The 55161-nt window shown below is 32.0% G+C and overlaps 4 protein-coding genes, 2 long non-coding RNA genes and 2 pseudogenes across 13 annotated transcripts; 5 read left to right on the forward strand and 3 right to left on the reverse strand.

Annotated features, from left to right (window-relative positions):
- Positions 1-6: 6 nt before the first annotated feature.
- On the forward strand, positions 7-2084 carry LOC149492846 (uncharacterized). The gene is made up of 2 exons (XR_016318720.1): positions 7-1699; positions 1829-2084. It is a non-coding gene; the product is annotated as an uncharacterized LOC149492846 (long non-coding RNA).
- A 10831-nt stretch (positions 2085-12915) lies between these two features.
- Positions 12916-25593, reverse strand: LOC149492847 (uncharacterized). 2 transcript variants are annotated; one of them, XR_016318777.1, is made up of 5 exons: positions 25221-25593; positions 24303-24398; positions 19211-19306; positions 14461-14497; positions 12916-14139 (listed from the first exon to the last, which is right to left on the reverse strand). It is a non-coding gene; the product is annotated as an uncharacterized LOC149492847 (long non-coding RNA). The 2 variants fall into 2 exon arrangements; XR_016318778.1 differs by lacking the exons at positions 24303-24398; positions 25221-25593 and adding an exon at positions 20125-20252.
- LOC149492848 (ABC transporter G family member 14-like) lies at positions 15860-19040 on the forward strand. The gene is made up of 5 exons (XM_089716157.1): positions 15860-16162; positions 16294-17086; positions 17649-17816; positions 17937-18124; positions 18241-19040. Exons 1-5 carry the CDS (start codon positions 16067-16069, stop codon positions 18889-18891), a joined length of 1896 nt encoding a protein of 631 aa, XP_089572283.1. The 5' UTR covers positions 15860-16066; the 3' UTR covers positions 18892-19040.
- Positions 19914-24132, forward strand: LOC149492849 (ABC transporter G family member 14-like; annotated as a pseudogene). Its single transcript, XR_016318776.1, has 5 exons — positions 19914-20360; positions 20492-21281; positions 21844-22023; positions 23029-23216; positions 23333-24132. The product of XR_016318776.1 is annotated as an ABC transporter G family member 14-like (transcript).
- A 7790-nt stretch (positions 25594-33383) lies between the features above and the next one.
- On the forward strand, positions 33384-39994 carry LOC149492850 (zinc knuckle (CCHC-type) family protein). Its single transcript, XM_089716695.1, has 7 exons — positions 33384-33693; positions 33783-33845; positions 33944-34098; positions 34192-34317; positions 38032-38236; positions 38845-38959; positions 39044-39994. The coding sequence occupies exons 1-7, from the start codon at positions 33475-33477 to the stop codon at positions 39598-39600; spliced, it is 1440 nt and encodes a 479-aa protein (XP_089572821.1). The 5' UTR covers positions 33384-33474; the 3' UTR covers positions 39601-39994.
- A 1007-nt stretch (positions 39995-41001) lies between these two features.
- LOC149492851 (GDA1/CD39 nucleoside phosphatase family protein) lies at positions 41002-45702 on the forward strand. Of its 4 annotated transcripts, none has more exons than XM_089716297.1 (3): positions 41002-41217; positions 41576-43810; positions 44959-45702. In XM_089716297.1, exons 2-3 carry the CDS (start codon positions 41830-41832, stop codon positions 45258-45260), a joined length of 2283 nt encoding a protein of 760 aa, XP_089572423.1. In that variant the 5' UTR covers positions 41002-41217; positions 41576-41829; the 3' UTR covers positions 45261-45702. The 4 variants fall into 4 exon arrangements, with proteins under 4 accessions (XP_089572423.1, XP_089572421.1, XP_089572424.1 ...); XM_089716295.1 differs by having other exon boundaries at positions 41593-43810; XM_089716298.1 differs by having other exon boundaries at positions 41628-43810.
- An 887-nt stretch (positions 45703-46589) lies between these two features.
- On the reverse strand, positions 46590-48559 carry NCED4 (nine-cis-epoxycarotenoid dioxygenase 4). The gene has a single exon (XM_089716299.1). It carries the CDS (start codon positions 48502-48504, stop codon positions 46720-46722), a length of 1785 nt encoding a protein of 594 aa, XP_089572425.1. The 5' UTR covers positions 48505-48559; the 3' UTR covers positions 46590-46719.
- An 829-nt stretch (positions 48560-49388) lies between these two features.
- On the reverse strand, positions 49389-54842 carry LOC149492853 (pentatricopeptide repeat-containing protein At1g31790 pseudogene; annotated as a pseudogene). Of its 2 annotated transcripts, XR_016318678.1 has the most exons (3): positions 53156-54842; positions 50647-50787; positions 49389-49542 (listed from the first exon to the last, which is right to left on the reverse strand). The product of XR_016318678.1 is annotated as a pentatricopeptide repeat-containing protein At1g31790 pseudogene, transcript variant X2 (transcript). The 2 variants fall into 2 exon arrangements; XR_016318677.1 differs by lacking the exon at positions 49389-49542 and having other exon boundaries at positions 50317-50787.
- Between the last annotated feature and the right edge of the window lie 319 nt (positions 54843-55161).

Here is a 55161-nt window from a genome sequence, read left to right on the forward strand (position 1 = left end):
GGCAATAGCTGTAAGTTGTTAGCAAATTTTTGGCTGAATACATAAATTCACCCCTTAGCTTTGCAACTTTAACCTTGTGGCACTTTGAACTTTGCTGATGACATGCACTTAAACTTATAAATTTTGGTAATATTACACATATTTCGATACTAATATCAATAATATTTAGAAATTTTGGCTTTTATCTGTAAATATCGACTTGATATGTAGTTTAACATAACTTTTGGAATAATAAATTTCATAAATTTTTAATAAATATTTAATTGATTTAATTTTGCGAGTTCAAGTGTACAATAAAATAATTTTGAAAATTGAAATGTTTAATATGTATAATTTTATAAGTTGAAATGCTTGATGAGTCAAAGTAAAAGTTGAAGATGCTACAAGGTTAAAGTAACAAAGTTAAGGGGTGAACTTATATATTCAGCCGCAAATTCTTTAATAAGCACATGCATTCTTTTTTGTATATGTTCAGCAATGCTGCATTCACAGGCACACATGCTCTTACTATTCCCATTAATATTTATTAGAGACTCTTATTAAATATATAAGGGGCATAAAAGGAAGAATGTTATAGACATATGTGTTGGAATAACATTTATTATATTTTGTTAAAGTGTGAAAAAAAAGAGACAACCTTTTAGGATAGAGAGAGTAGTAAAATATTTCACAATTCCTTAATTATACTACCTCCATTCCATGATATTTGTCCCATTTGAGAAAATAGTTTGTTTCAAAATACTTATCACATTTGTGGTTTCAAGGAATAATAAATATTCTTTTCCATGTTTACCCTTTGTATATAACCAATAATTATTACTTTAATTTAATGGTTTTCTTAGAGAATTTATATTAAATTAAGGGTAATATAGTCAATTTATTCAATAATTTATTGTAATTTAGACAAAATTAATGGTTTTCTTAAGAGACTTGAAATTCCAAATGTGACCAGTATTATGAAATAAAAGTAGTTTTAGCAATATTTTTTCTATTGAATATTTTAGACGTAGCATATTGACTCTAGTTTTAGAATTACTTGAATATATAAATACCTAAACTTTTATGCTGCATTGCACGGAGTTCAATTGAATAAATTCTTCAAACAATATATTCTTTTAATTGTGTAATCCTATTAGCTTTCTTGACAGTAGCGAGTCTTTGTTAATATGAAGCGAGAAGTATTGGAATTGCATACCCAATTGCAATAATCAGCTAAAATCAACACAAATATCGAACTTGAGATAAGAATTGCCTCAAACAATTGGTTAAAATCGAAAAAGCATACAAAACTGGTATGTTTTGTTCAGTGTTGTCAAAAGCGTTAGGCGCCCTTGAGGTGACAAGGTCCTCCATCGCCTGGTGATGGAATAATATCATCGACATGGGAAAGTTAATGTAGACTAATCATATGCTATACAAAATTGTGTTTTTGAAATTTTATTCTAGATCTTATAGGAGGTAATTTTTCTCCCTTTTTTTTCTCCTGGAAAAGTTTTATTGAATATCGAAACATTCATTATCTTCTTGTATGGTTTGTCATTTCAAAATTTCTATATTGACATGGGTGCTTATTTTGTTGGGATATCGAAGAGAGCAAGTAAGGGGAAGAGACGTATGGACATTGATCTCACACCATTTCGAGATTAGAAAAGCTTTGTGAGCCTCCTTTGTTGAGCAAGCAAGAAATTATTGTTTATTTGTAAGCATTTCTTTCACTTCATTTAATTAGTGCATCATGCATGTCTTTTGTCCTCTATTTTATATTAGTATCCGAGAATCAACAAACTCAGACTCCGCATTGTGTCATCTAATTTTTCTGAAATTTCAGGTTATTGTCTGGATTCAGCCTTACTTGGCAAGTATTTTTTCACTTCCACTATCGAATATGTTGTGTGTGACTAGCATCATGATTTATAATTTCTTTGCCCCTACCATATTTCAAACTTGAATTAGATGTCAATTCAATTATTGTTTTCAACCAGTTGTTTATTACTTTGGTTTTAATATTTGTATTGGGTTAGTCCATATAAATCTACATGGTAAATGACTTGACTTACAATAGCATTTTTCTATGTTTGAAACTACTATCGAAATCTTTTTGAGCTAGTGCATCTCGCAATCTAGAGGATGTTTTGTTTGACTTTTTAAGTAAAAAATCGTAAGGAAAATGGTGTCTGGTTTGACTTATCATAAATTAAAATATCTAATCAAACTAAATAGAAATTGTAAGTAAGGTCCTTTATTTATGATTATTTACTTATTTTAAGTTTACTGTTTGATGGGGTAAAAAAAGTAAGGGAAAAAGAAAGAAAATTCTAGAACTTTTCGTCCGTTGTTTTTCTTTTTCTTTACTTTTTCCCTTCTCCCTTTTTGGATTTGTTTTTCCTTTATTTGCCCATATTGAGCTTCTCCGATCAGCATCCATTAAAATCGGCAAGCAACTTGATTTTAGCGAGCTCCTTTATTCTGATGGCCTCTTTTTTTTTTTTTCTTCACTTTCTTTTATTTTCTTTTCCTTGTTCACCATATGGGGGTGTGCATGTGTTGGATTGGGACAAGAATTGCATTTTATTTTCAATCTCATCCCAAAAATCAGACATAAAAAATAAAGTTTTAATCTGGTTCCAATAGGTATGTACTCCTGCTCCTTCCATAGTTTTTAGACAAGACGAAATGGAAATTGCATCTACGGAATAAGCTGGATATTTTTGAGACAACAAACGGAAATTTGGATTTATGGAACAAGCTGTTGGAATTAATTAGGATTTCATGTAATCTTATTAAATTGTTCTTTTCATAAAAAGAATAAAATTATTATGCTTATCAATTACAATTAAATAATATTCATTAATACATATTTGAGTTAAAAAAAAAAAGAATAAAGCAAATAATTATAATAGAAGATAATTTAAAAAGCAAGAATAAACCAAAGGATTACTCATAATTGATGATCCTATTAAAGTCATATTTCTAGTTAATAAGAGGATTACACGTGTGCTAACAAATTTCATGCAAGGGTTTTCCATAGAAGAAGAGGATTTTGCCAATTTAAGGGACAAATGCTTTTATTTACAAGCTTTTGCAGTGAAATCAGTGACCTTATTTACAGATCTACTATGTGCTTTCCAAATATTCCAATATAAATATTCAATTTCACTGCTGACTTATCCGAACCATTTTTACCGAATAATCTCAGTTTGGCTTGGTAAGTCCCTTTGTCCGCTCCTAGCAGCAGCAGATAATGATGTACATGTATAGTAGCACTTTCTGATCCTCTTGCAGCTCCTGCAGTTCATGCACCTAGGGGTGGCCACGGTTCCGGAACTGGAACCGAACCGAAAAGTTCCGGTTCCGGTTCCGGTACGGTGACCAAACCGACGGTTCCGATCAGTTTTCCGGTGAATCGCATAATTTTAAATTTTAAATTTTGAAGACCGGTTTAAAAAAAATATATATTTGAACATAAAAAATTAAAAGATACACCTAAAAAATTAAAAAATACTTCAATTAAATTTATTTTTTTAAAGACTTGAACATAATTATTTTTTTAAAAAAAAAATTTCAACTGAATTTATTTTTTGTTTAAAAAAGTTTGAACATAATTTTAAATTTTAAATTTTGAAGACCAGTTTTAAAAAAAAAATATTTGAACATAAAAAATTAAAAGATACAACTAAAAATTTAAAAAATACTTCAATTAAATTTATTTTTTTAAAGACTTGAACATAATTATTAAGGGATTTCACAACAAAATTTAAAAAAAAAAAAAAACAAACCTGACAGTTTATAATGGCTTGAACCGCCGGTTCGAACAGGCAGTTCTAACCGAACGGGGAACCGGCGGTTCCAGTCTGGTTCCGACCGGTTCTCTGGAACCGCCGATTTCGGTTCCAGAAATCTGAAACCAGAACCGAACCGAAAATTTCCGATTCCGGTTTCGGTTCGAACCGATTCTGGACCGATTCGAACCGACGGTTCCGGTTCCCGGAACCGTAATATGGCCACCCCTACATGCACCTGCCAAGTGACCAATTTGTACGGCAACTTTCTCTCTCTTAAGAAAAGGAGGGAAGGAAAAAAACACAAATAAAAATATTAAATAGAATATCTTGTCAATCATCTGCATACATTTTTATTTTCAGTTTTATTGATATTAAAGCAAATGTACTTCTAGATTAATAAATGAGTGTCTTGTGAAATTATAACAACATTTGAACATTTATTAAAAGGCTAAATTATTAAAAAAAAAAATACCTTAAAATTTATAAGTAATTTTAATTGTACCCTAAATTTAATTTTCTTCTTTTAATACTCTGAATTTTAATTTAATTCTAATAACACCCTAATTTCAAATTAACAGCACTCTAATTTTAAATTATATTTGATAGACTCAGAAAATGAGATCACTTTATGGAGTGTTTTGAGATCATTTTGTAGTAATTAGAAGAGAATAGTTTAAATAGTCTTTGTATGCCTCTTTATATAGGTTTAAAAGACAACCATCTTAGAGTGCGTTGAGATAGTGGAGAGATAATCCCTCAACTATCCCATTATTTGATATCCGTTGTAGATTTAAAAGGGTGTATTGAATTAAGATCGTGTAAGATTTGAAAAAAATTATTGAGTTTGATGGAATTGTAGATTTTTTAAGATTTCCACAGATTTCACTAGAATTCTACACAAAGTTTTATGGAATTGGTAAGATTTTTTTTATAGATTTTAATTGACTTTGATAGAATTACAATGATATTTATATCTAATCAAAATTAGTTTTAAGATCTAATTGAACAAATTAAAAGGTTTTAGAGCCCAACTGAAAAATAATGAGGGATCAAAAAGTAAATACATCATCTTCTCCAAATTTTTTTTTTCTTCATTAAAACCTTACCGCTGCCGACAGTGAAAATCCAGCAATGGCCAACGCCATCGACGGCCATCCTGTGCTATTAGAACAATCACGATGTGGTTAGAGGATCACAAACTTCTCGTTCTTTTACTGAAACGACGATTGTCTTATCAAAAAATTACAATATATATATATAAATTTAAAATCGAAAACCAACAACCACCGCTAGCCAGGACTCACGACAATTGACAGAGCTCGCACAAGGAGGAGGTTTTATATTAATTTAAAATTGATGCACGGCCATCGCTTGCGGCTCACGAAGCCTAGTAGTCCAGTCACAACAACGATAGATTGTATTCTTCACTTCTTTGACTATTCCAAAGCTTTTTCAATTTTTTTATATGATTAAATTATTATTTAATTGAAATCAATGCATAAAAATTTCAAAAAATAATCGAGTTATTTCTAAAAATTTGCAGCACTATTAATATTAATTTTGTCAAAATATCAAATTCTCAATACATGAATTAATTTAAAACTAATCCAATAATTAATATATTGTTTACATCTTAAGGGGTATGGATGGAAGTAGTACAGGTATTTTAGGGTGCCTGCTCCGCTTCAATCCATTTAAAGAGAATATGAATAATTATAAAATGGTTTGGAACGGATATGGATAGTGAACTTACTACCCGTAATGAATATGGATATTGAAATTATTACAGGTAGAATACGGGTACTATCCATAATGGATACAGGTAGGGAACGTGTATAGATATTTGGATATCTGCTTCGTTAACCGCTATATTAAACAGGTTGGGTAGTGGGTATCCACAGGTACCTTATCAATTATTAGTAAAAATGTATTTTAAATAAATTCAAATTCGAATAATTGAAGATTCGCGGGCATCTTACCCATTTAAGAGGTACTTTAAATGAGTTTTGAACATATACTGGTAGTAAAATTTAAACGGATTTGAATACGGGTACTTAAAAAAATATTTAAATGAGTTTAAAGCGAATAGGTTTAAAATTTGAAGGTGCCCACTCCGGTTCCATCCTTATTAAGGTGTATTGGATCAAGACTCTCTTGGAATTTAAAAGATTTTTGAAATCTTTGGGTTGGAGTATGTATTTGTAAATGACTATTTTATTTATACCTAAAATCTTAAAATCCAACGAAATCAATAATTTTATAAAATCCTTCGAAATCAGTAATTTTTTAAATACCATCAAATTTGTATGAACGTTTAAAAAGCCATAATTGAATACCATCAAATTTTTATTGTTTTATAAGAGTTTGAATTGAATACCACAAGATTTTAATACACTTTAAAAAGATCTAGATTGAATTCTAAAATTTTTTAAAATCTAATAGCGTGTTAATCCAATACACTCCTTAGATTTAAGAGAGATTTTTTAGGTATTTATAGAATTATGTAGATAATTATATTAAAAACATTAATATTCAAATATTAATCCTCACTTGTTTGTTTCTTTGTTCATGAACATTCATATGTTGAGCATGTGAGGTGACCGTCGAATGATATCTTGAATGTTGGTGTCAGATATTTTAGAACATGATTAACACGTGTTAAAATCTTCTCACATCATAGTGGAGGATACCCATTTGAATGTAACACAATCGTTCCACGTGCATTGATCCTACTGGTTGTTTAAATGTCAACAATAATCTTTCTTTTCCAGACTCTTTTATGCAAGTATTTCATGCTCACAGTCCAGACGAAGCATCATATGCATGGGAGTTATGGTGCTCTCGTAATTATACACTTTGAAATAATAATTGGCTATCTCCTCTCCAAATCCGTTGAAGATCCCATACAGACAAACTAAGTATATTAAAATAATTAATGTAATTTATAAATTAGATAATGATGTTCAAATATATAAATATATTTTTTTTTTACATTTTTATTTATATCTAATCGCTTATCTGCAGAGTAATAGTGACATTCACTAGGCCGACTTCTTCTTCTTCAATTTCTTTTTTTTTTCTTTTTCTTTTTTTTTTTTTAAATAATACTTATCTGCAAGCTATTTAATTATATTTTTAACACTGACATATGCAAAGAAAAAGAAATAACTCGAAAAATATTAAATAGCACTATCTCTTTATCTCTTATTCTTCAACTTTTCTATAATATCAGTTTGAATTTTCAAATCCAATCTTACCTTCTTTTACAACTTTTCCTTAACTCAAGCAGTTTATTATTTATTTTCAAATAAAAAGTAGTTTATTACTTTTTTTAAAAAAATATATTAACCCACTCACAATAAATTTTTAAGTTAAAATACATAGTTAATGTAAGGCATAAAAAATTATTGCTCCATCTCAAAATATAAGACCGTATTGAGTATTTTAAAGAGTAATAACGATCAATTTCTTTTTTTTTTTTATTTTATTTAATAATTATCTTTACAAGTTACTATTGATTTTATAAATAAATGACAATTTGGTCAAATTGTTCTTGATTTTATTGTAATTTAAGAGAATTAATCTCTCTGTCCACTTTTTTTTTTTCATTATAATTAATTCTTAAATTGTTTATTATAATTTTATTTTACTTTCAATAACCATTATTAATTCTTACTTATTATTCCAATTGGGTCTATCAGGAATGCTTTGGGAGAGGTGAACAAAGATAAAAGGGACGAGAGAGAAAAATAAGTAATTAAGGAATCAATAATAATATTATTGATCGGAGCGATGAAAAATTGAAAAAATGGAAAACATAGAAAAAAGAAATGAATAGTATATATGTAAGAAAAGGGAGAGTGGATGTCCTAATGGTCTCTCATGCTTGCGTGAGAATATGATGATAAGTTAGAGAGTGGTTAATGGGTTAATGCGCATGCTTTCTCAACTCACTTTATATTACTTAATCAATTTTTTCAACCCACACCATCATTTTTTTTCAATTTTCAATTATTATTATTATTAATTAATTAATTATTATTAGTTCCACCTTAACATCCTAAGAAGAGTTGCTTCAGATTGGTCACTCCCCAAAAAAAAAAAAAAAAAAAACATCAACATCACCCATTACTATGTGTACTCCTCTATCATTTTAGTAATAATAACGTCCAACGTGGACTTTTTCTTCTTATTATAATGAGTTGAGTGTATAAAAAAAAAAAAAAAAAAAGACACACACTAATGATTTATATGCTTTTTTTCAACTTAATAAAGTAGTATTTAATTTAACAATTGAGTGTCAAATTTGTTTTTATTGATTCAAAGATTTAGCAAAATATTTGTGAAATTTGTCAATTTAATAAATATCTTATAAGACGATGGTTATAGTAATTTATTAAATTTAAATTCTTTAATTAATTTAAACTTTAAATGCTTGTATTTTCACCCTTGCCAAACTGTAGTAATTGGATCATTTAGATGGTAATTGATTGGTAGTTTAGTTGTTAATAAATCTTTATTAAAAATAATAATAATAATAATAATTAATAGGTGGGTTGGCTACTCTTTAATTAAAAAATTAGTTACTGCTAATCAAAAATAATAAGGAAGGTCATTAAGCTTAATCTTAATCTCCCACTAACTTAAAATTCTCCCTTTCTCTTTCCAAATGGCAATGCCATATTCTGGTAATTGGTATCTATCACATGGAAGCCTCAAAACATATGTTAGGAATAGATATAATCAAAATCTTATAATCATACATTAAATAAATATAATATCACAAATGATAATGTTAGAAATAGATAACATATGTTACTAATTAACCAATTTGTAAATGATTTGAAGTTTTGTATATCAAAATCTAATTGTTTTACATATAGTTGACTTAAGAATACTTATACGTGATTGGCTTATTATTTTGCTGAGCCAGCGAAATGTGTTTGTTTAAAACTGAATTGACAATCGTGATAAAAAGTAGATAAGACTTACTTATATTCAGTGTATGGAATAAAAAATTATGAGGAGTTTTTTTTTTAAAAAAGTTATGATTATTTTATTTTTTTTTAGTAGGCGAATGCTAAAAAATATTATCTTTTAATTAAAAAATTTAGGGTGTGTTCAGTTGTAGAAAACTGGAGTAGTTTTCTATAATAGTTTTTCAAAATAACTGAAAAATGGAGTTTTGTATTCAAATCAGTTAGTTTTCTATTTGGAAAAATAGAAAACAGTTTTCCAATTTTCTAAAATTTAACTAAGATTTTAAAAACAGCTTTAAGTTGTTTTTCAGAGTTTTTCTTTATAACAAAAGACATGTTTTCCAACATGTTCTCTACTTTTAAAAAATGATATTTTCATAATTAAAATTATAATATCTGTAAATAATTTTTTCTATAAAATATTTTCATTTCAAAAAATAAAAATATTTAAATAAAATATAAATTTATATTATACTATAATAAATAATTAATTTTATTATTACAAATACATTATATGCTTTATTTTTAAAAAAAATTACAAAAACGATAGAAAATGATATTATATTATAAATAATCAATAAAAAAAATTCAAAAACTTTTACATAAAAAATTTCTGAACTTATTTTATATTATGAAAGTTATGAATAATGTTTGTCTCTTTTCTTCTTCTTCTTCTTCTTCCTTCAAACTCAATCCCTAAAATCGATCCAATCTCCATTGCCAGAAACTGTACTCTTTTTGTTTTTTCACAGTCCATACATGTTTTAAATGACGTGTTGAAATATTCCAGCGTAGGTGGCTATAAAAAAATCTGATATAGATTCAACCTGCCTAGCTACCTGGCTATTAAATCTGCCTAGGCTAGGATTCTGATATCTCTAGCCATTTATTTATATAATAGGATTTGTAACGCCTAAAATTCCACAAATTGTCCTCACCCATTCCGTCAAAAAGGTGAATTGACTAATCACCCACTTACAATAAATGAATTTTATACATATAATTTTTTATTTTAATCATCTAGCGTCTAAAATTTATCTAAGCGATTAATTTAAATTCGTCCCGAACAGATTTATAAAAAGTCAAAACGCTCTATTCATAAAAAGTCTTCCCATGTCAACAGTCAATTGACATTAAACATTTGATTACAATTATCTTTTATGATTCAGATATTAATCAGAAATGTTTTTTTTTTTTTTTTTTTTTGAAGATAATGTAATGAAATAATAGTCCCCATGAAAGACAAAAAAGAAAGTGGGATTCTGAGATCCAAATGATTGATGATTCTCATTATAGCCGTAAAGATTTAGGTTACAATGTGCATGAATGTATACTATAAAAGTCCTTATTAAGCGTGCAATGCCACGTTGCCTAATACCATCCATCCCTAATCATTTCCTTATTATTTTTTCCTCAACCTATCATTCCTACTAATAATTAATGCCTATGCTTCATATCAATTTCTATTTAATTTCACCTTTTCATAATTCCTTTTATCTCTATCTCAGAAAATTATGGGATGGGATTTGAGATTTTATGAAAAAAGTTATTCTTTTTTCTCATAGTTTTTTATTTTAATAATTAATTCAAATATTAAAATTAGAAAATAAAAAAAAAGAGCGAAATTCTCTTTTTTTTTTTTTTTTTCCATTATTTTCTCTCTAAATTGAAGAGTTTCAAAACGTATAAACACAGATGAAATATTAGTTCATCGAATATTTTCCTCGTTCGTCCCAGATAAGGGAAAAACATCTTTTCTTATATATTTCCGAAGTTATTTTCCTTCGAAAAACTACTCTCATCCAAACAAAGGGTTAGTGAAATTCCATAGTAGAAAATTTTCTTTAATTGATATCTTAAATGCGTAAATATGTGGTTAAGTATTATAAATATATCAACATTGTTAGTGTTTGATGAGTTTATGATCATCTCCAATCCGATGACTCTTGAAAGATTATACATAACCACAGCTGAGTAAGAGTCTTTTCAATCTCCATGTAAAGGACATCAACATCTTCCATCCAGGCACACACAATCAATCCTTAAACTCTTATATAGCTCTAACGTTATTATTAGAGTGCTTACATTTGAACCACGAACTAAGGATCACGTCTAATCATTGTTCATCCACATATTGATCTAGCTTCGGATTCATATCTTATCAGGTATAAATTGGCACCATTTGTGGAAAAAATAATACAAACAGATTGTTTTTTTCCAAAGAATGGAAGTAAGAACACTCAGAAATCAGAATAACCCCCTAAAGACTTCAAAGAGAAAGAGAAATCACAACAAAGAGATACCGCTGAGAATAGGACAATGAATGATGAAAGCCATGAAGAATTTGAAAACCTTGTTGGATAATTAAATTCTCCCATTCTCATCATTTGGTCATCATTATTCAAATTAACAAATATAAAACAAAAAGAATCCTCGCTGATACAGGCAATATGGTTAACCTCGTAACCTTTAATGTAGCATTAAATTTTATTTTTAAGAAAAAAAGATTCAATAAAGTCTCTTTTCCTCTAGTGGGCCAAACCTAAATTCTTCATTGGAGATGACCATCACAAGAGGGAGATCTGCAAGTCATAGATATTTCCCTATCTTACACAAACTGAAGCATAGATCTTTTTTTCACCCATTAAAAAGCAACACACACACACATATATATATATATATATATATATATCATCAAAATCATCATCATCAATGATAGTCAAAAAAAAAAACAATGTACTATCCAGAATATAAAAAGGGATTTGCTGCACTCAAAGAAATTCAAATCCAATGGTTGAAGAGTGCATTTTAGCAACCAAGAATCCATTCTTTACATTTTTAACTTTGAAATGGGTTTCTCTTTATTTTATGCATGTGGACTGAAGGACAATGGTAGAAACATAAACAAAAACAAGTATGAAGAGGAAATGGTAAGAGACATCTTTGTTTTGCAATAAAGACTAATAAAAGGGTCAAAAGACAATTAAGGTTAAGGTTAAGGTTGTTAAATGTTAATGGGACAATTATTATAAAGAATGAAATGAATTGAATGCACAACAAAAAAAAATAATAATTAAAATGGAAAAAAAAAGAAAAAAAAGAAAAAAGGGAGGACAGAAATCCATTCCCAATATCCATTATTACATATAATGACAATAAAATAATGGGATAAGAACATGAGTGGTGGGACCCAACCACCCAAATGATTTGGTGAGATCTTATGTTGTGTGTGTGTAAACGTAATCTGGTTGTTTTCTTTTGGAGCACAAAACGCCGTCCTTTTCACCACTAGAAACTCGGAGTGCGCTGCCACGTGTCGACTTCCCAACTCAGTTGGCAATCTCACTAAATGACAACTACCATTTGCCCTTTCTTTACGAAATTAACATATACATTAGCTGTAGATAGATTTTTCCATTTTTTTTTAATATAAAAATCTAATAATAATAAAATTTATTATCTTCACTAATTCTTCAACTTAACATAAATAAAAATATTTATTGCCTTTCTTTTTCATTTCTTTATTTGTTCCAACTAGGGTTATGAGCAATGAGTAAGCTATTAAATAATCATCCACCCATTTGGGTGTTCCAATTTGTTGCATTTTTAATATTATATTTCAATTTTAATTAATATCCTAATTAAAATTTCAGAAACTCTTTTTTTAGAAAGAAACTCCTTCTTATGTAATTTGAAAAGAAAATTCCTAAAATGTCCTTTTTAATTATAGGTAAAGCTTAGAATTTCGAATCCTTGATTTTACAGGTAAAACTTGTCTGGAATGAAACCTATTGATATAAACCGTGTGATGTTAATTCCAAAACTAATGAAAGACGAAAACAAAATCAAAGAAGAAAAAAAAAAAGGATAAATAAAAGAATCATACCCTAAAAATTGTATTTAATTTTAATCAAAGAAGAAGCTTACTGCATATAGATAGAGGATTGATGGCATAGGGTTACCTTTTTAAAAAAAATTGGGAAATTCTCTTAATCCCTTTTAGCAAGTTAGTCAATTGATTAAAAGCAAAGAGATTATGCATTATCTCAGGTGGCAAACTGAAGTGGGTGAGTTATAGGGTATGATACCCCAGAAAAGAAGGGTGAGAATCCACTAAAAATAGAGCTAAAAGATAATAAGATTTGAAAGAACAATGTTGGAATGAATAAGAATATATAGTTTAAAAAGCAAATAGGCACTAGTGGAACCTAAACTCTCATGCTTGTTTAAAATATACACAAGTTGATAGTCTAGAAAGAACATGCACTCAAATATTAGGATGCCCACCCACAGACCACAGCTTCCAAGTAGCAAACACTGTTACACAGTACACACTCTCTCATCCTTTTCTTTTAGCTCGGAGAGACTTGTTTTTATATAATTATAAACTTACTCTACCTGTAAAATTTCAAGATCACGAGTTCAAACCTTTGTATAACATTAAACTTGCTCCACCTGTGATTTTAAGATATGGGTTCGAACTTTTGTATAACAGTAAACTTATTCTACCTATAATGTCAAGATCGTAGGTTCAAACTTTTGTATAACAGTAAGCTTACTGTATCTATAATTTTAAAATCATGGGTTCGAATTGCAAATACAACATCTCTGCAAAAGCAAAACAACCTGTTATATCAAAAATGACACAATGTTTTTAATCAAATCAAAGAAAAAGCAATGGTACGGATCAAAATTTAAAAAAAAAAATTGTAAAAGAATAAATACCTCTCTTATCAAATTGAATTCCCATCAATGAAATAGAGAGAAAAAAACCCATTAAATAACCTGCAAGAAAATATACGAGCCTGGTACTATATGGACCCATACGCTATACTCTCATCTTAGTGCTCTGCAATAAATATATTTTTTTTTTATGGACAGAAATTGGAATCTGATTGATGGGTGCTCTTTAATCATTTCTCTCTCTTATTCAGCTTAAAATAAAAAAAAAAAAAAAAAGGAAGAGAGAGAATATTATGGTAAGACTATGCTTAGCATCTATACTTCCAACTTTTAAATGAATATTATTATTAAGGATTATGCAATAATAATATAATTATACACAAGTATATTAATCACATGCAAATGCAAATGCAATGATCAATAGTCATATCGAATTTCGGTGATACGAATGTTGAAAACTACAGTAAAAATCAAATGGCAGTTGATAAGGAATATAAGAATCAGTTAGCTTTACACAGAAAAGCACCCATTTATATGTGCATTACCTTTACTTTTTATTTTACCAATTCAATTCACCTTCCCTTCTTTTGTAAAATTGTAGCTTTCTTTTGCACCCTCTCCCTAGACTCTTCTTCTTCTTCTTCTTCTTCTTCTTCTTCTTCTCCTCTGTAGCACTAAAGAAAAAGCAAATTCCCCTGTACGAAAAGCAAAAATATCCTGGGCTGCCTTGTAAATAACACGCGCTAACTGTATACATATTAACCATTTTGGAGAAGTAACATTTTATTTTTAATGAATCTTTTCAACCCAGTCAAGTAAATTCCAATATATGCATGAATGATTTGACTTCGTTTACATGAGATAAGAATATACATTAGAAAATGAACAAGTGCAAAGTGTTAATGACCGACATTTTATGGATAGCCACAAATGTAAAGAAAAGTGAAGAATATATATGCTTGTTCTTCTTTTTTTTTTTTTGTCTCCCAAAAAAATATAAGTTTGTTTTCTCATACCTCCTTTTTTTACAAGTTTCACCGCTTGAACTTGGTCCTAAAACAAAGAAGAAAGAGATGTCATGTCGTTGTCCATAGAATGCTACAAAGATATATGAAAATAACTAAACTTTCTTTAAATATTAGATTAACCTATGCATTTTCTTTATTAAGCATTTCAAGTGGAGTCATTTAAATGGAGTATGCAATCTAACAGAAAATAGGAATTCTCTTTTTTATTTTTTTCCTTATGGTATATTATTGAAAATTTATTAAAGGAGAAAAAGTTATCAGGGTTCAAACCTAAATTTCTGGTATAATGAAAATAAACACTCAGACCTCAAACATATTAATCTGACGGCTTGAAGGGGGTATTTTTCAAAATGCAATATTTGTATGACATAATCATCTCTAAGCTCCATTCATGCATAAAACTCAATCTATTTATACATATAAAGAGACACAATTACTTATATATGTTCTTTCACTAATGTTTGAGTATATATATATAAGTAAATCTAAGTATGTGTGTTGGTGTGTGTATATATACATATTATATTGTGAATCTCCAAACTATTACAAATATTTAGCCCTTGTAAGATCCCACTTGCTTGATGTTCTAGGTACTCTGTTGTGAAGTGGTGGAAAGCACCATTATTTGTCTAGCAGATAGATAGTACCTAACAATTCCTTCTTTTTTTTCCAAATTCACATGCATAAAACTAACGCTTTGTATGCAGTGCGCATGTGCACCATAAGCACATAAGAAAAAAGTAGGCTGAAAAAACACAAGAAAAAAAAAAAAGTCAGTTCTTTTTTTCTTTTCTTTTCTCTCTAATTATAAAATACATTAAGTTGTATTCTAGCATTCCCATGTGCTTTATGATGCAGTAGTTATTTTCATTACTAAACTAATGATGATTCCAGAAAAACAGTAGTTGATAATATGGTTATACACTCCTGAAATTTGATATTGTATGAGTGGTATGTCTCATTTCCCAATTGCAACAGTCTAATGCCGGCCACATGAAGATGTATATATATGCACCCATATAAACATAAGAAGAAAGAAAGAGAGAATATGCCAATTAAGGGAAATTCCAGACGAGATTAGCATAATTAATGACAATTAAAAGTTAACGACCGAATTCTAGTCTCAAGTCTCCCTATTTATTATTATTATACGTTGAAATTTTCACTAATATGATAGCTTTTTGTGTAATGCCCTGCTTTTTTATGAATAAAAACCTAAAATAAGAAAAAGTTAGTAATGGAATATATAGTTAAAATATTTAAAGCAAATTAAAGAAGGTGGGAGCTCACCATGGAGACTTAAACCTACTAGGCCTACATCATTTAACTTTAGCCAACAGGAGAAATCCTAGTTTCTACATCTCTACAACTATATATTTATGTGCTCAATGGTTCACTTTAGGAAGCTAAGTTAAGAGAAACATACCTCAACTTCAACCTTCCCTAATCACACACCAAGCAACCATCCACCACCAAAACCACCACCACCACCACCACCACCACCATCATTACCACCACCAAGAACGTATATAGTGCATATATAGTGCAAACTGTGTTCCAGTGGCAGCAAGTACAATCAGCTAGGCAGAGAAATATGTCTGAACCTAATGATGGAGCTGTTCTTGCCTACCCCGTACAACCCAATTCACAGTCTGTCCTCCAACTCTCAATATATCCTATAGCTTTGAAGGTCTCTTTTCTCAACTACTAGCACATATGATATTCTAACATAATATTTTTACAAGTTCTTGATTAGACTAATTAATCAACATTTTTATTATACTAATTTTTTTTTTCAACTTGAATTTTCTTAATTTTCAGTTTGAGGAAGTTGTGTACAAAGTTAAACTGGAGCAGAAAGGAGTCTGTTGGGGTGGTACATGGGGTACAAAAGAAAAGACTATATTAAATGGGATAACTGGTATGGTTTGCCCTGGTGAGATCCTAGCAATGCTAGGACCATCTGGAAGTGGAAAAACTACCCTTCTTACTGCTCTAGGAGGCCGTCTTAATGGCAAGTTGTCTGGTAAGGTGACATACAATGGCCAACCTTTCTCCGGCACCATCAAGCGTCGAACAGGATTCGTTGCTCAGGATGATGTATTATACCCTCATCTCACTGTAACTGAAACTCTTGTATTTACTGCGTTGCTAAGGCTACCTAAAACCTTAACCAATGAAGAGAAATTAAGGCATGTGGAGCGTATTATAGCTGAACTGGGATTGACAAGGTGTCAAAATAGTATGATAGGAGGGCCACTCTTTAGAGGGATATCAGGAGGGGAGAAGAAAAGGGTAAGTATAGGTCAAGAAATGTTAATCAATCCAAGCTTGCTACTGCTAGATGAACCTACTTCAGGTCTGGACTCAACCACTGCTCAAAGGATTATTACTACAATCAAACGGCTAGCTAGTGGTGGAAGAACTGTTGTTACTACCATTCACCAGCCCTCAAGTAGACTTTACCACATGTTTGATAAGGTTGTCTTGCTATCAGAAGGCAGCCCCATTTATTATGGTCCTGCGTCTTCAGCCTTGGATTATTTTTCTTCTATTGGCTTCTCTACATCTATGACAATCAATCCAGCTGACTTATTGCTTGATCTCGCCAATGGTAATTTCAAATTCTCTCTCTCTTTATATATAATGTTTAATTTTCAGTCTATAGAGCTTCCTTCCTTTCTGTTCATAATTTTCTCCATCATTTACTGCTTTTTGTACTTGTGAAATTTTTTAAGGAGAGAGAAATGTTAAAAATAAAATTCAGCTTTCTGCACTGTGAGATGGACACTCGTTCATCCTCTCATTTTGAATCATTTTCATAAGAGTGGGATGTCAGGTGGCCCACTGAAGGTGGTGCGCTCTTAAACTTGCACCTTTCATGAAATGGAGTAAACCAACCCCACTCCATTCCACCATGCACCCATCCCCAAGAAAAGAAAAAAAAACATGTATATAATAATAATAATAATAATAATAATAACACTTGTACGGTAATTGCTTTGGAAAATTATATTCGTCCCTATTTCTCATTAAGACAAACCTTCAAGAAAAAGTTCACGTTTTATACACAACTGTTTATATACACAAAAATACATATGTTCTATATTTATATAGTTTATTAGAACAAAAAAGTATATTATCCTGATAACTGTTTGAAATTGGAAAAATTCCAGGCATTGCCCCTGATTCTAAACATGTGACTGAGCAAGGAGAGAACATGGAACAAGAACAGAAGTTGGTGAAGGAAGCTCTTCTTTCTGGTTATGAGAAGAACATTTCCACAAGACTAAAAGCTGAGCTTTGCAGTTTGGATGTGAGCTATACAAAAGAAGCCTCTACAAGTATGTGTATGTGTGCGTGTGTGTGTATATATATACACTATGTATCCCTCTCATCTGTTATAATCACAATCAAAGTCCTGTACTTTTTTTTCACTGAGTACTGATACTGGTAACTATCAGGACTTGATACTAAGGCAGAACAATGGTGTACAAGCTGGTGGTATCAGTTCAAAGTGCTATTTCAACGAGGATTGAGGGAAAGAAGATATGAATCTTTCAACAGGTTAAGAATTTTTCAAGTAATCAGCGTCGCTGTACTTGGCGGACTCCTTTGGTGGCATACACCAACTTCTCACATTCAAGACCGCGTAAGAACTAGTCTTTTAGTTTATCGCAAGGATACTAATCTAGAAACTAAATCATCAATTCAAAATTCAAGTTGCTTTCCCAATTTAAATAATGAGCTTTTTCTTTTTCTCTGCAGATTGCATTGCTCTTCTTCTTCTCAGTGTTTTGGGGATTTTACCCACTGTACAATGCAGTGTTTACATTTCCACAAGAAAGAAGGATGTTGATAAAAGAAAGAGCATCTGGAATGTATCACCTTTCATCCTATTTCCTAGCCCGAACATTTGGAGACCTGCCATTGGAGCTTGCACTCCCAACTGCATTTGTCTTCATAATCTACTGGATGGGAGGGCTTAAGGCTGATCCAATTACTTTCATCCTTTCCCTACTTGTGGTTCTCTACAATGTTCTTGTCTCACAAAGTCTTGGATTAGCTATTGGTGCTATTCTAATGGATATAAAACAAGCCACGACATTAGCTTCAGTTACGACTCTGGTTTTCCTAATTGCAGGAGGATACTATGTTCAGCAGATCCCTACCTTTATAGTATGGCTAAAGTACTTGAGCTATAGCTACTATTGTTACAAGCTCCTGCTTGGTGTTCAGTACAGTGAGGATGATTATTATGAGTGCTCAAAGGGAGTTTTGTGCAGGGTAGGAGATTTTCCTGCTGTTAAATCAATGGGTTTGAACCATTTGTGGGTTGATGTATGCATTATGGCTCTAATGTTGGTGGGTTATCGACTCGTTGCATATTTAGCACTGCATAGAGTGCAATTGAGGTAAAGTCATTAGCAGAGAGATCCATTTTCAAGAAACATAATAGACAGTTTGAAGAGTTTTTTCCTTCTTCAACCGCGCCAGGAATAATTAATTAATAATGTTAGACTTACAAGGGAATATATTATAAGGTTGTAAGAGTTTTATCGACTTCACCTCTGAGTTGATGTATTGACTTGTTGTTTGTTACACTTTTTAGATATGATGCTAACTCACCAAGTTTTAATTTTCTCAATAAACCAAATATATCTATTACCCTATTAACGGAAAGGAAAAGAGCATCTGCATTTCCTGTTGCAGCAAAGAAAAAAGAAAATGACCATACCTTATAGTCCACTAACCAAAACTGCTATATGGAATTGATTTTTGGTTCTTTGTCGGGCTTTCCATAAGTGATTGCCTTTGTTTAATGAATGGCTTACTGCAGAAACAAATGAACAAGTAGGGAATAACTGAAAGTGATAGACAGGAAAGATCACAAACAGTAAAGGAATAATAAGCCTTGTTTGTCACTTTTTTACTTTTAGTTCATTATTCGTTAAAAATAATGAATGGAGAGAGTTAAATTTGGACATGTTATGGTCAAAAGTGAGACAATCATCAAATTAATACACATGTTTGAGAAAAGAATTATTAACAAGAAATCCTATTCAAAAGCTATTACAACAATAAATATTGCATAATAAAGTAATTTGCAACTTAAGGAAACTCTGTCTCTCCTTTATATAGTTTGACTCAGACCCAATTCTTTATGGAGCTGGAACAAGTGAATCAACATACAAAAGGAAAAAGAAGAGAGAATGTAATTTGAGATGGTTAATAAGTAAACTATAACATTATTCACTTATCTATAAAAGTACCATTTTCTTGGATCGGATTATCCGCGATCCAGCTCAATTCATTCATTAAAATAACTCGATTCATAGGTTATAGGTTATCTCGTTTAAAAATTAATCAGGACAACTCAGCTCATTTACGACCCTAAAGTTGCAATCCTAATTATATAACAAGTTGCAAAAGCAAAATCCAACACAATAAGGAGAAGAGGCCCACAAGGAGTGGACAAGCAAAGATGAGTCAAACAATTTGGGGATATGGTTGGAGAGTGGAGTCATTCAACAACACCAAATGGCACCTAAAAATCAGTTTCATTATTTAGATATGTTGAGATGAGATAGTGCAAAACCCACATCATATTTTTCAAATAAAATAGAAGAAGACAAGAAACAATGTACATACCAGACATAGACCTCTCAATCTTCTTCTTCTCCTTTTCCTCCTCCTCCACCACCACCACCACCACCAAGAACGTATATAGTGCATATATAGTGCAAACTGTGTTCCAGTGGCAGCAAGTACAATCAGCTAGGCAGAGAAATATGTCTGAACCTAATGATGGAGCTGTTCTTGCCTACCCCGTACAACCCAATTCACAGTCTGTCCTCCGACTCTCAATATATCCTATAACTTTGAAGGTCTCTTTTCTCAACTACTAGCACATATGATATTCTAACATAATATTTTTACAAGTTCTTGATTAGACTAATTAATCAATATTTTATTATACTAATTTTTTTTTTTCAACTTGAATTTTCTTAATTTTCAGTTTGAGGAAGTTGTGTACAAAGTTAAACTGGAGCAGAAAGGAGTCTGTTGGGGTGGTACATGGGGTACAAAAGAAAAGACTATATTAAATGGGATAACTGGTATGGTTTGCCCTGGTGAGATCCTAGCAATGCTTGGACCATCTGGAAGTGGAAAAACTACCCTTCTTACTGCTCTAGGAGGCCGTATTAATGGCAAGTTGTCTGGTAAGGTGACATACAATGGCCAACCTTTCTCCGGCACCATCAAGCGTCGAACAGGATTCGTTGCTCAGGATGATGTATTATACCCTCATCTCACTGTAACTGAAACTCTTGTATTTACTGCGTTGCTAAGGCTACCTAAAACCTTAACCAATGAAGAGAAATTAAGGCATGTGGAGCGTATTATAGCTGAACTGGGATTGACAAGGTGTCAAAATAGTATGATAGGAGGGCCACTCTTTAGAGGGATATCAGGAGGGGAGAAGAAAATAAGTATAGGTCAAGAAATGTTAATCAATCCAAGCTTGCTACTGCTAGATGAACCTACTTCAGGTCTGGACTCAACCACTGCTCAAAGGATTATTACTACAATCAAACGGCTTGCTAGTGGTGGAAGAACTGTTGTTACTACCATTCACCAGCCCTCAAGTAGACTTTACCACATGTTTGATAAGGTTGTCTTGCTATCAGAAGGCAGCCCCATTTATTATGGTCCTGCGTCTTCAGCCTTGGATTATTTTTCTTCTATTGGCTTCTATACATCTATGACAATCAATCCAGCTGACTTATTGCTTGATCTCGCGAATGGTAATTTCAAATTCTCTCTCTCTTTATATATAATGTTTAATTTTCAGTCTATAGAGCTTCCTTCCTTTCTGTTCATAATTTTCTCCATCATTTACTGCTTTTTGTACTTGTGAATTTTTTTAAGGAGAGAGAAATGTTAAAAATAAAATTCAGCTTTCTGCACTGTGAGATGGACACTCGTTCATCCTCTCATTTTGAATCATTTTCATAAGAGTGGGATGTCAGGTGGCCCACTGAAGGTGGTGCGCTCTTAAACTTGCACCTTTCATGAAATGGAGTAAACCAACCCCACTCCATTCCACCATGCACCCATCCCCAAGAAAAGAAAAAAAAACATGTATATAATAATAATAATAATAATAATAATAACACTTGTACGGTAATTGCTTTGGAAAATTCTATTCGTCCCTATTTCTCATTAAGACAAACCTTCAAGAAAAAGTTCACGTTTTATACACAACTGTTTATATACACAAAAATACATATGTTCTATATTTATATAGTTTATTAGAACAAAAAAGTATATTATACTGATAACTGTTTGAAATTGGAAAAATTCCAGGCATTGCCCCTGATTCTAATCATGTGACTGAGCAAGGAGAGAACATGGAACAAGAACAGAAGTTGGTGAAGGAAGCTCTTCTTTCTGGTTATGAGAAGAACATTTCCACAAGACTAAAAGCTGAGCTTTGCAGTTTGGATGTGAACTATACAAAAGATGTCTTCATGTTGTTAATTCATAGTTTATTTGATATTTCTTTTGCTATAAATGTAAATGCATGTTAATATTTGAGATTTTATGATTATAAATGATTTTACGAAATTTGTGTTTTAAGTAAGTTGCCATCGCAATTTTGGTAAGTATGTGAATTATGAGCACCACTGAGTTTTATACTCAGCGCGTCGATTTTTATCACGCGTAGGTTGAAGATGTGAATGCTACTTGAAGAGTAGAAGCATCTTATCAAAGCAGAAGTCACTAATTTGGTAGTAGTCGATTGAGATTTATGTACTTAAGAATTATGGCATGTATAATTATTACATTTTTTGGAGATTATGTTATTTGAATTATATGTAATAATAAATTATTTTGGTTTATATATTTGGAGATAAGCATAGGATTTATTAAATGAGTGAATATGAAATATTTTAAGTCAGTTGATATGATTACTTCATTAAGACTTGATATCTATAATGAATGCAAGTAATTGATGAATCGAAAATACTATTGAGGATTTATTTAGTTATGAAAACATAAAAGTGTTGTTGTGTTATAATAATTATTTGGAGATGTTGGACATTTGGAGTTTCATTGGGAGTATTTTGTATTCACATGTTTGGCGAGCTCAGTTTTTAAAGAGATATTCTTACAGTATTTTTGTAGGATTGTTCCCAATGTATATATATTAAAAAAAAAAAAAGATAAGAAAATGAAATGACATTTCTATTATAAAAAAAAAATAATATACTCATGAAACTTGTGAATACCCAATTACTTCTAATGTAAAATTTTAGTTTTATGATTTATATGTTAAGTTAAGACGGTGTCTCCGGCACCGAATGTGGCATCCGCCGTCGAGTCTCTCGGGATTGGGTGGCGGGTGTTACAAAAGATGCCTCTACAAGTATGTGTATGTGTGCGTGTGTGTGTATATATATGCACACTATGTATCCCTCTCATCTGTTATAATCACAATCAAAGTCCTGTACTATTTTTTCACTGAGTACTGACACTGGTAACTATCAGGAATTGATACTAAGGCAGAACAATGGTGCACAAGCTGGTGGCATCAGTTCAAAGTCCTATTTCAACGAGGATTGAGGGAAAGGAGATATGAATCTTTCAACAGGTTAAGAATTTTTCAAGTGATCAGCGTCGCTGTACTTGGCGGACTCCTTTGGTGGCATACACCAACTTCTCACATTCAAGACCGCGTAAGAACTAGTCATTTAGTTTATCACAAGGAGACTAATCTAGAAACTAAATCATCAATTCAAAATTCAAGTTGCTTTCCCAATTTAAATAATGAGCTTTTTCTTTTTCTCTGCAGATTGCATTGCTCTTCTTCTTCTCAGTGTTTTGGGGATTTTACCCACTGTACAATGCAGTGTTTACATTTCCACAAGAAAGAAGCATGTTGATAAAAGAAAGAGCATCTGGAATGTATCACCTTTCATCCTATTTCCTAGCCCGAACATTTGGAGACCTGCCATTGGAGCTTGCACTCCCAACTGCATTTGTCTTCATAATCTACTGGATGGGAGGGCTTAAGGCTGATCCAATTACTTTCATCCTTTCCCTACTTGTGATTCTCTACAATGTTCTTGTCTCACAAAGTCTTGGATTAGCTATTGGTGCTATTCTAATGGATATAAAACAAGCCACGACATTAGCTTCAGTTACGACTCTGGTTTTCCTAATTGCAGGAGGATACTATGTTCAGCAGATCCCTACCTTTATAGTATGGCTAAAGTACTTGAGCTATAGCTACTATTGTTACAAGCTCCTGCTTGGTGTTCAGTACAGTGAGGATGATTATTATGAATGCTCAAAGGGAGTTTTGTGCAGGGTAGGAGATTTTCCTGCTGTTAAATCAATGGGTTTGAACCATTTGTGGGTTGATGTATGCATTATGGCTCTAATGTTGGTGGGTTATCGACTCGTTGCATATTTAGCACTGCATAGAGTGCAATTGAGGTAAAGTCATTAGCAGAGAGATCCATTTTCAAGAAACATAATAGACAGTTTGAAGAGTTTTTTCCTTCTTCAACCGCGCCAGGAATAATTAATTAATAATGTTAGACTTACAAGGGAATATATTATAAGGTTGTAAGAGTTTTATCGACTTCACCTCTGAGTTGATGTATTGACTTGTTGTTTGTTACACTTTTTAGATATGATGCTAACTCACCAAGTTTTAATTTTCTCAATAAACCAAATATATCTATTACCCTATTAAAGGAAAGGAAAAGAGCATCTGCATTTCCTGTTGCAGCAAAGAAAGAAGAAAATGACCATACCTTATAGTCCACTAACCAAAACTGCTATATGGAATTGATTTTTGGTTCTTTGTCGGGCTTTCCATAAGTGATTGCCTTTGTTTAATGAATGGCTTCCTGCAGAAACAAATGAACAAGTAGGGAATAACTGATAGTGATAGACAGGAAAGATCACAAACAGTAAAGGAATAATAAGCCTTGTTTGTCACTTTTTTACTTTTAGTTCATTATTCGTTAAAAATAATGAATGGAGAGAGTTAAATTTGGACATGTTATGGTCAAAAGTGAGACAATCATCAAATTAATATATATGTTTGAGAAAAGAATTATTAACAAGAAATCCTATTCAAAAGCTATTACAACAATAAATATTGCATAATAAAGTAATTTGCAACTTAAGGAAACTCTGTCTCTCCTTTTTATAGTTTGACTCAGACCCAATTCTTTATGGAGCTGGAACAAGTGAATCAACATACAAAAGGAAAAAGAAGAGAGAATGTAATTTGAGATGGTTAATAAGTAAACTATAACATTATTCACTTATCTAAGTACGTTTTCTTGGATCGGATTATCCTCGATCCAGCTCAATTTATTTATTAAAATAACTCGATTCATAGATTACAGGTTATCTCATTAAAAATTAATCAGGACAACTCGGCTCATTTACGACCCTAATTATATAACAAGTTACAACCCTAATTATTTAACAAGTTGCAAAAGCAAAATCCAACACAATAAGGAGAAGAGGCCCACAAGGAGTGGACAAGCAAAGATGAGTCAAACAATTTGGGGATATGGTTGGAGAGTGGAGTCATTCAACAACACCAAATGGCACCTAAAAATCAGTTTCATTATTTAGATATGTTGAGATGAGATAGTGCAAAACCCACATCATATTTTTCAAATAAAATAGAAGAAGACAAGAAACAATGTACATACCAGACATAGACCTCTCAATCTTCTTCTTCTCCTTTTCCTCCTCCTTCCTGACAAATGACGAGATATATTGTGATTAGGTTTTAATTGTATAGAGCACGCATTGAAGCGACAGCGTCCATAGCCCATGATGAGACTGATTGAGATTCTACTCCATATCTAATGATAATCATTCAGGCGTGATCCAGTTTGCACATACTCATCATTTGCTCTCTGAATCACCAACTTGGATAGGATACGATTTGTGGATATCAACAGAATCGTTTTTGTCAAACCTTTCGTTTTGGCGCATTCATAATTATATATCGGCTTTTACCACGGTGCGGTGCAGAATTCAAAAATTCTGCAAAACTACAAAATTCTGCATACAGAATAATAAAAAAATTCAAATAGAAATAATAATATTATTAATTATTCTTGTTGCAATTAAATCCAACAGTGTATACAAAATTTATTTAAATCCAATGGTTATAATAATTTCTTCATGGATAGATAAATTTTCTATTTCCTATCCTAGTTTTATCTAGATCTAATATATAAATTTAGTGTTAGAACTTTGACTAATTATTTTTATGGCCTCTTCAACTTTACAAGAGTTCAATCATATGATTCTACATTTTATGTGTTGCTATGGTAACTTGTTACAAGGAGTATACATAATATAATTTGTTGCAAAATCACTTTAAAACGATCTTTGTACCCATCAACGGTAAGTTTTTTTTTTTTTATTATTTTTTATTACTAGGTTAAGCTAACTCAAGATAAATCAATAGGTCCTACGCTAAATATCATTTTAATCCTTTTTATACTTTAATTTTTAAACTATGGTGCCAATATATCCAAGTTTTCAAATGAAAGACGTACGGAATACAAAGGTTATTGTAGAGTAATTTTGCAATAAGTCACATATTTGAGGGTATTTTTATAGTTTAAGCCTATTGTATATAGCTTTTTTTAAGAAGAACTTTCATCTTAAATCACATATAAAAAAATTAAATATATTTATTTTTAAATATTTTTTGAAAACATGAATTTTTTTAACTCATACAAATCTATTATTTTTCTCTCAGTTCTTACACTCGTTCGCTCTGTAAATTATTTTTATTTATTTTAATAATTTTTTATAGGTCTTGAAATATGTTATAATATTAAAAATCATGAAAAGAAAAATAAAAAAATAATTCAAATTAAAAAGCAAAGAATACATCAAATAAATTGTCCATGCCCAGAAAGGGTGTGCACGGGACTAGGGGAATCCCAATCCATTTTCGAAAACAGTCCCGAATTTTTCATCATGAGAAAACCCGATATTAGTTTAATTGTTTTGTTCTGAATCTCGTCCCAAAAGTAATTATAGGGTGAGACTAGTTCTTTGATTAAAACTGACCCGTACAACCCCAAGTCCTGTCCCATCCTGAAAATTAGAAATTTCCGTCCCATTTTTTCTTTAAAATTCTAGTTGTATTTTTTTATGAATTTCAAATTATGTCCATAAAAATCATTTTATCCTTTTTATTTTAATTTTTTATGATATCAATTATTGCTAAAATAATAATAACACGAAAAAAATAATATGCATTTGTTAAATATAAAACAAATCAAGTAATTAAACATATTTTTTAACACAGATTTTTCCTCTGTTATTCCATAATATGTGTTAAGTAAGACTTTTTGAATAATTTTTTTTTATCAAACAGAAAATGGAAAGATTGATCAATACAAGAGAAAATATTAATTTTAATTAATCTGGTTACTGGATTATTATGTGTGCTTAACGCTATCATTTTTATTTTTTAAATGATATTCAGATTAAATAAGTATCAAATTTAAATTAGTTTAAAGACAACAGTGACAAAAACAATAACAATGATGAATAAAATTCATAAAATACATGTAAAATTAAATTGTATATGGTTTTTATATTAGTTTACTTTATTATATTTAACGCAAAATAACTACTTAAAATCTTCTATTATAACTTTAATAGTAGATCATTAATGATTGAATTTATTTATTTTTTAACTCAAACTTATACAAATGAATTTTGTTTGATTATAATTGATGAAAATAATAATTTAGATGAAAAATAATTTAGTAACTCTATGGAAAATTTTAATTGATTCCTGACCCGATCCGACCCATTCCGTCATGTTCTATAAACCTGAATTTCCATCTCGTCCCATCTCAAAAAATGGAACAGAATGGAATGAGACTATGTATTTATTAGGACGAGTTCGAAACTCCATTTTTCATGTCCCGGTATTTTATGATGGGGCTAAAATTATGTGATTTCTGTCCGAACCCGATCCATGCACGTCCCTAATGCCACGGTAGTATGTTAAGTAAGAGTCTAAATTATAAGGTAGTTAGTTAAGGTCATATCATTTTAATAAATGATAATATTCAAATTATTTTTTTAAATTAGTTTATTTACTTTTTATAGTTAAATTTATTCACAATATTAAAGAGAAAAAAAATTAATTATATTTTGTCGGATAGTAGAATCAGTATTTTTAATTTATACTTTTTAAAAACTTTTGTTATTCATGAAACAAGTTCTATATTTAATAATAAAAAATTAAATAAAAATAATAATATCATTAATATATTGTTAATCTAATATGTTAATCTAATTTACAAGTAGTTGATATTTTTATTACAATTAAATCCAATGGTTTATGTAAAAATTATTTAAGTCTAATGGTTATAAAGATTTATTTATGGCTAGAGAAATTTTCTATTTTCTATCGTAGTTTTACACATATATACGGCATCGAGATAGATTTGCCTCGCTTTTAATGTTATGACATCCTTAAATTTTCACATTGTTTAAGAGACCCTCTAAAAATAAAAGGTGTAATTGACAATGATTATTTTTTTTTTTTTTTGACACATCAATTTGATATACCAAACATACATTAGTATTAGAGAACATTTTTTAAAAGATTTTTTTATTTTTCTGATATGGTAATTATATAAGAGTAATCCACATTAACATTGAAGATGCTCTAAACATAAACTAGAAATTGAAACAAGAATTGATTGACGTGTCAAATACTGGAGAAAAAAAAAAAATACCAAGTGTAATCTAATTTCAATCTAATTTAGTGTAATCTTGCAAATTTATTTCTTCGACAAAATAAAAAATGGATCAGAAATGTTTGTACGAAATATCGAAAGGGATTACACCTTCAAGGATTTCTTCAAATAACAAATAATTTTTATAATGACAATAAAATTGGAAGTGTCTATTGAGATCCAACAAGTAAAGGCGTAGAGACAATCGTGTCTAATATATATATATTTTTTTATCCTTTCATTTTTTGTTGGCCTATTAATTAATAAATAAATAAATCCTTAAGGGATAAGAATCAAATTGTTATTGGCTTAGCTGAAGGATTACCCTGAGTGAAAAATAGAAAATGTATCATCAAATGAATTGATTGATGATTGTTTCCTTTTTTTCTCTGCAAATCTTTATTTTCGTTTTCTACTTTTTTTTTTTTTTTTTTTCATCTTCTTTTTCAATATGCAAGTATCTAATGCGTAAATCTACAGATCTGTGAGCAATCTCTTTATTTATTATTGCAAAATTAAAGCAGTTATATCAAAATAGAGAGGAAAAATAGTGCAAATTTTACAATATAAGGACCAAGTAGTTAGTTATATCAAAATAGAGAGACAAAAATATAATTCATATGTATATAAGATTAACTCCTGTAATTTTACTAGCACTTAATGATTTAAATCTCAAATAATGAATAGAAAGATAATTTGATTTAATGGAACCAAATTATAGGGATAAAATAATACAATTTGTAAAGACAAGGACAAAGTATTTAGTGATGCTAAAATATAGGGATAAAAAAATAGTTAATTCAGAATGCTTCTTATTCTTGTCCACTTCTTTTTGTTCTAAATTGGCCCAGCCCGTTTGTCCACCTATCCCAATGCATTCCTGATAAATGCAGGCCTAATGGATCCACAATTATTTTTGTATTGAATAACTTTTTTGGCACGCCTGATAGGACTTATTATAATTTTATCACAATATTGGGATGACAATGAAATCGATCGATAATTTGATATACCTAAGATCGAACAATTTTATGTACCCGACTAAAGGCTTAACCTTTAGAACATACAAATTGGCATATCAAATAATTTGTGTTGAGATATATGAGAAAGGCTTTTGACTATTTCTGAAAGAAACATGGACGGGTGGAACAGACATGCAAGATTATATAATGGAACTGCATGATAGTATCAGTCGTTTAGAGAGACTCATAGTAGGGTAGACAAGCTGTAATGACTTGGTCAAGATTGACCTATAAATCACTATCCTAATCGTTATGGGAGGGACCGATCTGAGGATCTAGTCTACCCTCAGGGGCACGGTCAACCTCATGATTAAGTGAATGACCAAATGGAACCAAGCACTGAGCATTTTGAAATGCAATGGTCAAAGCTTAAGGCTTACAAAGAGTTTAACCTCGAGGAGTTCGACAACCCACAAAGAGTTAACCTAGTGGATAACTCTTGCTTACCACATGGAGAAAAGAACAGTCATAGGCCAATCGAAAGTAATATAGATAGTCACTTAAGCCATGAACTTAGGTTCTTTTTAAAACCAATTGTCGTATGTCGAACGATGATTATAACTCATTTAGATGAAATCATTGCCCTGATAGTCCTCTTCTATGCCTAAATGTGAGCTACTAGAGGTGCCGAATTTAAACAAAATAATTTGGTATGTTAAATGATTAACCTAATATACATTTTAGGCAATATAACGAGACCTCTAGATTAGAATATCTGAAAATTCGGCCGATATGTGCAAATGATTGATTATCAACCTAAGAATATAATGATTGATTCAAGGTAATTAATGGATTCACTAAAATTTTATCCTGGTAAATACATATGAGCCAAGATTATATAGCAAAGAATGACCCATAAAAAGCTAACAATATGTTGGATCAAACATGTGAGACATGATAAAAATGAATCAAGATTTAAATAAAATTAGAATTGAGGCTAAGTAATGATTGACGACCAATCTCCTTTCCTGTCAAGCATCCTCACTCTTGGTCGTCAATTGAGTTTGAAGAAATCAGCTACTGAAGGCTATCATGATCGATCTTAGATCGATCCTTTAAGGCTATAATTTTAGAGGTAAGGTCTATTTCTTTTACTCTTAATTTAATTAGCCTTGTCTCAAGATCTTTAATTTGTGCCGAAATGATTTTCTTTTTGAAAGACTTGGCTAGCCCTTCGCGAGAAGACTCTTTATATTAGAAGGCTAATTCTATCCTTATTTCTGTTTTTCCAACTAAAGTAGTTTTAAGGGATGAGTAGCATTAAAGTCGGCCTTTATATTATGAATGTTATAAGTCATACTCCTATTAGATAGTATGTTGTGTTTGTCTATTTGGCCGACCCCACTATAATTAATTATAATTTCCAGACAAGTGACCAATTTACTATGAGAGTCAAGGTCAGCAAAAACATCGTCCCCACTTGACAAAATCTTTTGGATATCAAATACACCATTCTTAACTGGTGAACCTATAGATGTTTGCTCATAAGAAGATTGCTCCGGTAGACGGGGGGCCGTAGAAGGTGCAACTGAATCCATTGAAGAAAAGGATGATAAGATCGTGTGAAAGAAAGCCTCATTATTATTTGTGTTAAAAGGCTGGGGATCATCATAAGCTAAGGCGGTTAGAGAATCATCCTGCACCCCTAATAAAGAGGGAAGACATGAGGCAGAGAAAGTGCCTGGAGGAGCAAATAGAAACCGACCACTGGGTTTAGGAGCTTGATCTGCCATAGGTGGAAGCATGGGAAAGGTGAACAACGACCCTTTCTAATCCTTTTTAGCGGCTGAATAGAAAGCTCGCTTCCGTAGACCAATAATTGTCACAAAATAAGGACAGTTGAGCTATAAGGAAATAAAAATCAAACAAGTGGGAAAAGGATGATTCCTGTTGGCCGGATGAAACATAATACAAGAAATGATATAATCAATACAGAAGATAAGCTATGTGTTCTTCTTCACTGCGGTTTGGAGTACTCCCTTTATGGATCACGATCCACTATTTATAGGATATCACATTCTCATCAAAAGAGAAAGAGATGTCAATGGTGGCCAAAAAATGAGAAGACACTTCCTCACCTGTTGGAAGACCGCGACGAGGTCTAAAATGGTAAGCATCATTGAGGCAAACTTGAAGGAAAAAAAACATTGGTTGTTTTCAACCAAAAGACAGAAGCCGAAAGAAGAAGAGACTTATCAACTACCAATTCAAAATGGAAAAGATGAAGAATATCATAAATCTCGGAAGACCTCCATGGGTAGCATAGCTTGATCTCATTCGATCAAACCAATCCTGATTTTCAAATGAGGGAGAGGGCCAATGACGAATGGGTTTGTTGGTCTCCCAGACAGATACTTTGCTCCCAATGAGAAATGGAAAGGGAAAATCAGGACAAACTAAAGAAAAACGAATAACGTATAAGCAAGAACTTTTGAGAGCAAGACCCAATATTTGATTGGTGAAATATGGGTCAGAGTGGATTATGTCGCTAATAATCAATGAACGGTTGTTACCAGATAATTTTGATTTGACGCCATGACCGATCGGATAAAACACAAGAAGAATTTAAAACAAGAATAAGTTTTAAAATAGATGAGTAAAAAGGGACACAATGAAACAAAATGGGTCCAAAGCCACAATTTATAATGGGTTAAAAATAGGAAAATCAATAGACGAAACATTATGGTAGAAGATGTGACCTATCAAGGGATTGAATACGTCATTTGAGCTACCTGAGGCCGACTTGTAATGTGTATTGGTACTTGAACCAAAAATAACTCATGCATAAGAAGGCATTGTCGATGCCCTAGAAATTAGGCCTAAATTAGAAGTTTGAACTGAAAAACTTAGAATCAATCATACCATATAAATAGTGCTAAGAAGGCCATTTAGATCCAAAAATTCAAAAATTGTAAATATTGCATATGTGTGTTGGGACATTTTTAGATTTTTGTATATATCTTCTAGAAGTTGCACCTTGCTTTGAGGTTGCTCTTATGATCCCAATAAATAGGAAAAATCAATGTTGTAAATGATGCTCGAATCTATACAAAGAAATTGAATTACTTAATCGCATTCGAGACACATTGTATCCCCTTTGTTTTTTTACCCCTAATTTCTCATATTTCTCTCATGTCTCTCTCATCTTTACTTTTTCCTTTCTGAAATCTTCTTATTTTTCCCTTCTTTCTAGACTAAATAGACTTTGGCTCGTTTATCCACCTACCCCAAGACATTCCATATATGCGGATTCAACAGAACCATATCCATTTTTGGAACGAACACCATACATATATCAAGGATTGATTTTATTTTTAACATTTCAAATTAAGTTGTGTAGTACTAAGTTGAGAGATTATTAATGAAATTGACCAAAACAAGATTAAAATTATTGAATGAAACTCTTCCAATGAATGAAAAAGAAACTGAAAGTGAAATGGCCATTGTTCAGTTTGAATTAGAATAAAATTAGAACCAACTCATGTTTTTTATGAACCAAAATCAGCTTGAAACAGTCGATTCAAAATTTGAACCGGAACTAATGATTATAGTCGGTTAAGATCCAAAGGAAGGAGAAAAATGGACCTAAATTGACCAAAATTGGCAATTCAGTCTAGTTGGAAATAGTCAATAAAAATTTTAAAAAAATTTATTTAGTTGAATTTTTTTTAGTTATTAAAATTTTTATTTTTAATCAAATATGAGCAATTATTGAAAATAAAAATGGAAAGATAATTTCAATTAAACATAAAAATATATTTTATTCAATTTTAAATTGATTAAATAATTAAATATGAAAAATCAATTTTGATTAATCATACAAAATTAAATATGAAAAGATACTTTTGATTAATTATTTAATTTTAAATTCTTAATCAAGTGTGTAATCAATTTTGACGAATTCTCAAATTCACATTATTTTTTTTTATTAAAAAACATAAAATTAAAAGTAAAACTGAAAGTAAAATCGCATTAAAAAATAAGCTTAAGGGAAGCCGTAACCTGCTGAGCACCGACCGGCAGTTTAAAGGCCGGTTCAATTCGGGATAAATTTTTTTTGAAAAGCCGGTTTAACTGAATCGGCCATGCCTTCATCCAAAATTTTCTTCTCTTTCGCTGGTAAGGTATTAGATTAGGAAGAGCAGGACAAGAATAAAATGGAGGGAGAAGAAGGTGGAGGTATAAGACTGAGCAAGAGATTCGATGACAAGAATGGTGAAGTTGATTACAAAACTAAAGCAGGCACTGCTTGGAGTCATTCCTATCTCAACCAGAAGCCATGGCATCCCCTTTCCTATCCTAACCAACGCCGAAAATGGATCGCCGAACAGACCCATGCACAACGCCAACGCCGCTCTGAAGAAGTTGCTCGGGAGGTACCTTAACCTTTCATTACATATATCTATTAATTCAATTTATTTTTATTTTTATTTTTATTTGATTCGATTCTATTCTGGTACTGCAGTATGCTCAAGAACAGGAATTCTTTCGCCAAACAGCTCTTATTTCCAAGAAAGAGAAGGAGAAGGTTATTTCCTCTAATTTAATTTAACTTTGGAATTTTAGCTGAGGTTGGTTTTATTTGTTTAATTCAAAGTTGATTTTGTAACTCCTTTGTTGTGATAGATAGAGATGATGAAAGCTGTTAGCTTCATGTATGTTCGTCCACCTGGTTATAATGCTGAAAGTGCTAAGGCTGCAGAAATTGCTGATGAAAGGAAAAGAGAGGAACATGATTATCCTTCTCAGCACCAAACCGCAGAGGCATCCTCCTCGACAATGTATTTTTCTTTATATTTAGCATATGAAGTCTTTAATCTGGCCATGGAATTGCAAATATGTAATGTTGATTGATTATAGTTTTTGCATTTTAGGCCGCCAGAATCAGTTCCTGGTAGAGATCAATTGGGAGAAGAAAAGAAGAAACCAAGGCCTAAAGATGTTTTTGGCCGTCCTGTACCAACTGAAGAGGAATTTGAAATCCTAAAAAACGCCCCACGGTATGTTTATATGCTGCACTTGCCATTTTACTACACTTATCTTGGTATTTACTTATGCTTCAAGATTATTGCAGATCTTGAACATGAATTATGAGGTTTTAGTTTCTGAAATCTTAGCTTGCGTTGTTGATTCCTTTTCCTATCTATAGTTTCTAGCAAGAGTCACAATGGGAATACAAAATCAGTCACAAATAATCATATGATTATACACGATTATGATTCATATACAGATCCTGTAATTCTTATAATTACTGAAAGAAGAAATAATCTGCTGTGTTTCCCAAATTTCTAGGTGTAAAAACTGTTTCTGGATATTGCATCAACAGTTTGGTGTTTTCTTAAAGAAGTTGTAATTTATTTAAGTGGTTAAGATATTACTTAAATTCCATTTAACAACTAAATTTGGTACCTTTGCCAAATTAGAATATTATATTCGGGTTTGGACTTTTTGGCTATGTCATGTGCGCGGAGCTTTTGCAATTTGTGGACTTTTCTAGTAATCTACAGCTAACTTGCCATTGTTATGCTATAAATTCATATTCCTAAAGTATATGTGATTGTTCAAACTTTAATCACATATGGGAGGCAAGACCTAACACAAATTTTACTGAATATTTCAGTCACAGTGGACTTTGATAGTTCTTAGCAATCTGGTCAATTTGGTAAAAGAGTTGTATTTCAAGATATGGCCTATGTTTCTTTGAACTATTAGATGTGGAATAGCAAGAATCTGTTCTGCTTTCTGCAAATATAAATGTGGTGAAGAATCAAGAGATGTTAGTTATTAATAAATGTCCTTTCAATTGATGGGCTCCTTCCATGAGATCATTGCAATAACAATGTGAGTGTTTGGAGTTTTGCTTGTTTTCAACAATGCCTACTATTTAATCCCTCACATTTACTACTGAGTTACTATGTCCTCCATTACTTAAACATTAAAAATGGCAGGACTAGTAGTTTAATATGACCAAAATTAGGTACTTCAAGTAATTTTCCAAATAGTAAGGATGAAGTAATAATTCCGCTCAAACCTTAGGGACTTCATAGTAATTTGCCAATGAGAAATTAACTTTTTTGCCTTTTGGTTTTTGCTTCCAAAATAACGAAATAAAAGGGCAAACAAAGTGAAAGCTAAAATAAACAAATATATTTAACTTTAAGGATTTAAGGTTGAATTGAAGAGTTGTTTTGTTGTTCTTTTCCACACATAGTTAACTGGCTGTTTTTCTGTTGCTGCCTTTGTCTGTTTTTGTTGCTTGCTGATGAGCCTTTCTGGTGGCTATATCAGCTCCATCGTTTGCTGTCAGTCCTGAAATTCTTGCTTGTAATCATTGCCCATAACTTGAATTGAATGGTGTTTTTCATACTGTTCAGGATTCATGGTTTTTTTCATTGTCATGTGCCAAGATCCGAAAGCCCCCAAATCAGAGATTAATAGATTGTGCTCACTAAAACCTTGTACAGCTTCTCATTAAACCTCTGGCTTTTTCAACTATCAACATGCTGCCCTGTTCTTATGTATGGCGCTTTCAAATTTTAACACTGTACTGCCATAGTTTTGGTTTATCTAATTAGATTTGTTTTAGCAAACTGCATGATACAGTCTACCCATTTGATAACAATTGAAAGCATGACTTAATGATACAGTCTTACCCATTTGTTCTTTGGCTAATTTGGTTGCACGTTATAAATCTAAGAAGCCCTCATTTGGGCTTCATACTTATTGAAGTAGTTCTTATCTCTAGTTACTAACAGCATGGCAAGGTGCAAAGAGTTTGAAAAGCTTAGGCGCAAGGTCCATCTTAAGAGTGACATAGTGAGGTGCAAAGAAAAAAAAATTTGCTACAACATTTAATTAAGAGCAACATAGTGTTTGGTTTAAATGAATTCCACAAATATTAGTGGAAATTTAATTGAATTACAAGTTTTACGTGTGATTTGAAAAAAAAGTTTAGAATTCAATTCTATGGATCATTATAACTAAACCCAAATTCTATTAGAATTTGAAATGAATTCTCTAAACTAGCACAACAACATTTCTAGGACTAAAATGCCCCCATAATAGCACAGTCTATGTTTCCTTGTGATTATTGATCATTAGCTTCTATCTTCCATTTACTAATCCATGAAGCCATGTTTGCTTGTAATTTTTAGTACTTTTTAATAACTAATTTTATATCAATTAATTTTGATTGTTATATACTAAACCTTCTGTTTATATTTTTATATTGTTTTATACTACTTGTTTTTATATTTTTAGTGTCTTAGTTACTCTACTGATATTTTTACTAATTTTTATACTAAACCTTATTTTTATATTTTTATATTGTTAGTGGTAGAAAATATTAATAAAAGAACATTTATATCTAAGTTTATCATGCACTTATCAATAACCCTATTTACGTTGTTATATAAACCTCCTATATTATGAGGCATGTGAATTTATTCTGTATTTGTTGTATATATGTTAATTATTATTCATTTATTAGAAATAATTTTTTTTAAAAGTTAAAAATTATTGCTTTTTAATGTTATTATTAAGGTTAGTTTAGAAAGTGAGGATAAAATGAAATTCAATAGTGAAATTATACCAAATATCAATTATGTGGAATTCAATTCAGTTCTGCTTTTTAAGTTGTATCATACCAAACACAGTAATTCATTTCTAAATGAATTCAATAACTCTAATTCATTTAAACTAAACACTATGGAAATGTTTATAAAAAGAAAAATCAAACTATTAGCATTCAAATAACCAATTTCCAAAATCCAAATATGAATGGAAGAAAAGAAGACCGCATAATGAAGAAATTAGAAAAATGAGCATTTATAATTATCAATATTTAAAGTTGTAACTTTGCTGGGTGAAAAACAAACTTAGGCCTGTGAAGACAATAGAGCTAGCTTGACTTTTGTATATTTGCCCACATGGAAATTCTACACTCTTCAAATGAGGCTATGGATCTGCTAGATTCATATGAATCTGTATGGTCTTTGAAGTCATTGTAGAGGACTTCTAGAAAGTATATATTCTGACTTCCTAACTATGTGATATAATTTAAGTGACAAATTACAGATGGTTTTGAGATTTTAGCCTGAACAGGTAAAATCGCTGGACTCAAAGTTTCACCTTTTGAAGTTTTAGAAGCTTTCCTTTTATTTTATTTTATTTTATTTTTTTCTTTTCCTTTTAGAACATGTGAACTGAGGAAACTAAATGAGTTCGAAGATAAACAATAAAGTCCTGATCTTTTGTTACACATTTAAAATCTTGATAATTATGCTGTCTTATTACTTGCAATTAAAGATTTGAAAGTTTTGGTATTAACTCAAATTTCTTTTGTACTCAAATTTTAATATCAAAATTTGTAATTGGTGTACTTGGTGTCAAAATAGAGGTGATCATACCAGTACAGAAGTTGAATGAATACAGGATAAATAGTCTCGGCTTTGAGTTGAGACATTTAGTTCCATATGGATTTTGAATTCCTTGAGAATTGCAAGTCGATGACTTTGGGAAAAAAATTGCTGGACTTAATGAATATATAGGATTGGGTAACACAAGTTCTCAATCCCAGAGGACTTATACCTTTTTTCCGACTTTCATGAACCATTCTCTGGTTTAAGTTTTCTGCATGCTTTGAATTGTTTTGCTAATAGGCTTTCCACGTGATAGGGAGCCCTTGTACGTTTTACTGATAATGACGTCTACAGGCTGGAGACCGGTGTTCCTGCAAGGGTGAAGCCATTTGGAATTGAAGTGCGCAATGTGAAATGCATAAGATGTGGCAATTATGGTCACCAAAGTGGTGATCGTGAATGTCCATTAAAAGATGCTATAATGCCTAATGAAGAAAGTCGACTGAAAAGAGATGATCCCTTGACTGCTATCATGGCTGCTAACATGGATCCTAGTGAGGTTAGTATTATTTCTTGTTGTCAGTGCATAAATTTTGTGGTGGTATCACTCTTGGATTTTGACATTGCATTTCAATTTCAAAGTAGTCTTAAGCTACAGCTTGAAGATTCTTCCGAGTAATATTTTGATGCTGCGGTATTTGCCAAAATGCTTATAGATATGAATTGATAAGAGGAAAGAAAAGGGCTGCAAATTCTGATAATCATTGGTATTGTGTGCGACTTCCTTCCACATATTAGTTCTTGGTGGTATGCATGGAACATGAGCCATTACCAAGTCCAAACAACCTTATAAAGACACCAAGTGTAGCATCCTTCAGTTATTTGGATCTGTTCTAACATAGCAACAGTTACAGCTGGTCCGTGAATATATATTTTTTTCCTCCCCCCTTCAAGGATAGATGACTGTTACATTGCCTTAAGAATACAAGAAAATTTCATTGTTTTGCAAAACATGCACGTCATTTTTGCTCACTTACTTCCGGCTGTCTATGAAAGTGGATGAAGTTGCATCTTGCTTGTATTTTCTCAGATTTCGTTCACGTTAAAACAGTTCCATTTTTTGGAAGTCTCATTCGAATTTATTTATTTTTATTTTTGAACTTGCAGCCATTGAAGTGGGAGTTGAAGCAAAAACCAGGAATGAGTCCTCCTCGTGGGGGTTTTCATCCAGATGATCCAAATCAGCAAATTGTTGCCGAGGACATATTTGATGAATATGGAGGTATGTCCTTTTTCTTATGACGTGAATTTTGATTCTATATCTTATTTCATATAATTTTACTTTTCATTCCCATCCAATTTGTAGGGTTTCTTAGTAGCGATATCCCTGACTTGCTGACCAACTTTTCCCCTACAAAGTCCAAAAAGAAGTCAAAAAAACATAAACACAAGAGGGATTCTTCACCAAGTAGAGAATTTAGGACTCTGGAGGAAAGGGGGTTAGCTTCACCTTCCGATAATAGAGAAAGGAGATCAAAGAAGTCAAAGAGGAATACAAAGCTGAGCCTTTTTGATTCAAATTTATCTAATGATTCCAAGGTTGATAGACATTCCAAGAAGAGCAGACACAAGCCTTCTTATTCATCTGATGAATCTGGTCGCAGTGACAGACATTATAGGAGCAAAAAGAGCAGGCAAAAGCATTCTAATTTATCTGAAGACTCCGATCTTGATGGGCATCATAGAAGTAAGAAAAGCAGGAAGAGGCATCAATCTTCATCCGAACATTTGCCTCCTGATAAGCATCACAAAAGTGAGAAGAAACACAAGGAATCTTACCGACATTCATCTGATGATTCTGATTCTGATATTCATCAGAGGCACAGAAGTAAACATCGTTCTCGCCATCACCATCATTGTTAGTCTATTTCTTTGTCAACGTTTTTGAAGATGTCTTAGCTTTAAACGAGCCTGTACCAAATTGTTCTCATACATCTAAGAAAGGTCAATGCCAATGCTCCATTAAGAACTGGGTTGAGATCAAGCAACTCCTTGTAAAATTTCTGAAATTCCTTCTGCAAGTTTCCATTGTATAAAAGTACCACCATAGCTAAGTAGATTTGTTATATCATGGCAAACTTAATTATGAACATGACCTGTGAGGACTTTCCAACTAGTTAAATAGCACAAGGTCTTACATGTCAAATTTATGTTATTTCGTAGGTTTGGATTGGCTTACCCTAGTGTTTGACCCTATGAATTTTAAATTTTAGATTGTGGATATTTAAATGGAGTTAGTACGCTGAAGTTCAATTGAGTTCTGGTTTGGATTGGCTTACTCCTAGTATCAGTTCCTCGAATTGGTTCGGATCCCTCAAGAACCATGTGCAACCAACAATCCAAACGAAATGAAATGGTATTGGTTCGGATATTAGTAATTTACATCGAAAAGAAAAATTTCTTTTACGAGATTAATCTTGTTTTGGGATAGTGAATATTTCTACTCATAAATATTTGTTTTACATATCGAACCTTGAGACCTTGCAAGAATATCGTGTACCAAAAATCATTTTATCTCTTATACTACTAGTAACTAATGGATGATAAAACAATTACATTCCAATATTCACATGGTTAATTGATTAAAATAAGATTAGAAAAAGATTTAAAGTTTCAAATTTTTCTTTTGTAATTAATTATTTCCAAGAGCTCAATATATACTGCATTACACTAATTCATATATTTAATCTAATTGAAGAAAATTTAAAATATAAAGAAAAAAAAAAAATGCATAGTTGATGGTAAGAATTCTCTAAGTCAATATCTTAAAGAATGCATCGTGGTTGATGACATTGATTGACTTATATAAATTCTTTTTTTTGTCAATTTTTTTATTATTAATAATCCAATTAGGTAAGTGGTTCGTAGTTATTGTCTCTCCAAATCATCTCAACAACCACCATATTATTCTTCATAATAATAAGAATAATAATAATAAATATCACTTAATCACTAAAATTTATTTTCATTATATTTCAAAAAAAAATTTATTTTCAGTTCACTATTAATATTATATTAAATAGAAATGAGCAAATGATCAAATATTATTATATATTCAATATAAACTAATGAAATATTAATTAGGGTTTAACATTAGAGATTAAAATTTTTTTTTGAACTGGGGATTAAATAGAATTTAGACCAATAATAATAATATAATAACAAATTACCAAAAAGAAAAAACATATTAATAACAAATTAGTTAGGAAACAAAATTTTTTTTTTTTTAATTTTTAAATCATTACACAGCGAGTAAAAGAGAGAAGAGAGTCTGAAAAATCAGAAAGTGGGTTTGTTTCACTTTCAGGAGAGGAGAGACCCCTTTGGCCCCTTTCTCCCTCCAATTCATTGGATCTGAGAAACTGAAACTCAACTACACAAAATTCTCTATTTTCTCTTCTACTTAAACTATACATAATTCATCATCTTCTTCATTACAAGCACGATTTATGATCTGCTGCTCCATTTTTTTCCTTCCAGGTAATCCTGCTTTCTTCTTCCTTCACATTAACTTTGTTTCTCTTCATCATAATAAAGATTGAATTTTCCCTCGTTTGGGATTTGTTTTTTGGTGGGATTTCCGTAATTTTCGTCTAGTAAAGACGCCTAGTTATCAGTAGGCATTGCCTGTGTCCATTGAGATCTTGTTTCTTCTTTCCATTGCTTCTAATGATTTTATCATCTCTGTTTCATTCTTGCCTGAATTAAGACGTCGTGAATAGAATTCTAACTTATACGTTTTCTAGGATTGGTTTGTACTTCTGGGTTTTGTTTTTACTGGGTTTTTCTTATTATGAAATCTCATTTTGTTATATATCTTTGTTTTTATTTTTTCTAGGTTTGATTTGTGTGCAGGATTTTGATTTATTAGATTGTTATGTGTTTACTAGATGACATTCATACTGTTTGATATGAATGCAACAGCTATTGGACTGCCTATGCTTGGAAAGTTGAAGCATACTTAGACAGTGTGTTAAATTTATCCTTGGCATTCAAGTTTGGGGTAAAAGAGAAGAAACATTATTCTGGAGAAATCGGATTGCTACCTTGCAATGAATCAATTTTCTTATATGATAAATTATTTCTGCAAGAATGGTTTTTGGTAGAATAGCAGATATATTTTCTGCTGTTACAAGTCATTTTCCAGGTTGGAAGCCTTCTGCTGTTCCATATATGTCATCTGGATTTTCACCCCCTCCAGCAGAAACCATTGATCGCGGCTTTGGTTTTACCAACTCTGGCCACAAGAATAACTTGCGACTTTCTTCTTCTCTTCAAGATTTCTCATCATATCGTCGACTTGATCTTGAGGATGGGGATCGTAATGTTGGAATTGAAAAAAAGCCATATTTGTTGCAAAGAGAAAATGCCGGGTCAAGTTTCTCAAAGGAGAAAGCATTGCCTAGTGGGACCCCGTTTTTGCGGAGGAAATGGGTGCACTTGATCATGATTCTTTTGTGCCTCCTCCTGCTTGGTTTCATAACTTATGTGATTTCAACATATATTCTATCTTATTGGTCCCAAGGAACTTCTAAGTTTTATGTTGTTCTTGATTGTGGAAGTACTGGAACTCGAGTTTATGTATATCAGGCATCGATTGATCACAACAGAGATAGTACCCTCCCCATTGCTCTTAAATCATTTGCAGGCGGGATTTTAACGAAGTCAAATGGACGTGCATATGACCGGATGGAAACTGAGCCTGGGCTTCATTTGTTGGTACGCAATACATCTGGCTTAAAGGCTGCTTTAAATCCACTTGTTCAGTGGGCTGAGAAGCAAATACCTGAACATGCACATAAGAGGACCTCTCTTTTCCTTTATGCAACAGCTGGTGTTCGCAGGTTGCCAAGTGCTGATTCAAAATGGCTTCTAGATAAGGCATGGTCCATATTGAAGGAATCACCTTTTCTATGCCGCAGAGCATGGGTCAAGGTAATCAGTGGAATGGATGAAGCATACTATGGATGGATAGCTCTTAACTATCAAACAGGCGTGTTGGGGAAGAGCCCCAAGAAAGCAACATTTGGTGCACTTGACATGGGTGGCTCATCATTACAGGTGACATTTGAGAGCAAGAAACACACACATAATGAGACCGAGTTAAACCTTAGAATTGGAGCTGCTAATCATCACCTCACTGCCTATTCTCTTGCAGGCTATGGTTTAAATGATGCATTTGACAAGTCTGTTGTCCATATTTTAAGAGGACTTCCTAGTGCTGATTTAGTAAGTGGCAACATAGAAATTAAGCATCCTTGCCTGCAATCTGGCTACAAGGAACAATATATCTGTTCTCAGTGTGCGTCTAATCAACAAAATAGTGTGAGTCCCATTGTTGTAGGAAAAAGTTCTGATAAAGGAGTCAAGTCAGGAGTTCCTGTGCAGCTTATTGGTGCTCCAAATTGGGAAGAATGTAGTGCACTGGCTAAAGTTGCCATTAATTTGTCTGAATGGTCTAATCAAAGTACGGCACTTGATTGTGATTTGCAGCCTTGTGCACTACCCGATGTTTTTCCTCGTCCTCATGGACGGTTCTACGCTATGTCTGGCTTTTTTGTAGTGTATCGATTTTTTAACCTGGCTTCGGAAGCTGCACTTGATGATGTTTTGGAGAAGGGTCGAGAATTCTGTGAACAGACCTGGCAAGTGGCAAAGAACAGTGTTCCTCCACAACCTTTTATTGAACAATACTGCTTTAGGGCGCCATATGTAGTGTTTCTATTGAGAGAGGGTTTACACATCACAGATAACCAAATTGTTATTGGTTCTGGAAGTATTACTTGGACTCTTGGGGTTGCTTTATTTGAAGCTGGGAAGACATTATCACCTAGATTGAGGCTTCCTAGTTATGAAATGCTCCGAATGAAGATACATCCAATAATTCTTATTGTTATTGTGGTTGCTTCATTGATTTTACTGGTTTGCATGTTATCATGTCTCGGCAATTGGATGCCAAGATTTTTTCGAAGACCTTATCTTCCACTTTTCAGGCACAACAGTGCATCTGCTTCATCAGTACTTATCATTCCATCTCCTTTCCGGTTCCAACGATGGAGTCCTATTAGTTCTGGTAACCTCTACATTTATTGCACTTAATTCTAAGACGTCGGTGAATAGTACTGCATTTGTTTCACAACATTTGATATCTGTTATACAAGCATAATTTCTCTTCTTTAAGCTCTATTTTTCTGGGGAGAAGTTTTTGCATAATATCCGTTTTTCCATCTTTCCCTTGAGGAATGTACTTATAGAATACAATACCTTGATTTGTCAATGGATAGAACCTTTTAGAGCCACTTCTCACTATATTAACAATGCAAATGAATGCTTAACTTGACTATAAATCTAAACACTTATAACGTAGATATTCCTTAGACACCTTGTTAACAAACAAGAATTGAAATCAGTGATCATGGATTTCATTAGTTTAGGGAACAAGTTCATTTTTTTTATTTGTGATTCTATAGAAGATGCTTTTTGGGAGAAGTGGCAACATAAAAATGAAAAGGAAAAAGCCAAAAAATGCAGTATTTGAATCTAATTATTGGATGGAGAATTAGATTTTTGTTCCGTATTTAGGAGAGGAATGTATTGTTTGAATTTTGCTTTCAATACTGTTAGTTCCACATAACATAGATGATATATATTTAAATGCTGGGGGAAGTTCTGAAGAAATTCCATCTTTATTTTATTTGTAAAATCTCAGCAGGACTAAAAGACTGATTCTGTAGTCAGTATGTATTCAAAGAGTTATACAAAGGGGGATCATTTGAATTTTGAAACAGATAAGAAATACCCAAACTTAATTCTACAATATTTTAGATAAACACACACTTGCCAGGTGACTACCTTTTTGTTTGAGTGTTTGAGAACTTTAGTGGTTTCGATGTAATGCATGGATTAAAAATTAATATATTTTACAATAGACTGAATCAAATTAGAAGCTTTTGTAGTTCAGCTATAGCTCATCACTATATATTATATGGCCTCTCATTTACAGTTTTTGAACTTTTACTTGTCTCCATCATTTGCATAGCATGATCAAAATCATGACAAATGTCTTTCACTGTAGGTGAATCTTTTACATTGTCTTTATTATCAAAACAATTGCGAATTTTTTAGTTGGGTTTATTCTTTTTTTTTTTTTTTTTATGATCTCTCATAGCTTTTGTTTGCCTTGACTTATATTTAAAGAAAACCTTGAAATTTTTCTTTTAGGAGATGGAAGAGCAAAGATGCCCCTGAGTCCAACAATTGCGGGTAACCATCAAAGCCCATTTGGCTTGGCCCATGGTCTAGACAGCAGCGGCATTCAGCTTATGGAGTCGTCTTTGTATCCGTCAACTAGTGGTGTATCACATAGTTATTCCTCAAGTAGCTTAGGGCAGATGATTGAGAGTAATAGCATGGGTTCATTCTGGTCTCCTCACAGAGGTCAGATGCGTCTTCAAAGCAGGAGATCACAATCTCGAGAAGACCTTAGTTCTTCGTTGGCTGAGGCACACTTGGTGAAGGTTTAGGGAATAAAACATCCTTAAGTTATGGTATGGTAACTTCTTTATTTTCTAGATATTATATTTCACAGAGGAAAAAAATGGATTTGACTATCTTACTGATGGAAAAAAAAGACTACAATATAGAAGGGGAAAGAAAAAGGAGAGGGGGGTGCTGGATTTGGAAAGTCTTTTACTATTGATTTTGTTTTACTTTTACATTATAGGGATTCTTTGTAGTAAATAGAACTTTGGAAAAAAGAATGCTGATTTTGTTGAAAAAGTGCTTGCATGAAATTTTTCACGCATGATGGTGTCTTCAGGAAAAGAGTTATCAGCAATTAAGAGGAATTCCTGAAGATGAGAATACATGTACAGGGGAGGCCATATTTATAATCTTTTACTTGCATCAATGTACTCATTGTACTGATCCGTGTATTTGATAGAAAGATAAGGAAATTTATCAGCATTACTTGGTCTGTTTGTCTGTTTCTCAGTCATTGAGTTTCATACAATTGAAGAAATCAAATTTCATGTTTTTTTTTTTTTTGCTTGATATTAATACATGCAGTATAGGTATTCCTAGTATTACAGATTTAATCCCACTGTCGGGTTAATTATTAGCTGGTCTCACAATTGATTTCAACAGTCTTGTCAGCAGGGATTCCAGCACTTATTGAACGGGGTTGCTTGGCAAAATTTACCCAGTTTAAACAAGCTTGACTTTTCTTCCACATACTTATTTCATTTTCTCCATTGATATACATTTTCTTTTTGATATCATATCATATTATATATAGGGGACTTCAGCTTATCCTGAAATAAACGCTAGACGAGCTCATCACTTATAAGTTCCCAAGCATTGGTTCCTACCTCTGACTGGTTCAAAATCTTATCAGACAATAATTCGATTCCTTTACAGCCTGAGGTACTATGCCATCACTTTACAGACCTTTTGTTTTTCGATTAGCAAATGGTTAGAAAACTGTTTGAAAATGTGGATTCGTCTTATACTATATATATGATATGATATACCCCCATCAGTTTTATACCATATGCCATAGTTGCTGTCGAAAGTAAATTGCAATTGGCAGGGATTATCGATTCAATTCTCTCTCTTTTTCTCCTGTTTTTTGATGGAGGGCTTAAAATGTTTAGGATTTGGCAATTGCTAGGTGTTAATAAGTTAGTCTGTTAAGTGTATATAATTTGGAATTTGGGTGGGTTTTGACTTTAGAATTGATTAATCAGAGTTATTGAGTAATTTGGTTAATGATGGATGATCCATCAAATTTACAAAGTTGAAGTGACCAATTAATCCTAATCCTAATCCAAAATTTGAAATTAACCATCAACTTCAAGAAATTAACTTTTTGTAATATATTAAATTCAGAGTTTTCTTGTAAATGTATGTATTATTAGTAATTACATGTGTAATCCAATCTAATTAATCCCCCTATATACTATACGAATCACAATCCATTACTTAGTAGAGCTTTTTGAGGTCACTTTCCTTCACAAAAAGTCCATGGAAGCCATAAGGAACTCGCCGTGGCAATTTAACGGCTGCCACAATATCAAGATTCGGGGACTTTGCGTCCATTACCAAGAACTTAGACTCTCCGTTTATCTCATCATGAACATATGACACCAAATACCCATCATCCTCCTCAGCTTCTGGGTTTTCAGGTTGTCTTGCCACAAAGAAGGGCTCACCACCATAGCACCTTTCACCGTAAATTCTAGCGGCCACCGTGCACTCACGGCGGTCCCCTTTAGATACATCCAATTTGACCACCCCTGTTATTTTTGGCATTGGATCACCTATCGCTGCGTATACATATTTGTTCTTCTTCCCCACATAAGCTGGATTTATCACCGCAAAATCAAGATTTCTAGCTGAAACTGGATTTCTTGTTACTATGCCAGTTTTTAAGTCTATTCTGACTTTCTCTACCAAAGCATGGACAAGTTCCATTCTTTCAAGCGTATGTTCTGCTGATAATATGTTTGGTGCTAATATTACAACTGCGTCTTCTTCATCCCATGCGTTAATTGCGTGTATCAGATTAAAGCCAGGCACATCGAACCATCTCATTTCTGACTCGTCTTTTGCATAGCGAGGAATGATTCCGATTCTCGGTACTTTTGTAGGGTCCAATCCCACCGGAGAGCCTCCTCCGAATATCATCTCCACTGGGTTCATTCCTATTTGTATGTCAGCAAATACTGCATATTTTTTGCTGATTCCAAAGTCGTGGAGGAAAGACGGGCGAACCATTGAAAATATAGGCACATCTGCTTGCTTATTTCCATTTGAATCGAACTGAAAGTATGTTAAAAATGGCGGTATGGGAGCATATCGAAATGCAAAGGTCTCGCCTGTTTCAAGGTCTATCTTGGGATGGGCAGTCATGCTGAAGAATAACTTGCCGTCAAAATCATGGCGACCAACAGTCTCGATATCCCCATTCGGAGTCAAACGGACGACATAAGGCAAGTCAGATTCACCTAGTGCGTACAGTCTATTACCAAAGAAAGCAAGGCTAGTGTTTGCTAAACCAATGCCATTTGCAGGATTAAATTGACCGGAAAGAATTCTAGCGGCTGAAAGAGCACCGCGCGCTGCAGAGGCTGCGAGCCCATTGAACCCAGAAAACACATTTGGAAGAAGAGGAGCACCAGCGTCGCGCTCCTTGATGTACTTGTAAGTCTTGACATAGCGGCTGCAGAGTTTGGCCTTGCCTTGAGAGATTCTAATAGAGTGAAGCATACCATCTCCATCAAATAGGTGGTAAGGCCCTTTCGGAAGGTACTGTGGATTGGGACCGTTGCGAATGTATGCACCGTCGAGGCATGATGGGAGAGACCCTTCTATCACCTCACAGTCAGTAGGAGGAAGCTCATCGACCGGAGCAAAGTTGTCGGAAAGTACATGTCCAGGATCCACCCCAGGCTTGAGTGGAGGATCTATGAAATTGTTGATTATGCCATCAAATGCATTGAAGACCATAGTAGGTAGAGAAGGCTCTACTCTTCTCTTTGCTGTTGCTGCAGAAATATTAATGGTTGAAGGTGATGAAGATGGCTTAGTTGAACTAGTTCTAGTAGTTGTAGTAGTAGTTGAGGTTGTGGTTTGGGGTTTTTCTTCAATTCTAACAGATGAGACATTAAGAAGAGGTAATGGAAATGAAGTTGGTGTTGTTTTATGGGTGAGAAAGAGCTTTGAAGGTGGAACAGTTGAGAGAAAAGAAGAAGAAAAGGCATCCATTTGATTACCTTTCTCCACAACCACAACAACGTAAAGGGATTTTACACAGCTTTTAAAGGCTACTCGCGGCCTGTGAGAACCAACCATATATCCACGCAAATCATACAAAAGACGAGTTAAATTTGATTAGACCGGCTTTAGAGGCCACCGAAATAAATATTTTTTTAAATATTATATTCAGTTTATTATTATTTTTACTGTATGATCAGCAATACTTTAAAAATCATTTTTATTAATTTGGTTTATGATTCCAATCATAAACCTAATCTAAATAAGTCAATTTTATAAAAGATATACTTTAAAAATTATTATTACAAGCACGGAGAAAGTTTCGATGTACATAAAATATGTAAACTTAAATGCATAATAGATTCCTGAAAGTTAAATATGCAACATAATTCAAAATTTAATGGTAAATTTATATATATGCAAGTTCGGTTTCAGTATGGTTCTTAAGAGAAATTTGAACCAAAATAAAATTTTGATTCTTTCATTTTTAGGAATCGGAAGTGGAACGAAAGGACTGAAGAACCAAAATCTTACCAAATCAAATTTCCGGTATGATTCTTTGATTTTTTTTTAGTTCGATTTTTTAGTTATGATTCTTGTTCTGATTTCAATTTCAGTTCTCCCATTAAAAATTATTATATTTTTAAAACATATTACAGTGTTTTTTCACATAAAAATATTGTAATATTAAATTAAAATTACAATATATGCTAATTAAAAAAAATCAACCGTACTAAGGTAGACTTTAAAGAACAGTGGCAATTGAAATCATCATATATTAATTTTTATATGAGATAAATAATTTCAATTTATATTATTAATTAAATAATACCAACTAATAAAGATTTTATTTTAAATAATAAAATTTGATGTCCATTACAAATAACATAATATATTAAAAGATTAAAGAAAAAAAAACCTATAAATCGGTTTTTCGATCCGACTTGGTTCAGATTCCACAAAGTCTGATATTGACAGTACCCTGTGCTGCAGATGCCTAATAAACCCAAAGCTTTTAAGCCTTCCCTTCTACGTTTCAGTTTGGCAAATAGCAAAAAGGTATTGTTATCCATAAAATCTATTTTAGAAGTAAAATTTCTTAGATATTAGAAATTTAATTTAACATGCAAAGACATAATCTAATAATAAATTTATATTCGGCCAAACAATAAATTTATATTTAAATTTCATTTCTGGATGTTTAAAAAAAAAATCTAATTTCACAAAAAAAACAAAAGATAAATCTATTTATAGTTGTAGGGCCAAATGCCGCCTATCATATTGAAGATTCTTCCATATTAGCCAGACATTTGGATAAAAATCGAAAATGCATTAATGTGCATGGGACCACTATCAAAATCATAACCACACACCTCAGATTTTTAATTTTTTTCCCTTTACGGAAATCCAAAAATACCCTAAACTTTCCTAGTTAGGGTTGGTTACGGCTCTGAAATTACTGGTTTCGATTCTAAAACCAACGGTTTCGGTTCTAAAAAATTTAGAATTGAAAATTGACGGTTTCAGTTACTGTTTGAAATCAAATGGTTACGCTTCCGATTTTGATTTCTCAACGGTTCGAAATCGACAGTTTCGGCCGGTTCTACGAATTAATTTTCCAGTTAATCGCATAATTATAAAATCAAAAATTAATAAATATTTTTAGAAAGAAAAATTAATAAAAAGATTTTAACTTAATTTATTTGTTTAAAAAAAAGGTTTAAACTTTTAGAAAAAATGCTTGAACTTTTTTTTTTTGACAAAGGCTTGAATTTAATTTATTTTTTTAAATGAAAAGTGGTACCTATAGTAAATCCAAAAAATCAACTTTCCACAAATAACCTTGAAATTAGTCGTTATATAGTTATTAAAAGGGTTAATTTGAAGATTTCATAAAAATATTTGAAAAAATAAAAAAATAGTTGTTGGAACTGAATGGAGCCGTCAATTCGAACCGCCAAAACCGTCGTTTTTAACCAGTTGAAATAATCGCCGGTTTCAGCCGATTCTTAAAACCGCCTGTTCATAGTTCCTCTGAAACCGAAATTGAACCACAGGCCTCGCGATTCCGATTCCGGTTCCAACGCAAAATGGCCATCCCTATTCTAGTAACAAGTAATAGCTATAGAATACCTGAAAATGGCGCACTGTCTACCAGTCTTATCATTTTCTCCATAATTTGTGAATTAGGTTGGACCCCACCTAATGCCCCTTGTTTAAGAAATCTATAACTTGTCAATCCGGTCATAGAGTTGTTTGTCTTTAATGAAAAACCTAAAATTACATAAAGCAAACATCAAGACATAGGAAAGATAACAGAGAAAAGCAAGCAACAAACAAAGCTAAAACTATCTCAAAATGTGTCCAAAGAAACATATTCCCTCATTAAATAATAATCCTTAACCATATATGTAATGATTCCTGACATGTTCATGATCTTGAGTGGTGCACACAATTTACAAATTATTCACCAATCATGTTTAGATTTCCATAATAATCCAAGTAAAAATTACTATTTTAGTCATTGAGGTTTCATAAAATTAAATATATTTTTTGAATGAAGGACTAAATAATTTAAAGGGATGAAATTAAAAAAAAAAATGTAATTAATTTGATGAAGCCTGAATATAGTCACTCTCAATTAACAGATATTACATTACATGCCATTGATGCTTACAGCATGATTACAGGCATCCACCAATTTCGAGAAATAAGGAAACAGTAAAGAAGATATCTCAATCTGTTCATGGCCTCATGTGCAGGAAATAAAAATCAATTACAATTAAAGAATAAATTTAAATATTTTAAAAATATGAAGGGGTTATTATTATTATTATATTTTGTCCAATATACTAATTTTCCCTAAAATTTTTTGGATTTTGCAATTGTACCCTGACTATTTCGATTAAATTGAATCGGTTAATTAGATTTCAAGTTTCTTTAGCTTCGGTACAAGTAATAATTAAAATTAATTCGGCCAAAAATATTTATTTAAGTTCTAAGTTAAGTTTGATTAATTCAGAAAATAATTTTGTTAATTTATTTTGATTAAAAATATTATTTAAAGTGACCTATTTTAAAACTGTATTATATTTATACTAGTCAATTCAAAAAAAAAAAAAAAAAATCAAGTTTTTATAATATGTTATTATCAATCTAATTAAAATCATTTTCAATTTCATTTTCTTATCCTCTTCTTTCCATCACCACCCAAAAGTCCCTACCTTTAATAATGCTCCTGTCAAATAGCATAAAGATAATACCAATCAAATAAATTACTACTCTTCAATTTAATTTCACCTACTTCCACTCAACTCATCAATACACTGAAAATCAATTCATATAACAGTAAAAATTTAGATATTAAATTTTACAATTCTCAATTTACAAATGATTACATGAAAAAAAAAATCATTTTATTTAAAAATATATAGCCATGTTATGAGTCGGTTCATTCCAAACTCTATCATTAATCAGTTCGGTCACTCTCTTTTTTTCTTTTCTTAATTTTTATTTTTCTTCTTTCATTTTCTCTTTAACCAAATTTATATTTCCCTACATAATGGATATTAAAAGTGTTTTTAAAAAAATCAATCCCATTTGTCATCTTTATTATCTTTAGAATCTCAAAATTTGAAAAATCTAATGTAAGTTATTATTATAAAAATTATTAATTTGTAACGATGATAAGTAAAAGAAATGATAGATGACGTCAAATTGTACCAAAATCAAAATTCAAAAAAAATATACACTCTGTCCTAAAATGTTTGTCATTTTTTGAATGTTCCAAAATGTTTGTCCACTGACCCAAGAGACATTCACTTTTCCTTTATACCCCTCGTAAATTCTTTTAAATTCTAGGAATAACTTTTTTTGCTTTTAGAGGATAATTTTGAAAAAATATGAATATTTTATATGATGTAATACTACAATTAATATGTTTCTTAGATTTTGTGCAAAAGTCAAAATGATAAAATTTTTAGATCGGAAGGAATATTTAGTAGTAGGTATAACTGAGATATGAGACCAATGTTATAAGAATATGGAAACCCGACCAATAGGGTTGGTTTGAGGATTCAAATCTTTAAGTAAGAGGTTAAAGGTTCAATCCTTATAAATGAAGAAAATTTCCGCGAAAAGCCCCACTGGGCTAAGGATACTTGTGGTATAAATAAATAAATATATGTATATATATATATATATATATATATGGAGAGAGAGAGAGAGAGAGAGAGAGAGAGAGAGAGAGAGAGAGAGAGAGAACATGAAATATGAGGCCTTCCCACCAAGTGAAGCACGAACCTTGCAGGAGAAAGTGAACAAAATTGGCAATCAAAGGTGAAGCGGGAAAAAGATGACCTGAAAGGTGCACTCAGCTCGCTGCCACACTTATCTGTACAGTCAATCAATTATGGCTATCCCCACAGATACAAACGTCTAGAGAAGTAGCTGATGTTCATATTAGAATCACAAGAACCCAAAACACTAGGTTGTCTAAGTATCTTTTGAACTTTCTTTTTGTCTAGCTTCATTATATTCTGAATGAACCTGGGACTAAATAAACTAACGAACTTGAGTATAAGCTTCTACATCTATTTTATCTGATATTTTTAGTTCAGCAACACAGAGTGAATAAACTTACCATTAAGTAACCTCAAGTTCAGTTCTGTTTTCCAGTGTATCAGTAGCACAGGCTATCCGGACACGATCAACTAGTGATTTGTTAACCTCTATCCCAACTGCTTTCATATGATATAGAAACTTAAACGCCTCAATATACAACCCATTCCGGACATAACCCATAAGCAAGGCATTCCAATGTGCAGTTTTTGCCTTGTCAGTAATAACATCAAATACTCTTTTTGCATCTCGAACAATCCCACATTTGCTGTACATGTCAATCAACCCACACTGCACAAAATCATTTGATTCCACCCCAAGTTTGATGGCAATGGCATGAACTTGTTTACCACAATGTCCATCATCATTCATCCTAGCACATGCCTTCAATACACTAGAAAAAGTAAAACTATTCCTCCTCACTCCACTCCTCCCCATTTCCATGAAGTCCTTGATTACCTCATTGAAATACCCTTCTCTACAATTGTTCACTATCTTAGCCGTCCAAATAACTGTGCTACGATGGCAAAGCTGATTAAATATAGAGTTTGAGCTTTCTAAAAACCCAAATTTCCCATAGAAGTTCATCAAAGAAACATTAACAGAATAATCATCAGTAACACCTAATTTTAGCAAAAACCCATGTATTTGCGTCCCTATTCCCATATTCAGACTATAGACGCATGCCTTGAAAATGCAAACTATGACAGCAACACAAGAAGGAAATTCAGATATGATATCACAAATATTGTTCTGTGATATCATTTCAATGAACAAAACGATAGCCTCTTCATAATAAGAATTATCCAAATAACCAATAACGATAATAGCCCAAGAGAGGAAGTCTTTTCTATGCGGCATTTTATCAAACAGATGGCGGGCAATGTCAAAGTGGCCGAACGATAAGTGCATGAAGAGCAGCAAATGGAATAAATATAAGGTCATTTTGAGGCTGCTTTGGTTGACGAGACGAGAATGCAAAAGGAGAGCTCCTCTGGAATCTGATCTCAAGATGCATTCTTTGATAAGGGAAGAGTAGATTTCTGTTGTTATGGGCTGATTCAGGCTATCCATCAACCTAATGACATTTGAGGTTGAGCTTTTCTTTCTTTTGCTCTTGGTGGTGTTGATAGTAAGAGGTTTAATGGGTTGAGTTTTTTTTGGAGATTGATCATGTCGATTTGGAGTTCTACGAGGTAATTCAATAGATGGTTGAGCTTTTTTTGGAGTCCTAAGAGGTAATCTAGTAGATTGTTGAGTTGGAGGTAGAGATTGATCATGTCGTTTCGGCCTCCTAAGAGGTAATTCAGTAGATGAATTGATGGTGTTATTGGAGCAGATGCAGCTTACTGCTGAATATAACTTGGATGAAAGAGGAATTATCATTTTTCAATTTTGCTTTTGTTGGTATTGAGAAGAAGTAACATTTTGATTCTCTGCTTTTTGAAAAAGTTCCTTTTTTCATCATTCATAGAACCAAACCATAATATATGGGACTGAAACAGACAGAGAGACAGAGCGGCAGAACAGGTAATTGGTCGAGCTGACCAATAACAATCCAAATTAAACAAATCACCTGCCAAGTTGAATATGGATAATCCGTAGCAAATGATTTAGTACCCACAAATGAGCATGATTTTGCTTTCAAAAATGTACCTAACGATTGGTTTGAAGATGTATACGGAATAGTTGAGATTTGGGGTTCTCGTGATGGATTAGTGCGCGAGATGGCTTGTATATCTATATATTCGGATTAATGCATAAATTTGACCACATACTTTCGGCCATTTAAAATTTGTGGATATTTGAATTTTGTAGATATTCATCATGACCTTATATTCGTGGAAAAGGCATAGTTATTGTTAAAACGTAAAAGTACAAAATTATAACTAAAGTTCTGCAAAATTCAGAAGGCACAAGAATAAACCGTCAAAATTCAAAATTAAATTTTCAAATTTATATATTAATCCTCAGTGTTCTGTTTTTTGGGTGAGCAAAGAGACAGATAGAAGGATAATTGTCTCAAAT

The sequence above is a fragment of the Jatropha curcas genome, chromosome 11 (assembly GCF_041381405.1).
Source record: "Jatropha curcas cultivar XTBG-Jc1 chromosome 11, XTBG_Jcur_1.0, whole genome shotgun sequence".
Classification (NCBI taxonomy): domain Eukaryota; kingdom Viridiplantae; phylum Streptophyta; class Magnoliopsida; order Malpighiales; family Euphorbiaceae; genus Jatropha; species Jatropha curcas.

Coding starts and splice junctions, on each gene's coding strand:
- NCED4 (XM_089716299.1), bottom strand. CDS start 48,504: ATGGATGCCTTTTCTTCTTCTTTTCTCTCAACTGTTCCACCTTCAAAG.
- LOC149492850 (XM_089716695.1), top strand. CDS start 33,475: ATGGAGGGAGAAGAAGGTGGAGGTATAAGACTGAGCAAGAGATTCGAT. Junction 33,846..33,943: donor CCAAGAAAGAGAAGGAGAAG/GTTATTTCCTCT, acceptor TTGTTGTGATAG/ATAGAGATGATGAAAGCTGT. Junction 38,960..39,043: donor CATATTTGATGAATATGGAG/GTATGTCCTTTT, acceptor TCCAATTTGTAG/GGTTTCTTAGTAGCGATATC.
- LOC149492851 (XM_089716297.1), top strand. CDS start 41,830: ATGGTTTTTGGTAGAATAGCAGATATATTTTCTGCTGTTACAAGTCAT. Junction 43,811..44,958: donor ATGGAGTCCTATTAGTTCTG/GTAACCTCTACA, acceptor TTTTTCTTTTAG/GAGATGGAAGAGCAAAGATG.
- LOC149492848 (XM_089716157.1), top strand. CDS start 16,067: ATGTCTGAACCTAATGATGGAGCTGTTCTTGCCTACCCCGTACAACCC. Junction 16,163..16,293: donor TATATCCTATAGCTTTGAAG/GTCTCTTTTCTC, acceptor CTTAATTTTCAG/TTTGAGGAAGTTGTGTACAA. Junction 17,087..17,648: donor ATTGCTTGATCTCGCCAATG/GTAATTTCAAAT, acceptor GAAAAATTCCAG/GCATTGCCCCTGATTCTAAA.